Raw genomic sequence first — 72,089 nt, forward strand, 5'->3', positions numbered from 1 at the left:
CCCAAGTGGAAGGTGTGATGCGTACAGCAGTAAGTTTCCCTCAGTTAGAAACCAAGGTTTATCGAACCAGTAGGAGTCAAGAAGCACGTTGAAGGTTGATGGCGGCGAGATGTAGTGTGGCGCAACACCAGGGATTCCGGCGCCAACGTGGCTGCATAGCACAACCAAGATACTTTGCCCCAACGAAATAGTGAGGTTGTCAATCTCACCGGCTTGCTGTAACAAAGGATTAGATGTATAGTGTGGATGATGATTGTTTGCAGAGAACAGTAGAACAAGTATTGCAGTAGATTGTATTTCAGATGTAAAGAATTGGACCGGGGTCCACAGTTCACTAGTGGTGTCTCTCCCATAAGATAATTAGCATGTTGGGTGAACAAATTACAGTTGGGCAATTGACAAATAGAGAGGGCATGACCATGCACATACATATTATGATGAGTATAGTGAGATTTAATTGGGCATAATGACAAATTACATAGACCGCTATCCAGCATGCATCTATGCCTAAAAAGTCCACCTTCAGGTTATCATCCGAACCCCTTCCAGTATTAAGTTGCTAACAACAAACAATTGCATTAAGTATGGTGCGTAATGTAATCAATAACTACATCCTCGGACATAGCATCAATGTTTTATCCCTAGTGGCAACAGTACATCCATAACCTTAGAGGTTTCTGTCACTCCCCCAGATTCACGGAGACATGAACCCACTATCGAGCATAAATACTCCCTCTTGGAGTTAAGAGTAAAAACTTGGCCAGAGCCTCTACTAATAACGGAGAGCATGCAAGATCATAAACAACACATAGATATAAATTGATAATCAACATAACATAGTATTCTCTATTCATCGGATCCCAACAAACACAACATATAGCATTACAGATAGATGATCTTGATCATGTTAGGCAGCTCACAAGATCCGACAATGAAGCACAATGAGGAGAAGACAACCATCTAGCTACTGCTATGGACCCATAGTCCAGGGGTAGACTACTCACTCATCACTCCGGAGGCGACCATGGCGGTGTAGAGTCCTCCGGGAGATGAATCCCCTCTCCGGCAGGGTGCCGGAGGCGATCTCCTGAATCCCCCGAGATGGGATTGGCGGCGGCGGCGTCTCTGGAAGGTTTTCCGTATCGTGGCTCTCGGTACTGGGGGTTTCGCGACGAAGGCTATTTGTAGGCGGAAGGGCAGGTCAAGGGGCGTCACGAGGGGCCCAGGAGACAGGTCGGCGCGGCCAAGACCTGGGCCGCGCCGCCCTACCTCCTGGCCACCTCGTGGCCCCACTTCGTTGACTCTCCGGTCTTCTGGAAGCTTCATGTGAAAATAGGCCCCTGGGCGTTGATTTCGTCCAATTCCGATAATATTTCCTTACTAGGATTTCTGAAACCAAAAACAGCAGAAAACAGCAACTGGCTCTTCGGCATCTCGTCAATAGGTTAGTTCCAGAAAATGTATAAAAATGACATAAAGTATGCATAAAACATGTAGATATCATCAATAATGTGGCATGGAACATAAGAAATTATCGATACGTCGGAGACGTATCAGTTATCCACCACCTCGATGCTTGCGATGGTAGCACGCGGGTATGCACGCGAGTCTTCGTCCACTTCTTCTTCATCTTCTTCCTTGACGCTCTCATCCACCTCTTTCCACTCGGGATCTTGAATATCTTCATCCGAAAGCCCCTTGCCCTTGTTCTTGGAGACCATGGTGCTTCTAGACTGAAAACAGATCCTGACAGAAACAGCTCGAAACAAAACACGTCGAGAAAATGATATACGGACCTCCAGGGGTCCGGGGGGTTATATAGCAGGAATTTTCACGACAAAAGGAAAGTACCAGGTCGAACCAGAGTCAGAAAGAGGCAACGAGGCGGCCAGCTCATAGGGTGGCGCGGGCCAAGGCCTGGCCGCGCCGGCCTATGGGGGCACGCCCTCGTGCGTCTCCTCCACTCCGTTTCGATCTCGTAATTTTTCATATTTTCCAAAAACAGCAAAAACATTGTTCGGAAAGTAAATCGCGAACTTTATATTACCAGTACTGTTACCTATTCAAAGTCGAGTTCTGGCAAACTGTCAATTTGACCTTTGATGAAAGCCTCCGGTGTTTCCACTCGAATAACATCAACATCTACATCATAAGAATCACCTGAGATATAATGCTTGAGTCTTTGTCCATTCACCACTTGTGTGGCATTGCCTTGGAGAGAGCTAATTTTAATTGCTCCTGAACGATACACCTCCTCAACAACATATGGTCCTTTCCATTTCGAGAGTAGTTTCCCTGCAAAGAATCTGAGACGAGACCGATACAATAGGACTTTATCCCCAATATTAAATTCTCTTTTGATAATCCTTCTATCATGCCATTTCTTAACTTTCTCTTTAAAGAGTTTAGCATTTTCATAAGCTTCACTTCTCCATTCATCTAGAGAACTCAATTGCAGCAACCTCTTCTTACCGGCAAGTTTAGGATCTTTATTTAGTTCTCTTACAGCCCAATAAGCTTTGTGCTCTAGTTCTAAAGGTAAATGACAAGCTTTTCCATAAACCATTTTATAAGGTGACATTCCCATGGGAATTTTATAAGCAGTTCTATAAGCCCATAGTGCTTCCTTCAATTTACTAGCCCAATTCTTTCTAGTTTTATTAACAGTCTTTTGCAAGATAGATTTAATTTCTCTATTTGATAGTTCTACTTGCCCACTGGTTTGAGGATGATAAGCGGAAGCAATTCTATGATTAATACCATATTTAGCAAGAGTTTTTCTAAAACCACCATGAATAAAATGAGAACCTCCATCAGTCATAATATATCTAGGAACTCCAAATCTAGGAAAAATAATGTCTAAAAGCATTCTTAAAGAAGTCTCACCATCAGCACTTTTTGTAGGTATGGCTTCCACCCATTTAGTAACATAATCAACATCAACAAGTATATGAGTGTTACCTTCTGAAGAGGGAAAAGGTCCCATGAAGTCAAATCCCCAACAATCAAATGGTTCAATAACGAGAGTATAATTCATAGGCATTTCATTGCGTCTGGAGATATTACCAACCCTTTGGCATTCATCGCAGGATAAGATAAACTTCCTTCCATCTTTGAAGAGAGTTGGCCAATAAAAACCTGATTGTAGAACCTCTTGTGCAGTTCTTTCTCCGGCGTGATGTCCTCCATAAGCACTACCATGACATTTACTCAATATCTCCTGTTGTTCATATTCGGGAACACATCTTCGCAGAATACGATCCACTCCTTCTTTATATAAGTGTGGGTCATCCCAGAAATATGGCCTCAAATCATAAAAGAATTTCCTCCTTTGCTGGGCTGAAAAGGTTGGAGGCAAGTACTTGGAAACAATAAAGTTAGCATAATCAGCATACCAAGGACTGTCTCGCGAGCTCACCTTTATTACAGCCAATTGTTCATTTGGAAAACTATCATTAACAGGAACAGGATCATAAGCAATATTTTCCAATCTAGACAAATTATCAGCAACAGGATTATCAGCACCTTTCCTATCTACAATATGTAAATCAAATTCTTGCAACAGAAGTACCCATCTAATAAGCCTTAGCTTAGCATCTTTCTTTTGCATAAGGTATCTGATTGTAGCATGATTAGTATGAATAGTAACTTTTGAATCAACAATATAAGATCTAAACTTATCACAAGCAAAGACTACAGCTAACAATTCTTTTTCAGTAGTAGCATAATTTCTTTGAGCAGCATCAAGAGTTTTACTAGCATAATGAATAACATTCAATTTTTTATCTACTCGCTGTCCAAGAACAAATACTTCTACAAAGCAAAATCACTAGCATCACACATAATTTCAAATGGTAAGTTCCAATCAGGAGGTTGAACTATAGGAGCAGTTGTTAAGGCTTTCTTTAGAGTTTCAAATGCTTCCTTACAATCATCATCAAAAACAAAATGTACATCTTTTTGAAGAAGATTAGTAAGGGGCTTTGAAATCTTGGAGAAGTCTTTAATAAACCTCCTATAAAACCCAGCATGACCAAGAACACTATGAATACCTTTAACATCCCTAGGATAGGGCATCTTCTCAATTGCTTCAACTTTAGCTCTATCAACTTCAATACCTCTCTCGGAAATTTTATGTCCCAATACAATTCCTTCATTAACCATAAAGTGGCATTTCTCCCAATTAAGAACAAGGTTAGTTTCTTCACATCTCTGCAAAACTTTATCGAGGTTCCGCAAGCAATTATCAAAAGAATTCCCATAAACGGAAAAATCATCCATGAATACCTCTACAATACTCTCGCAAAAGCCATGAAAATAGCAGACATGCATCTTTGAAAAGTAGCAAGAGCATTACATAAACCAAAAGGCATACGTCTATAAGCATAAGTTCCATAGGGACAAGTGAAAGTGGTTTTCTCTTGATCCTTAGTTTTAACAGCAATTTGTGAAAACCCAGAATAACCATCAAGAAAGCAAAAGTGAGTATTTTTAGATAACCTTTCTAACATTTGATCAATAAAAGGCAAAGGGTAATGATCTTTCTTAGTAACTTTATTAACTTTTCGATAATCAATGCACATTCTATACCCTACAACTACTCTTTGAGGTATGAGCTCATCATTATCATTAGGCACAACAGTCATTCCTCCTTTCTTAGGAACACAATGCACAGGACTAACCCATCTACTATCAGCAATAGGATATATAATACCAGCTTCAAGAAGTCTTAATACCTGATACGTCTCCGACGTATCGATAATTTCTTATGTTCCATGCCACATTATTGATGATATCTACATGTTTTATGCACACTTTATGTCATATTTGTGCATTTTCTGGAACTAACCTATTAACAAGATGACGAAGTGCCAGTTGATGTTTTCTGCTGTTTTTGGTTTCAGAAATCCTAGTAAGGAAATATTCTCGGAATTGGACGAAATCAACGCCCAGGGTCCTATTTTGCCACGAAGCTTCCAGAAGACCGAAGAGGAGACGAAGTGGGGCCACGAGGTGGCCACACCCTAGGGCGGCGCGGCCCAAGCCCTGGCCGCGCCGACCTGTAGTGTGGGCCCCTCGTGTGGCCCCCTGACCTGCCCTTCCGCCTACAAATAGCCTTCGTCACGAAACCCCGATCACGAGAGAGCCACGATACGGAAAACCTTCCGAGACGCCACCGCCGCCAATCCCATCTCGGGGGATTCGGAGATCGCCTCGGCACCTGCCGGAGAGGGGAATCATCTCCCGGAGGACTCTACGCCGCCATGGTCGCCTCCAGAGTGATGTGTGAGTAGTCTACCCCTGGACTATGGGTCCATAGCAGTAGCTAGATGGTTGTCTTCTCCCCATTGTGCTTAATTGTCGGGTCTTGTGAGCTGCCGAACATGATCAAGATCATCTATCTGTAATTCTATATGTTGTGTTTGTTGGGATCCGATGAATAGAGAATACTTGTTATGTTGATTATCAATTTATATCTATGTGTTGTTTATGATCTTGCATGCTCTCCGTTACTAGTAGATGCTCTGGCCAAGTAGATGCTTGTAACTCCAAGAGGGAGTATTTATGCTCGATAGTGGGTTCATGTCTCCGTGAATCTGGGAAGTGACAGAAATCTCTAAGATTATGGATGTCTTTGTTGCCACTAGGGATAAAACATTGGTGCTATGTTCGAGGATGTAGTTACTGATTACATTACGCGCAATACTTAATGCAATTGTCTGTTGTTAGCAACTTAATACTGGAAGGGGTTCGGATGATAACCTGAAGGTGGACTTTTTAGGCATAGATGCATGCTGGATAGCGGTCTATGTACTTTGTCGTAATGCCCAATTAAATCTCACTATACTCATCATAATATGTATGTGCATGGTCATGCCCTCTTTATTTGTCAATTGCCCAACTGTAATTTGTTCACCCAACATGCTGTTTATCTTATGGGAGAGACACATCTAGTGAACTGTGGACCCCGGTCCAATTCTCTATACTGAAATACAATCTCTTCGCAATACTTTGTTCTCTTGTTTTCTGCAAACAATCATCATCCACACTATACATCTAATCCTTTGTTACAGCAAGCCGGTGAGATTGACAACCTCGCTGTTTCGTTGGGGCAAAGTACTTGGTTTGTGTTGTGCAGGTTCCACGTTGGCGCCGGAATCCCTGGTGTTGCGCCGCACTACATCTCGCCGCCATCAACCTTCAACGTGCTTCTTGACTCCTACTGGTTCGATAAACCTTGGTTTCTAACTGAGGGAAACTTACTGCTGTACCCATCACACCTTCCACTTGGGGTTCCCAACGGTCGCGTGCTGTATGCGTGTCAATACCTCATTTCTTACCACATCCTTCATCTTAGGAATTAGACGACGCTGAGGTTCAACAACAGGCTTCGCATCATCTTCCATATTAATGGCGTGTTGGCAAATAGAGGGAGAAATCCCCTTCAAGTCATCAAGTGTGTAGCCAATAGCTCCTCGGTGCTTCTTCAGTATTTCCAATAACCTTTCTTCTTCAAACTCTGAAAGCTTAGAACTAATAATAACATGATATATTTTCTTATCATCAATATGAGCATATTTAAGATTATCAGGCAATGGTTTTAAATCAAAGACAGGATCTTCCTTTGGTGGTGGTGTTGTACCCAGATCTTTCACCGGTAAATCATGCTTAAGAATAGGTTGACGAAGGAAAATTTCATCAAGCTCATCTCTTTCTTCCCTAAAAACTTCACTCTCACTATTCTCCAAATGTTGCTGCAAAGGATTATTAGGAGCAAGAGCAATAGATGCACACTGTTCAACTTTAAAATCATTATTAGGCGAATCAATTTTATAAGGAGTTTTGGCAAATTTAGAGAAGTTAAACTCATAAGATTCACCAGCAAATTTAGTCAAAATTTTCTCTTTCTTGCAATCTATAATAGCTCCACAAGTATTTAGAAAAGGTCTACCAAAAATGATAGGACAATATTTACTAGCAGCAGAACCAAGTACCAAAAAGTCAGCAGGATATTTAATCTTACCGCATAGAACTTCCACATCTCGAACAATACCAATTGGAGAGATAGTTTCTCTATTAGCCAGCCGAATAACCACATCAATATCTTCAAGTTCACAAGAACCAATTTCATGCATAATCTCCGTGTAAAGCTCATAAGGAATAGCACTAATACTTGCACCAATATCACATAAACCATAATAACAATGATCACCAATTCTAACAGATAGCATAGGAACACTTGTTTTCTTGGACTTATTAGGATGTGAAACAATATTAGAGGCATCTTCACAGAAAATAATATGACCATCCTCCACATTTTCAGTCACAAGATCTTTAACTATTGCAACAGCAGGTTCAACTTTTATTTGTTCTTCAGGTTCTATAGGTTTCTTTTCACTTTTATGAACCGCACTATTTATAACAGAGTACTCCTTCATTTTAGCAGGGAAAGGAGTTTTTTCAATATAAGCTTCAGGAATAACATGATCAACAGTTTCAACTACAACACATTTATTTATAGATGAATCAATTTTATCTTTATACGGTTCATGATACTTATCAAAATTCTTCTTAGGCAATTCATAATGAGAGGCAAAAGCTTTATAAAGATTTGCAGCAACTTGAGAATCAAGACCATAAGTAGCACTCATATTACGAAATTTATCAGTATCCATAAAATCTTCAATGGATTTATAATCATAATTTATACCTGATTCTCTATCCTTGTCGTTCTCCCATCCTTCAGCATTTTCCTGGATCCGATTAAGAAGGTCCCTTTTAAACTCTTCCTTGTTGCGTGTAAATGATCCAGAACAAGAGGTATCCAGCAAGGTCTTGTCTTGAAAAGAAAGTCTTGCATAGAAATTATCAATAATAATATTACCAGGGTGCTCATGAATGGGGCATTTGAGCATTAAAGACTTCAATCTCCCCCACGCTTGGGCAATACTCTCTCCTTCATGAGGCCAAAAATTATATATGCGATTCCGATCTTTGTGAATCTCACTTGGAGGATAGAACTTAGAATAAAACCGGGGCACAATATCATTCCATTCAAGAGAATCCCCATTATCCAGTAATTTATACCAATGCGCCGCTTTACCAGACAGCGATATAGAGAATAGTTTCTTCCTCACTTCATCCATAGCAATACCTGCACACTTGAATAAACCGCATAATTCATGTAAGAACAGTAAATGATCTCCAGGGTGGACAGTTCCATCCCCTGTATAACGGTTATCCACTACACGTTCAATAATTTTCATAGGTATTTTGTATGGTATTTCTTCCTCACCTGGCGCTTCATCCACTACCTTTGCAGTAGTAGTGGATTTCCCAAATAAAAATTCAAGAGAAGATCTCTCCATAATGAATTATAGCAGCAGGCAGAAATAAAATCAGCACAAACAGTAGAAGTTTCCCTTACCAATTCCACTTACCAATAGCGCTTCACTCCCCGGCAACGGCGCCAGAAAATAGTCTTGATGACCCACAAGTATAGGGGGTGTATCGTAGTATCTTCGATAAGTAAGAATGTCGATCCCAACGAGGAGCAGAAGGTGTTGACAAGCAGTTTCGATGAAGGATTCACTGTAAATGCTCACAGATAAGTATTCAGGGGGTTTTGATGTAGCAGATGAATAAAGTACGAGTAAGTAAAGTGCAAGAGTAACAATTGCAGCGAGTGGCCCAATCCTTTTTAGCACAAAGGACAAGCCGGTTTGTTTACTTATAATGACCAAACGTTCTTGAGGACACACAGGATTTTAGTCTAGTGCTTTCGCTACATACGGCTAATTAATCTTCATTGTTTTGATATGTGTTGTGTGGGTGAACCTATGCTAATGTACCGCCCTTCCTAGGACTAATACATACTTGTGATTATACCCCTTGCAAGCATCCGCAACTACAAGAAAGTAATTAAGATAAATCTAACCACAGCCTTAAACTCTGAGATCCTGCTATCCCTCCTGCATCGATATACCAACGGGGGTTCAGGTTTCTGTCACTCCGGCAACCCCGCAATTGGCAAACGAGTACAAGATGCATTCCCCTAGGCCCATAAAGGTGAAGTGTCGTGTAGTCGACGTTCACACGACACCACTAGAAGAATAACACCACAACTTAAATATCATAACATTGAATATTACTCAAAAATACTTCACTACTAACATTTAGACTTCACCCATGTCCTCAAGAACTAAACGAACTACTCACGAGACATCATATGGAACATGATCAGAGGTGATATGATAATGAATAACAATCTGAACATAAACCTTGGTTCAACGGTTTCACTCAATAGCATCAATAACTAGTAGAAATCAACACCGGGAGAGTTTCCCCTATCAAACAATCAAGATCAAACCCAAATTGTTACAGTGGTGACGGTGTGCAGCGGTGGAGACGGCGGTGATGATGATGAAGATGATGACGATGGCGATGGAGATGATGTCCAGCTTGATGATGGTGACGATGGCGTCGATTTCCCCCTCCGGGAGGGAATTTCCCCGGCGGATCTCAGCCTGCCGGAGAGCTCTTTTCTCTCTGGTGTTCTCCGCCCCGCAGAGGCGGCTGTGACTCTTCGCGACTTATTCCCTGGAGCTTAGGTTTTCGGGACGAAGAAATACGCGAAGGAGAGGAGGCCAGAGGGGGCTGTGGGCCCCCTCCCCACAAGGCGACGCGGCGAGGGCAGGGCCCGCGCCGGCCTGTGAGGGGGTCCCATGGTGGCCCTCCTTGGCTCCTCCTTCTGGCTCTCGTCATCTTCTGGAAAAATATGATTTTTCATATAACTTTCGTCAATTGTTGATCTTCCGAAATATTGCATTCTGACGGCGCTTTTTCCAGCAGAATCCTGACTCTGGTGCGCGATCCTCCAATAATCATGAAACATGCAAAATAGATGAAATAACATAAGTATCATCTCCAAATATGAAATATATCAATGAATAACAGCAAATTATGATATAAAATAGTGATGCAAATTGGACGTATCACCCACTTCTCTCCATCTTAGAAGCAAACACTTGTGTTAACTGTGCATTGATTCTTACATACTTGCATATTTGCATTCATCATATTACTCTGTATTGACAACTATCCATGAGATATACATGTTACAAGTTGAAAGCAACTGCTGAAACTTAATCTTACTTTGTGTTGCTCCAATGCCTTTACTTTGAATTTATTGCTTTATGAGTTAACTCTTATGCAAGACTTATTGATGCTTGTCTTGAAAGTACTATTCATGAAAAGTCTTTGCTATATGATTTAGTTGTTTAATCATTGTCTTTATCATTGCTTTGAATCACTTCATTCATCTCATATGCTTTACAATAGTATGATCAAGATTATGTTGGTAGCATGTCACTTCAGAAATTATCTTTGTTATCGTTTACCTACTCGGGACGAGTAGGAACTAAGCTTGGGGATGCTGATACGTCTCCAACATATCGATAATTTCTTATGTTCCATGCTTGTTTTATGACAATACCTACATGTTTTATACATACTTTATGATGATTTTATACGTTTTCCGGAACTAACCTATTGACGAGATGCCGAAGTGCCAGTTCATGTTTTCTGCTGTTTTTGGTTTCAGAAATCCTAGTAAGGAAATATTCTCGGAATTGGACGAAATCAACGCCCAGCATCTTAAAGTTCCACGAAGCTTCCAGAGAGCCAGAGAGGGATGAGAGGGAAGCCCTGGGGGCCCCACACGCCAGGTCGGCGCGGCCAGAGGGGGGGCCGCGCCACCCTATTATGTGGCCCCACCAGGGACCCTTCGAGGCCGCCCTTCCGCCTACTTAAGGACTCCATCGCGAAAACCCTATACGGAAAAGCCACGGTACGAGAAACCTTCCAGAGCCGGCGCCATCGCGAAGCCAAGATCTGGGGGACAGAAGTCTCTGTTCCGGCACGTCGCCGGGACGGGGAAGTGCCCCCGGAAGGCATCTCCATCGACACCACCGCCATCTTCATCACCGCTGTTGTCTCCCATGAGGAGGGAGTAGTTCTCCATCAAGGCTACGGGCTGTACCGGTAGCTATGTGGTTAATCTCTCTCCTATGTACTTCAATACAATGATCTCATGAGCTGCCTTACATGATTGAGATTCATATGAGTTTTGTATCACTATTCATCTATATGCTACTCTAGTGATGTTATTAAAGTAGTCTATTCCTCCTCCATGATGTAATGTTGACAGTGTGTGCATCATGAAGTACTTGGTATATGCTATGATTGTGATCTCTTGTAGATTATGAAGTTAACTATTACTATGATGGTATTGATGTGATCTATTCCTCCTTTCATAGTGTGATGGTAACAATGTGCATTGTATGTTAGTACTTGGTATAGTTGTGTTGATCTATCATGCACTCTAAGGTTATTTAAACATGAATATCGAATGTTGTGGAGCTTGTTAACTCCGACATTGAGGTGCTCTTGTAGCCCTACACAATTAATGGTGTTCATCATCCAACAAGAGAGTGTAGAGTGTAGCATTTATCTATTTATTCTGTTATGTGATCAATGTTGAGAGTGTCCACTAGTGAAAGTATGATCCCTAGGCCTTGTTCCCAAATACTGCAATCATCGCTTGTTTACTATTCTACTGCATCTGTACTTCCTGCAATATTACCACCATCAACCACACGATAGTTGTAGCAGCAAGCTATTTTCTGGTGCCGTTACTACTGCTCATATACATTCATACCACTTGTATTTCACTATCTCTTCGCCGAACTAGTGCACCTATACATCTGATAAGTGTATCAGGTGTGTTGGGGACACAAGAGACTTCTTGCATTGTGATCGCAGGGTTGCTTGAGAGGGATATCTTTGACCTCTTCCTCCCTGAGTTCGATAAAACCTTGGGTGATCCACTTAAGGGAAAACTTGCTGTTGTTCTACAAACCTCTGCTCTTGGAGGCCCAACACTGTCTACAGGAAAAGAAGTGTGAGTAGACATCAAGCTATTTTCTGGCGCCGTTGCCGGGGAACGAAGGAAAGCTACACCATTTCCTCCCTCGTCAACCACGCGCCAGTCCTGGACAGCATCATCCTGCATAAAAGGTTTGGATGATCATCCAAGTAGTCAGTCCATGGGTAGGGCAATTCTTGACCAAAGATTTCATTCTTTCCCATGCTTGGGCAACATGCTCATTATCCAATTGCTTAAAATTCATTATGCTACTTCTCAAAGATATAATTTTAGCAGGAGGATAATATCTACCAATGAAAGCATCCTTACATTTAGTCCATGAATCAATACTATTTTTAGGCAAAGATAGCAACCAATCTTTAGCTCTTCCTCTTAATGAGAAAGGAAACAATTTTAATTTTATAATATCACCATCTACATCCTTATATTTTTGCATTTCACAAAGTTCAACAAAATTATTAAGATGGGCAGCAGCATCATCAGAACTAACACCAGAAAATTGCTCTCTCATAACAAGATTTAGTAAAGCAGGTTTAATTTCAAAAAATTCTGCTGTAGTAGCACGTGGAGCAATAGGTGTGCATAGGAAATCATTATTATTTGTGCCAGTGAAGTCACACAACTTAGTATTCTCAGGAGTACCCATTTTAGCAGTAGTAAATAAAGCAAACTAAATAAAGTAAATGCAAGTAACTAATTTTTTTTGTGTTTTTAATATAGAGAATGCAAACAAGATAGTAAATAAAGTAATGCAAGTAACTATTTTTTTTGTATTTTTGATATAATGAACAAACAAAGCAGTAAATAAAATAAAGTAAAGCAAGACAAAAACAAAGTAAAGAGATTGGATGTGGGAGACTCCCCTTGCAGCGTGTCTTGATCTCCCCGGCAACGGCGCCAGAAATTTAGCTTGATGACGCGTAAAGCACATGCCCGTTGGGAACCCCAAGTGGAAGGTGTGATGCGTACATCAGCAAGTTTCCCTCAGTAAGAAACCAAGGTTTATCGAACCAGTAGGAGTCAAGGAACAACTGAAGGTCGTTGGTGATGGAGTGTAGTGCGGCGCAACACCAGGGATTCCGGCGCCAACGTGGAACCTGCACAACACAATCAAGATACTTTGCCCCAACGTAACAGTGAGGTTGTCAATCTCACCGGCTTGGTGTAAACAAAGGATTAAATGTATAGTGTGGAAGATGATGTTTGTTTGCGAAGAACAATAAAGAACACGTATTGTAGTAGATTGTATTCAGATGTAAAAGAATGGACTGGGGTCCACAGTTCACTAGTGGTGTCTCTCCAATAAGATAAATAGCATGTTGGGTGAACAAATTACAGTTGGGAAATTGACAAATAGAGAGGGCATAACAATGCACATACATATCATGATGAGTACTATGAGATTTAATCAGGGCATTACGACAAAGTACATAGACCGCTATCCAGCATGCATCTATGCCTAAAAAGTCCACCTTCGGGTTAGCATCCGTACCCCTTCCAGTATTAAGTTACAAACAACAGACAATTGCATTAAGTATGGTGCGTAGTGTAATCAACACAAATATCCTTAGACAAAGCATTGATGTTTTATCCCTAGTGGCAACAGCACATCCACAACCTTAGAACTTTTACATCCTTTGTCCCAGATTCAATGGAGGCATGAACCCACTATCGAGCATAAATACTCCCTCTTGAAGTTAAAAGTATCAACTTGGCCAGAGCCTCTACTAGCAACGGAGAGCATGCAAGAACATAAACAACACATATATGATAGATTGATAATCAACTTGACATAGTATTCCATATTCATCGGATCCCAACAAACACAACATGTAGCATTACAAATAGATGATCTTGATCATGATAGGCAGCTCACAAGATCTAACATGATAGCACAATGAGGAGAAGACAACCATCTAGCTACTGCTATGGACCCATAGTCCAAGGATGAACTACTCACACATCAATCCGAAGGCGATCATGGTGATGAAGAGTCCTCCGGGAGATGATTCCCCTCTCCGGCAGGGTGCCGGAGGCGATCTCCTGAATCCCCCGAGATGGGATTGGCGGCGGCTGCGTCTCTGGAAGTATTTCCGTATCGTGGCTCTCGGTAATAGGGTTTTCGCGACGGAGAGTTTAAGTAGGCGGAAGGGCAGAGTTGGAGGCGGCGCAGGGGCCCCACACCATAGGCCGGCGCGGGCCCCATGCAGGTCGCACCGCCCTATGGGTACGGGCCCTCGTGGCCCCACTTCGTATGCTCTTCGGTCTTCTGGAAGCTCCGTGGAAAAATAAGATCCTGGGCGTTGATTTCGTCCAATTCCGAGAATATTTCCTTTGTAGGATTTCTGAAACCAAAAACAGCAGAAAACAGCAACTGGCTCTTTGGCATCTCGTCAATAGGTTAGTGCTGGAAAATGCATAATAATGACATAAAGTGTGTATAAAACATGTGAGTATCATCATAAAAGTAGCATGGAACATAAGAAATTATAGATACGTTTGAGACGTATCACATATCTACTACTTACTTAGGAAACTCAATTGAAAATCATAGTAAACTCTACAAAACACATAACTCCTATTTGAAATACTTCTTTTTCATTAGTGAACATGTTCTTCAAAAGCTATTCTTTTGAATTAAATACCAAGTAATTATCAACCATGGCCTATCGAACTTAAAGCTAACTAATCTTCATTACATGTCAAGAATATGATAGTTACTATTCATTGTGTGATATCATGATTATTATGCTTTGTGCACAACTACTAAGAGACACCAAGTTAACCAATCCCTAATAAGAATCTTTCTAGTGAAATCACTCTAAAAGGGCAACACAGGATAAAAAAATGATTATAACTCAGTAATCGTAAATCATCAAGGTTCTGTTACGAGCTTAGAGCGATTGCATCTCATACTTATTAATTATAGCATATTTTTCAATCCTTTAAACATTGTGCTTACTAGATGATGATGTAATTTCAGAATTGGAGTTATATCATCTCGTAGCTTTTGACTGCATAATCTTGCAGTCAAGAAAGGGAAGTTCATCACTTGCTCATGGCATTTGGTTATTTTTATCAAATTACTTGCAAAGTAGTATTCATATCACTCCTTCATTACAAAGCGAAGAATTACTTTCTGAATTATGAATATCATTATATGATGGGAAATGGAACCACGTTATGAGTGTAGTGGAGGTTCCATTGAAATTGGGTTACATTCACATATGACTTAACACCAAATGTCGTACAATGATTCTTGCATCGTAATACTCGAACCACAAGATCTGAAGTGGGATTTGTATTTTTCCCTCTCGCACATCAGTGGATGCACTTTATCGTATCAGTTGTGTCCTACTGGGAACAACCGGAGTGGTGGGGAACCCTTAAGTCCCCACGGTACTATGGTTTACGATGGGTTGTAGAAGGTACTGTGGTTTACAATGGGTTGTAGAAGACCGACGAAGGCTACCGTACCAAGGGGTATGGTGGCCTAGCGGGGGTATAATATCAAGGTCGGTGAGGCCAGCGAGGAACCAAGGTCAGAACTACAATACAGGTGGGTGCGTGGGCTGATTCGTGTCAAATGTATCTATAATTTTTGATGATCCATGCTTGTTTTACACCAATTCATATATGATTTGCTTACACTTTGTTGCACTTTTACATGAGTTCCGACACTAACCTATTAACAAGATGCCACAGTGCCAGTTCCCTATTTTCTGTTGTTTTTGTATTTCAGAAAAGTTGCACAGGAAATTCTTGGAATTGGACGAAACAAAAGTCAAAGTTAATATTTTACCGAAACGAAGACGAAGTCCAGAGGGGAGTCGAAGAGGCGCAACAGGGCTCCCAAACCACCCCTAGGCGGGGCCTGGACCTGGCCCGCGCCTAGGGTAGGTGTGGGCCACCAGGCACCCCACCGACCTAAATCCTCCGCCTATTTATACATCTTCTCGGGAAAACCCTGGATACCTGAGCCTCCATCCACGAAAAGTTCCGTCACGGCCGCCATCGCAGAACCCATCTCGAGGGGTTCTGAAGCTCTTCCCCGCACCCTGCCGGAGGGGGAAATCATCGTCGGAGGCATCTACATCGCCATGCCCGCCTCTGAAGTGATGCGTGAGTAGTTCATCCCTGGACTATGGGTCCATAGCAGTAGCTAGATGGCAGTCTTCTCCAGTTTGTGCTTCATGTATAGATCTTGTAAGCTGCCCTACATGATCAAGATAATCTTTATGTAATCCTGCATGTTGTGTTTGCTGGGATCCGATGAATATTGTATACTATGTTGAGGTAAATTATATATTCATGACATATGTTATTTGTGATCTTGCATTCTCTCTGTTGCTAGTGGATACTCTGGCCAAGTAGATGCTTGTGACTCCAAGAGGGGGTATTTATGCTCGATAGTAGGTTCATGACTCTAGTTTTCTGGGAGAGTGACAATAATTTCTAAGATTGTAGATGTGTTGTTGCTACTAGGGAGAAAACAACAATGTTTTATCCAAGGGTAATTCTATTGTTTACTTTACACACATTGCTTAATGCGATAGTTTGTTGCTTGCAACTTAATACTGAAAGGGGTTCGGACGATAACCGGAAGGTGGATTATTAGTCATAGACACAGTTGGATTACGGTCAATGTATTATGTTGTAATGCCCAATCTAATCTCATAGTAATCATCTTGTCACGTATGGTCGATATTCTATCAATTGCCCAGCTGTAATTTGTTCACCCAACATGCTATTTATCTTTATGGAGAGACACCTCTAGTGAACTGCAGACCCCGTTCCCGTTTCCTTTACACTGATAAATTCATCTACTGCAATCATGTTCTGTTTACTTTCCGCAAATATCTCTTTCCACTCTATACGTCTAATCCTTTGTGTTTAGCAAACCAGTGAGATTGACAAACTCACTGCAAATTGGGGCAAAGTACTTTGGTTGTGTTGTGTGTAGGTTCCACGTTGTTGCTGATGCCGGTAGTGCGCACCCTGCCACTAGTCAGCTAGCAACACCTTCAGAAGTCACACCTTTCTCCTACTGGTCGATTAAATCTTGGTTTTCTACTGAGGAAAAACTTGCTACTGTGCTCATCACACCTTCCTCTTGGGGTTTCCCAACCACTTCCACAACAACTGCCAACAAGATTGTCTGGCGCCATCACTAGAGCACCATCAGTGGGCGAAAGAATCAAGCAATTTGGATGATCGACGGTCAAAAGAGAGGGGGTGACGCACCCTACAGGTCTGGGCGTGCCACCTGTGCTCTTTTGGGCATCACCCTCCAGGTGTGCTTCCAAGGTCCAGGGTGCTTCTCGAGATGAAAAAATGACGTTCCAAAAATCCTAGCTCAATTTGACTCCGTATAGGTATCTGAAAGTGAAAAATACACAAAACAGGGAATTCCCGTTCTGCATAGTTATAAACCAAATAAAGGGGATATTGTTAAATCCCCATAAATCAATGTAAAACATGGTATTATCATCATATATATTGTAAAATGTGGGAATTCATACTAATTAAGGTCAAAGTTCATGTATGCATTTTACATGCATCACTGAGTACGCTCGTACTCACCCATCCCCTCTTGAACCCACCGCTTAGATCTGGAGTCATGTAGGGAGAAGCTACCATGAACTTTGAAGATGAAGAAGTCAGCCACTACAAGGTGTAGGAATTAGTCAGAGTAGTCAACGAAGTCAACACCTATATACACCATGGTGAAAACCTAGACTAGGAATAGAAGGGAACCACTCCCTAATCCTAGCATCTAAGTAGCTAGAGCCCAAACATAATTTCTTTCGCAAGTCTAGTACCTATATAGGTAGAGATAGTAATAAGTTCAGTCCGCGAGTTGTTCTTCTTGAATTTATTTCTAGTTTACCTCATTGTAATTAGGAGGCTATGTTGATATTCTATAAATAGTTCGTGTTGTAATTCTATAGACATGTCTTGGACCTACAAATGTTTCCGTTGTACCACTTTGAGAGATATAATACTAGCGGAACGGTGTTTCACTAGTTTTATATTAACGACTTGCATACTACACCATGTAATGGTATGCTGAGTCACCGCAAGCACCCTGAGGAGGAGGAGGACTCGATCCATGTAGTTGTAGATATTTTTCACTTTATGTGGAGGTCCCTCTAGTCTTAGTGTTGTCAGTAGTTGGTTGTCTGCTTTTGATGAGTTCCTGGGACCCGTGTTTATTTCGTGGGGGCAGAGAGATGAGAAGAAAGAAAGGAAGTGGGTGGCGCTGTCAAGTGGGGGGACACCTGTTAGTGGGGAGTTTTAGCAAAAACAACACTGTAGGAAAGTAGGAAACTGCTCAACGTGCCGTTGCATTTTCTTCATCAAGGTGGTTTTGTGCAAAAAATCAAACAATTTGAATTGGTCAACATCTGCCACGTAAGCGAATACAAAGATGTACCGTATCCCGATGACCTAAATGAATACTACGCCACATTTAGGTACCGTATGTTGCATGTTCGGAAGGTCAGTGCCCTTATCGATTTTAGGTGTCAAGTAGTGTGGTTGCATTTTACTCTTTTGCATAACCTCGCTTTCTCCATATTTGTTTGCTTCTTGTAGTGTCTGTATGACTTGTTTTTTTTGTTTTTTCAATAACTACAAATATCAACAACACATTAGTAAATAAGCACAACACACCATTGATCAATGATCACAAATTAAGCCTTAATTATTACTCCATCCACTTCATAGTTCTTATCGTAACTAGAATTATGAAACAGAGGGAGTAATAAAGTGGTGCGCTAACAAGCGATGCAAGCACAAAGGCTCAAACATGAACGGCAAAAATGCATGATCATGCACTTATTATCCGAGAGCATGCAAGATAAGAAGGGACACATAGTCACATAGTAAGCCGTCCCTTTCGTATTTTATCTCCCTCCCCCATCTATAGTATCTCCTCGCGGAGCTTGGAATGGCAAAATTGATACCGATGGGCTCAAAGCTAGGGAAGGGAAGCAATTTGATAGGCGTCATTGGACCGTGTTTAAGTGGTTGGAGATGACCAAGAGGCGAGGTGGGGATTTGATGAAAGATGGGACCTTTTTTTATCCTGTGATGGTTGATTATTATTATTGTTTCTTGAGTTAGTATTTTTTTCTTCATAAGTTCTTTGGGATTTTATTGCAAACATATGTTACATAACAAAACATACTTCTAGTATTGAGTACAAAGAGATTTTGTATAAGTAAAACAAATTGTTGCATACGTCTTCACTTTTGTTGCAAATAACTTGAGTTTTGTTGTGTAGGTTTTGGCTTCATATTTTTGCAGTCCTTACACAATTTTGTGTGTAAGGTTAAAATATCTCTCATAAGTTAATTGTTTTTATCGAATAAGTTAACTTTTCCATTGGCCCATATCTTATTACATGCACATGAAAAGAAACTTGCGGGCAACAATTGTTTTGGAGAACTGTTGCAAGCTACATGGGTGAAAGATCGAGATGTCGCCTCGAGGGGGGGGGGGGTGAATAGGCAATTAAAAACTCTTACGGTTTTGTCTTGTAAGAATGCGGAATTAAACTAACATTTAGTTTACAAGCACAAACCCTAAATATGCTAAGCTCAACTAAGTGTAACAATAGCAACTAAAGCTAAGAAAGATAGGCACAAGATATATGTAGCACAAGTGATAGCAAGATATATGTACTTCAAGCACGATGGCTATCACAAGGAAAGAGAGCTCGGGTATAGAAATAACCGAGATATATGTTCCCTTCCTTTGCAAGAAGGTACGTCACGTTTGGAGGAGTGGAGGTCCTGATACGTCCAATTTGCATCACTATTTTATATCATAATTTGCTATTATTCATTGATATATTTCGTATTTGGACATAATACTTATGTTATTTCATCTATTTTGCATGTTTCATCATTATTGGAGGATCGAGCACCGGAGCCAGGATTCTGCTGGAAAAAGCACCGTCAGAACGCAATATTTCGGAAGATCAACTGTGGAAGGAAATTATACCAAAAATCCTATTTTTCCAGATGACGAAGGAAGCCAGAAGGGGGAGTCGAGGGGACCCAAGGTGGGCCCAGACCACAGGCCGGCACGGCCCATGGCCTGGCCGCGCCACCTGGTGAGGAGGGGGCCCCACAGCCCCTCTCGCCTCCTTTTCTTCGCGAAATCCTTCGTCCCGAAAACCTAAGCCACAGAGGGTACCTCGCGAAGAGTTACAGCCGCCTCTGCGGGGCGGAGAACACCAGAGAGAAAAGAGCTCTCCGGCGGGCTGAGATCCGCCGGGGAAATTCCCTCCCGGAGGGGGAAATCGACGCCATCGTCATCGTCATCGAGCTGGACATCATCTCCATCACCATCATCATCATCTCCACCATCATCACCACCGTCTCCACCGCTGGACATCATCACCGCCGTAGCAATTTGGGTTTGATCTTGATTGTTTGATAGGGGAAACTCTCCCGGTATCGATTTCTACTTGTTGTTGATGCTATTGAGTGAAACCGTTGGACCGAGGTTTATGTTCAGATTGTTATTAATCATCATATCACCTCTGATCATGTTCCATATGATGTCTCGTGAGTAGTTCGTTTAGTTCTTGAGGACATGGGTGAAGTCTAAATGTTAGTAGTGAAGTATGGTTGAGTAATATTCAATGTTATGATATTTAAGTTGTGGTGTTATTCTTCTAGTGGTGTTGTGTGAACGTCGACTACACGACACTTCACCTTTATGGGCCTACGGGAATGCATCTTGTACTCGTTTGCCAATTGCGGGGTTGCCGGAGTGACAGAAACCTAAGCCCCCGTTGGTATATCGATGCAGGAGGGATAGCAGGATCTCAGAGTTTAAGGCTGTGGTTAGATTTATCTTAATTACTTTCTTGTAGTTGCGGATGCTTGCAAGGGGTATAATCACAAGTATGTATTAGTCCTAGGAAGGGCGGTACATTAGCACAGGTTCACCCACACAACACTTATCAAAACAACGAAGATTAATTAGCCGTATGTAGCGAAAGCACTAGACTAAAATCCTGTGTGTCCTCGAGAACGTTTGGTCATTATAAGTAAACAAACCGGCTTGTCCTTTGTGCTAAAAAGGATTGGGCCATTCGCTGCAATTGTTACTCTCGCACTTTATTTACTCGTACTTTATTCATCTGTTATAACAAAACCCCCTGAATACTTGTCTGTGAGCATTTACAGTGAATCCTTCATCGAAACTGCTTGTCAACACCTTCTGCTCCTCGTTGGGATCGACATTCTTACTTATCGAAGATACTACGATACACCCCCTATACTTGTGGGTCATCAAGACTATTTTCTGGCGCCGTTGCCGGGGAGTGAAGCGCTATTGGTAAGTGGAATTGGTAAGGGAAACTTCTACTGTTTGTGCTGATTTTATTTCTGCCTGCTGCCATAATTCATTATGGAGAGTTCTCCTTTCGAATGTTTATTGGGGAAATCTGCTACTACTGCAAAGGTAGTGGATGAGGCGCCAGGTAAGGAAGAGATACCATACAAAATACCTATGAAAATTATTGAACGCGTAGTGAGTAACCGTTATACAGGGGATGGAACTGTCCACCCTGGAGATCATTCTTGTTCTTACATGAATTATGCGGTTTATTCAAGTGTGCAGGTATTGCTATGGATGAAGTGAGGAAGAAACTATTCTCTATATCGCTGTCTGGTAAAGCGGCGCATTGGTATAAATTACTGGATAATGGGGATTCTCTTGAATGGAATGATATTGTGCCCCAGTTTTATTCTAAGTTCTATCCTCCAAGTGAAATTCACAAGGATCAGAACCGCATATATAATTTTTGGCCTCATGATGGAGAGAGTATTGCCCAAGCTTGGGGGAGATTGAAGTCTTTAATGCTCAAATGCCCCATTCATGAGCTTCCTGGTAATGTTATTATTGATAATTTCTATGCAAGACTTTCTTTTGAAGACAAGACCTTGCTGGATACTTCTTGTTCTGGATCATTCACACGCAATAAGGAAGAGTTTAAAAGGGACCTTCTCACTCGGATCCAGGAAAATCTTGAAGGATGGGAGATCGACAAAGATAGAGAATCGGTATAAATTATGATTATAAATGCATTGAAGCTTTTATGGATCTTGATAAATTTCGTAATATGAGTGCTACTTATGGTCTTGATTCTCAAGTTGCTGCAAATCTTTATAAAGCTTTTGCCTCTCATTATGAATTGCCTAAGAAGAATTTTGATAAGTATCATGAACCGTATAAAGATAAAATTGATTCATCTATTAATAAATGCGTTGTAGTTGAAACTGTTGATCATGTTATTCCTGAAGCTTATATTGAAAAAACTCCTTTCCCTGCTAAAATGAAGTACTCTGTTATAAATAGTGCGGTTCATAAAAGTGAAAAGAAACCTATAGAACCTGAAGAACAAATAAAAGTTGAACCTGCTGTTGCAATAGTTAAAGATCTTGTGACTGAAAATTTGGAGGAAGGTCATATTATTTTCTGTGAAGATGCTTCTAATATTGTTTCACATCCTAATAAACCCAAGCAAGCTAGTGTTCCTATGCTATCTGTTAGAATTGGTGATCATTGTTATTATGGTTTATGTGATATTGGTGCAAGTGTTAGTGCTATTCCTTATGAGCTTTACACGGAGATTATGCACGAAATTGGTTCTTGTGAACTTGAAGATATTGATGTGGTTATTCAGCTGGCTAATAGAGAAACTATTTCTCCAATTGGTATTGTTCGAGATGTGGAAGTTCTATGTGGTAAGATTAAATATCCCGCTGACTTTTTGGTACTTGGTTCTGCTGCTAGTGATTATTGTCCTATCATTTTTGGTAGACCTTTTCTAAATACTTGTGGAGCTATTATAGATTGCAAGAAAGAGAAAATTTTGACCAAATTTGCTGGTGAATCTTATGAGTTTAACTTCTCTAAATTTACCAAAACTCCTTATAAAGCTGATTTGCCTAATAATGATTTTAAAATGGAACAGTGTGCATCTATTGTTCTTGTTCCTAATAATCCTTTGCAGCAACATTTGGAGAATAGCGAGAGTGAAGTTTTTAGGAAAGAAAGAGATGAGCTTGAGGAAATTTTTCTTCGTCAACCTATTCTTAAGCATGATTTACCGGTGGAAGATCTGGGTACAACACCGCCACCAAAGGAAGATCCTGTCTTTGATTTAAAACCTTTGCCTGATAATCTTAAATATGCTCATATTGATGATAAGAAAATATATCCTGTTATTATTAGTTCTAAGCTTACAGAGTTTGAAGAAGAAAGGTTATTGGAAATATTGAAGAAACACCGAGGCGCTATTGGCTACACTCTTGATGACTTGAAGGGGATTTCTCCCTCTATTTGCCAACACGCCATTAATATGGAAGATGATGCGAAGCCTGTTGTTGAACCTCAGCATCGTCTAATTCCTAAGATGAAGGATGTGGTAAGAAATGAGGTATTAAGACTTCTTGAAGCTGGTATTATATACCCTATTGCTGATAGAAGATGGGTTAGTCCTGTGCATTGTGTTCCTAAGAAAGGAGGAATGACTGTTGTGCCTAATGATAATGATGAGCTCATACCTCAAAGAGTAGTTGTAGGGTATAGAATGTGCATTGATTATCGAAAAGTTAATAAAGTTACTAAAAAGATCATTACCCTTTGCCTTTTATTGATCAAATGTTAGAAAGGTTATCTGAAAATACTCATTTTTGCTTTCTTGATGGTTATTCTGGGTTTTCGCAAATTGCTGTTAAAACTAAGGATCAAGAGAAAACCACTTTCACTTGTCCCTATGGAACTTACGCTTATAGACGTATGCCTTTTGGTTTATGTAATGCTCCTGCTACTTTTCAAAGATGCATGTCTGCTATTTTTCATGGTTTTTGCGAGAGTATTGTAGAGGTATTCATGGATGATTTTTCTGTCTATGGGAATTCTTTTGATAATTGCTTGCGGAACCTTGATAAAGTTTTGCAGAGATGTGAAGAAACTAACCTTGTTCTTAATTGGGAGAAATGCCACTTTATGGTTAATGAAGGAATTGTATTGGGACATAAAATTTCCGAGAGAGGTATTGAAGTTGATAGAGCTAAAGTTGAAGCAATTGAGAAGATGCCCTATCCTAGGGATGTTAAAGGTATTCGTAGTGTTCTTGGTCATGCTGGGTTTTATAGGAGGTTTATCAAAGATTTCTCCAAAATTTCAAAGCCTCTTACTAATCTTCTTCAAAAAGATGTACCTTTTGTTTTTGATGATGATTGTAAAGAAGCTTTTGAAACTCTAAAGAAAGCCTTAACAACTGCTCCTATAGTTGAACCACCTGATTGGAACTTACCATTTGAAATTATGTGTGATGCTAGTGATTTTGCTGTAGGCGCTGTTCTTGGACAGCGAGTAAACAAAAAATTGAATGTTATTCATTATGCTAGTAAAACTCTTGATGCTGCTCAAAGAAATTATGCTACTACTGAAAAAGAATTGTTAGCTGTAGTCTTTGCTTGTGATAAGTTTAGATCTTATATTGTTGATTCGAAAGTTACTATTCATACTGATCATGCTGCAATCAGATACCTAATGCAAAAGAAAGATGCTAAGCCAAGGCTTATTAGATGGGTACTTCTGTTGCAAGAATTTGATTTACATATTGTAGATAGGAAAGGAGCTGATAATCCTGTTGCTGATAATTTGTCTAGATTGGAAAATATTGCTTATGATCCTGTTCCTGTTAATGATAGTTTTCCAAATGAACAATTGGCTACAATAAAGGTGAGCTCACGAGACAGTCCTTGGTATGATGATTATGCTAACTTTATTGTTTCCAAGTATTTGCCTCCAACCTTTTCAGCTCAGCAAAGGAGGAAATTCTTTTATGACTTGAGGCATTATTTTTGGGATGACCCACACTTATATAAAGAAGGAGTGGATGGTATTCTGTGAAGATGTGTCCCCGAGTATGAACAACAAGAGATATTGAGTAAATGTCATGGTAGTGCTTATGGAGGACATCACGCCGGAGAAAGAACCGCGCAAAAGGTTCTACAATCAGGTTTTTATTGGCCAACTCTCTTTAAAGATGCAAGGAAGTTTATTTTATCTTGTGATGAATGCCAAAGGGTTGGTAATATCTCTAGATGCAATGAAATGCCGATGAATTATACTCTTGTTATTAAACCGTTCGATTGTTGGGGATTTGACTTCATGGGACCTTTTCCCTCTTCAGAAGGTAACACTCATATACTTGTTGCTGTTGATTATGTTACTAAATGGGTGGAAGCCATTCCTACAAAAAGTGCTGATGGTGAGACCTCTTTAAGAATGCTTTTAGATATTATTTTTCCTAGATTTGGAGTTCCTAGATATATTATGACTGATGGAGGTTCTCATTTTATTCATGGTGGTTTTAGAAAAACTCTTGCTAAATATGGTATTAATCATAGAATTGCTTCCGCTTATCATCCTCAAACTAGTGGGCAAGTAGAATTATCAAATAGAGAGATTAAATCTATCTTGCAAAAGACTGTTAATAAAACTAGAAAGAATTGGGCTAGTAAATTGAAGGATGCACTATGGGCTTATAGAACTGCTTATAAAAATCCCATGGGAATGTCACCTTATAAAATGGTTTATGGGAAAGCTTGTCATTTACCTTTAGAACTAGAGCACAAAGCTTATTGGGCTGTTAGAGAATTAAATAAAGATCCTAAACTTGCCGGAAATAAGAGATTGCTGCAATTGAGTTCTTTAGATGAATGGAGAAGTGAAGCTTATGAAAATGCTAAACTCTTTAAAGAGAAAGTTAAAAAATGGCATGATAGAAGGATTATCAAAAGAGAGTTTAATGTTGGAGATAAAGTCCTATTGTATCGGTCTCGTCTCAGATTCTTTGCAGGGAAATTACTCTCGAAATGGGAAGGACCATATGTTGTTGAGGAGGTGTATCGCTCAGGAGCAATTAAAATTAGCTCTCTCCAAGGCAATGCCACACAAGTGGTGAATGGACAAAGACTCAAGCATTATATCTCAGGTGATTCTTATAATGTAGATGTTGATATTATTCGAGTGGAAACACCGGAGGCTTTCATCAAAGGACAAATTGACAGTCCGCCAGAACTCGACTTTGAATAGGTAACAGTACTGGTAATAAAAAGTTCACAATTTACTTTCCGAACAATATTTTTGTTGTTTTTGGAAAATATGAAAAATTACGAGATCGAAACGGAGTGGAGGAGACGCACGAGGGCGTGCCCCCATAGGCCGGCGCGGCCTGGCCTTGGCCCGCGCCGCCCAATGAGCTGGCCGCCTCGTCGCCCCTTTCCGACTCTGGTTCGACCTGGTACTTTCCTTTTGTCGTGAACATATTTGCTATATAATCCCCCGGACCCCTGGAGGTCCGTATATCGTTTTCTCGACGTGTTTTGTTTCGAGCTGTTTCTGCCAGGATTTGCTTCGGATCTAGAGCCATCATGTCTTCGTCGGAAACTCCGAAGGACAGCTCCTGCAAGGATGTTGACAACTTGTACATGGAGGAGCTGAGGATGCACCCCAAGGAGTTGACGCTCGTCGAGGGAGAACTGCAGATCAAGGATGTCCAGGGTCCTAAAGGAGAAGGAAGCTTGGAAGACATGATGGAGAAGCTAGAACAAGAGGTCTTCAAATACAAGAAGATGGCTGAGCGTGAGGTGGATATCTTCCACAAGATTGTGTCTGAACTCATTGCTGAGCACGAGAAGGAAACTGCAAAGCTATGGGGCGACATCCTCTCACTTCACGACACCACCAACAAACTCCAAGCTCAACTCTATGACGTTCAGAATCAGAACTGTGAGTATGAAAACAGGTTTAAATACATAAGCCATGCTGCTAGTTTCAGGATTCCCGAGACCAAGATGTCGTTTCTTGACGGAGAGCCTCTTCCTTGGAAGTCTGATGACGGGAATTCATCACCATCATCGCCGAAGGAGTAATTCATCATCGGTATTGGCATCCCCTTGGTTTGTTCCAAGCTTGGGGGAGTGCCGCGGTATCACATTATCACTACCTTTTACTTTTTACTGTCAAGTAGTGTCATATCATGAGTAGGGAAGTTATCATATAAGATGGTTTGCAGTTTGGAAGTATCTTTCCTTTAGTTGGTTGTCTATGTATCCCTTGGTGTGAGTTATCGTTATGGAATATTAATGAGAAGTCTTATCATTTACATATTGCACATCTTATTTTAGTTTGCAATCTCGATTATATGATTGATCTTGATTTTAGTATTGGTATCACTTTGGGAGCATTGAATAAATCTATTTGGTTTTGGCAAACTTAGCATTGGTCAATAGCAACAACACTTTGAGGTTTAAATAGAAAAGAGAAATACATGTAGTTGATTCATTGTCTTTCTTTATTGTTAGCTCATAGCTTATTATTCTGAAGTTAAAACTGTTGGTGCTTATAAGGAAGATGCATGATTATTTCTATCACATGTATATTTGTTTGTTTCCTTCAACTCTTATGCTTGCTAATTAACCTTGCTAGCCAAAGACCTGTACTGAGAGGGAATACTTCTCGTGCATCCAAACCTTAACCCAAACCTATGCCATTTGTGTCCACCATATCTACCTACTACATGGTATTTTCTGCCATTCCAAGTAAATACTTCGTGTGCTACCTTTAAACAATTCAAAATTTACTATCTCTTATTTGTGTCAATGTTTTATAGCTCATGAGGAAGTATGTGGTGTTTATCTTTCAATCTTGTTGGGCAACTTTCACTAATGGACTAGTGGCTTCATCCGCTTATCCAATAATTTTGCAAAAAGAGCTGGCAATGGGATTCCCAGTCCCAAATTAATTAAACTAAATAGACACTCCTCCATGGTATGTGATTGATGGACGGCACCCGAAGGATTCGGTTAGCCATGGCTTGTGTAAGCAAAGGTTGGGGGGAGTGTCATCATAATAAAACTAAAATAAAAAGGCACTCCTTCATGGTATGAGATTGTTGGCGGGCACCCGAGGATTCGGTTAGCCATGGTTTGTGAAAGAAAGGTTGGAAGGAGTGCCACACAAAATAAAAATAAAATGGGAGCCGCTCTTTGAAGGTTGTCTGGCAAGGGGGTTAGAGTACCCGCTACCAGTCGTTGACAACAACAAACACCTCTCAAAATGTTACTTTTATTCTCTTTATATGATTTCAAAACTGAAAAGCTCTAGCACATGATTTAATCCCTGCTTCCCTCTGCGAAGGGCCTGTCTTTTACTTTATGTTGAGTCAGTAAACCTATTTCCCTCCATCTCAAGCAAGCATTTGAGTAGTTGTGATCAAACCATTATATTGTGATTTGCTTCATCATGTCTTTTATTCTTCCTTGTTTAGTACAAGTTTTATCTGAATGAATATAGCTTTGCAAGTTATCAATGATCATGAGGAGACTATTATGTTTGAGTATGCAAGTTGTGCCATATAAACTTTAACATGAGAGCGCTGCTCAATAGATAAATATAACCTGTTAATTGTTCTCTGACCAAGAATGAAGTTTGCCATAACCAACTATGATCTCTTATGCACCTTTATTTGTGATTACCTTATACTTGTTTCAAGTTGAATTATATGAGGAAGTTGTTTACTAGAATGTCTTGTGTGAATGAATATGATGCTTCTTGTCCGTATTCTATTTATCGACTCTTCACTCCATAAACATGTGGTCTGTTCTTGAGTTCAGTTTCGCTTGGGGACAAGCGAAGTCTAAGCTTGGGGGGAGTTGATACGTCCAATTTGCATCACTATTTTATATCATAATTTGCTGTTATTCATTGATATATTTTGTATTTGGACATAATACTTATGTTATTTCATCTATTTTGCATGTTTCATCATTATTGGAGGATCGAGCACCGGAGCCAGGATTCTGCTGGAAAAAGCACCGTCAGAACGCAATATTTCGGAAGATCAACTGTGGAAGGAAATTATACCAAAAATCCTATTTTTCCAGATTACGAAGGAAGCCAGAAGGGGGAGTCGAGGGGACCCAAGGTGGGCCCAGACCACAGGCCGGCGCGGCCCATGGCCTGGCCGCGCCACCTGGTGAGGAGGGGGCCCCACAGCCCCTCTCGCCTCCTTTTCTTCGCGAAATCCTTCGTCCCGAAAACCTAAGCCACAGAGGGTACCTCGCAAAGAGTTACAGCCGCCTCTGCGGAGCGGAGAACACCAGAGAGAAAAGAGCTCTCCGGCGGGCTGAGATCCGCCGGGGAAATTCCCTCCCGGAGGGGGAAATCGACGCCATCGTCACCGTCATCGAGCTGGACATCATCTCCATCACCATCATCATCATCTCCACCATCATCACCGCCGTCTCCACCGCTGGACATCGTCACCGCCGTAGCAATTTGGGTTTGATCTTGATTGTTTGATAGGGGAAACTCTCCCGGTATCGATTTCTACTTGTTGTTGATGCTATTGAGTGAAACCGTTGGACCGAGGTTTATGTTCAGATTGTTATTCATCATCATATCACCTTTGATCATGTTCCATATGATGTCTCGTGAGTAGTTCGTTTAGTTCTTGAGGACATGGGTGAAGTCTAAATATTAGTAGTGAAGTATGGTTGAGTAATATTCAATGTTATGATATTTAAGTTGTAGTGTTATTCTTCTAGTGGTATCGTGTGAACGTCGACTACACGACACTTCACCTTTATGGGCCTAGGGGAATGCATCTTGTACTCGTTTGCCAATTGCGGGGTTGCCGGAGTGACAGAAACCTAAGCCCCCGTTGGTATATCGATGCAGGAGGGATAGCAGGATCTCAGAGTTTAAGGCTGTGGTTAGATTTATCTTAATTACTTTCTTGTAGTTGCGGATGCTTGCAAGGGGTATAATCACAAGTATGTATTAGTCCTAGGAAGGGCGGTACATTAGCACAGGTTCACCCACACAACACTTATCAAAACAATGAAGATTAATTAGCCGTATGTAGCGAAAGCACTAGACTAAAATCCCGTGTGTCCTCGAGAACGTTTGGTCATTATAAGTAAACAAACCGGCTTGTACTTTGTGCTAAAAAGGATTGGGCCACTCGCTGCAATTGTTACTCTCGCACTTTATTTACTCGTACTTTATTCATCTGTTATATCAAAACCCCCTGAATACTTGTCTGTGAGCATTTACAGTGAATCCTTCATCGAAACTGCTTGTCAACACCTTCTGCTCCTCGCTGGGATCGACATTCTTACTTATCGAAGATACTACGATACACCCCCTATACTTGTGGGTCATCAGTCCCACGAAGGATTCCCTGCGCCACGAAGGCTCACCCTATTCTCCGAACCACACCGACGGAGGATAATAGCCCTTTCCTTATGGTTAGCTCCGCTCCGGAGATGGCAAGCTCCACAACCACTTCACAAGCTCCACGAAGGAGAAGCCCGGGCCCCTTCACAATCTTCCACGAAGAGATCACCGGGGCACCAACCAAGCCAACTAGGAGGTCTCCCTCCAAGAGTAACAAGCTCACGGTCTCTCACTCGAACTAATCGTGGTGGAGAGCTCAACACTATGCAATGATGCAAAGCAAGAACACTATAGGTGTTCAAATCCTTCACACTCAAATCCCACCAAAACAACGAATGCTAGGATGAGATTGGAGAGGAAGAACAATGGGAAAAGTCAACAAAAGACTCCAAGATCTAGATCCAAAGGGTTCCCCTCACTTAGAGGAGAAATGGATTGGTGGGGATTGTAGATCTAGATCTCCTCTCTCAAATCCTCAAGAATGGTCAAGAATCATGGGGGGAATAGAGAGAGAGAGAGCAAGTTCTTCAAAGGCAATAATGGAGGAGAGAGAATGGGAATAACTGACTCAACTCAAGGTGGAAGAAGGCTATTTATAGGTAGGGAGAAGAAATAACCGTTGGGGAAAAAGTCAAGCAAAGATGCGCAGGAAAATCGGCCCAGCCGGTGCACAAGCCGGCCGACCGGGGCAGGAGCCGGACAGGCCGTTCACTAGCCCGATCGGACTGGGGCCACAGACCGGCGGGGCGGGGTAGGACGCGCGGGGCGGAGCAGGCCGCGCCAGGCAGCGGCCGCGCGGGGAGGCGGAGACGGCCCGGCCCGGCGGGGAGGCCGGTCGGCCGGGCGGGCGCGGGTGGGCCTGCGGCTACCGGGCTCGGGGCCGGACCAAACCGGGGCCGCCTCAGTAAGGGGCCCGGTTGGTGTCAGCACCAGGGCCGGCCTAGACCGGGTGGGCCAGCGTGTGGGCCGGTAGGCCGGTCGGCCGACCGGCCGCCCTTTTTCTTTTCTTTTTCTTTTTATTTTGCTTTCTCCTTTTCTTTAATAACTAATGCTCTCGAACTCCGATTCGAATGAAACCAATTTTGTTGGAAAGATAACAACGAATAGCGCCGGACTCCCTGGTCTGTAGGCCGGCTGACCGGTCGGCAACCGGATTCGGCCGGCGCATGGACCGGTCCGACCGGGTGAGCAGGAAAACATGTTTATACAAAAACTGTGATAACTAATGCTCCCGAACTCCGATTGACATGAAACCAATTTTGTTGGAAAGATAACTGGAAATATGGAGACTCCTCACAGAACATTTTAGATGATTTTAGAGAGGGAGTCTCCCACCGTCAAGAAACGATGAAGACGTCCAAAGTCGAAAACGCAATAGAAGATGCATGCAGAATCCATTTTCGATGAACTTAGGCTTGTTGTAAAGCTAGCAACAAGCTCAAGAACCTCTCACAGAGAAATACCAAGAAGCAATAGGGATATGCAAAGTATGCAAATGATTGAGCTCCCTAAGACGATGTGATCAAGTTACTCAACCGAAAGCCCCTCTTAATAGTGCGGCTATCTATCCTATAATCCGATCTCCCATCAACCACCTTGAGACCTGTAAAAGGAAAACCTATCAAGGCCATACCTTTACCTTGCGCATCCCGCTTGATCTTGATGATAACCCTTCAAGCTCTACTCAAGCCGGAATGCCACACTTGATCATCGTTACTTCGTGAAGATTCACAAATGCTTCCCCATACACTATGATGGGAAAGCTTCATTGATGCACATCTTCACATGTCCATTATCACCAATGGACGGCAAGCTTCAAGCATGTTATCCACTTGAGATGCTCATCTTGAACTTGCCCAACTCAACCTTGTATCTTCTCATACTCTCATAAGATAGAGCATGGCTAATATTGAGTTCCACATAAGAACTCCATCTTCATTTCTTCTTCTTGATCATATCACATATATGTCTTCAAATCGATGATCTTGATGCCAACACACAAGATGTATCTTTATTTACATGGCATCCATGCTTGAATCCAACACATGGAATACAAGTAGAACCTATGGAATATTTCTTCATATAAACTCAATGAAAACACCATAGGGGTTGTCATTAATTACCAAAACCACACATAGGGGCAATGTACCCTTACAATGGGGCACAACCTTAATCCTGCTGAACGCCACTACTCCGACCCTCTTCCTATGATTGCCACTGCCATCGACAGTCTTTTCTTGAACGGTGGTGGCGCGGAGGCATCTTTCGGTATGCCCGTTCCGGGCAGCGATCAATCTGTGGCAGGCTATGATGGAGGCAATATCTCTTGAATTTTCCCAGGAAGGCTCAATTCCAAACGAATGTAACAAATCTGGATGCCTTAAAGGCAGCTCGACCAATTCCCTTAGCTGTCTCATTTGATCACATACTACTGCATGGTCCACATGAAGGCACAAGTTTAGTATTCATTCCTCATCACTGGAGTCAAATTTTAAAGATAACAAATGGATCCTAAAATACACCGCTATTGGTAAATGATGTAGCAACAAAAGCAAGGAACAACATGATCAGAAAACTTAGTCATATACCTCCTCTGGCATTGGAGCAGTACACATGATTGTTGAAGTTGCAATGTCCCCAACGACACTTCCACAGGTTATTTTGTCCTTGTCCATGTTACTCCGGCAGTAGTATCTTGACTGGAGCTAGCCTCAACAATAACTTGAGAAATAGGCATTTCAGTTGCCATCAATAGAGAAAAACTACACATGGAAGACTTGCGCGGAAATGCAAAGTACTCTCCGTTTCACCAAAAATATCTAGATACATCTAAATTTTGATAAAGTAGAGACGCTTTTGGTAGTATGAAGGGAGTAAAAATCATTTTGGTTCTTCTACATTGAGGGTATGCACATGGGATTAATATGGAGGCCCTCGTCAGTTTGCACACTTCAAAATATTCAGTACAGATTCATGGTAATGATACTTGTGAATTCATACCAAAATTTAATATCGTGCAAAAAAGTTAATCCAAGGATGCAATTTTTGTTATGTAACTTCTTATATTTATGGACAATATCATAATGCAATTTAACCATGATTTTTGGAGAATTTTGGAGGTGTGCAAATTTACAAACTTTAGAAAGGCCTCGTATGAGAGGCTTTTAACATTTGGGGGGCCCGTGCGTGGTAAAGAATAATTATACAAATATATAGATCAAGACAAAAATAAGATAGGCTTTTTTACTTCAATGTTTTTTTTCTCAAACACATGCCGAAGCATGTGTCTTTGTATATTAGAAGAAAACCGTCGAAAAAATGGGAGCATACAAGAATGTAGCAAGGCTACCAAAAGAAAAGAAGCGAAGATGATACAAAAAAAGGACAAGAAGGGGAGAGAAACTGCTGAATTAAGCTATACAAGACCGACTTTGCCGACCAACTCTCTGTCACTAGGCAGCATTAGGAGGTCTCGAGTGCAAGGGCAACTGACACAACGCCTTTGCACCAGCAAGTAACCAAAGTTTAGCCTCATCAAGGATTGAGAGCACAAGGTCGTGGTGGCTTGGGGTAGCTTCTCTGAAAACCACATCATTGCGAGTTTTTCAAAGTCTCCGTAGAATCAGGATAATAATTGATCTTGCTCCTTTTTGAAATGCAGGTTGAGCATGCCGTAGTTTTAAACCAAGTGGTGAAATTGTCATCAGCCCTTGGCATGTAGCCTTGCAGATTTAGCTGTCGAAGGACGTCGTGCCAAATCTGCTGTGCAAAGGAGCAACACTGCCCATAACAAAGTTGGTAACAAGAGAAAACTACCAATTAAAGCTAGTTGGGTACCGAGACAACCCTCCATATCTAGTAAAATTGGTGTAATCCTGCGTGTCTCTTACATTTGCTTTGATGGTGCCTCATCCCGTCACCATCAGGTAGATACTTTCTCTATTTAGTCATTCTCATAATTGGATGACCTAGGTACTTAGTGAAACCCAAATTTCAAGTTATTGCATCCTCACTTGCATAGCGTAGCCCTCCCACGTAACGAAAGTCATAAACTAAGAAACTTGTCACCATCTTCTACCAATCGTAGAGCGACTTCAACTAGAGAGGTGATGTTAGTCATGTTCATACATTTCCATACACAAATATTAATGAATTTTTGTTTTGTTTTCTGGCACTATCTAGCACCATCACATGGGTATTATAAACGTTGCTTAAAATAATACACGGAGTACTACGTAGATTGGAGTAATGAATATTATGTATATATTACAGAAACGATACATATGTATATATTACGTGAAGTGATATAGAATCAGGTGTTGTTCCTGCGTGCAAGATTTCGTAAAATCCTTGGCCATATGTAATGTCTACCATGCTCATTGCTAGAGGCTTCCAAGCAATGATTCTGTCCCTCTCCATGTGGATGCGCATATGGTCCTTTGTAGAAAGAATAATTCCCGGTATATTCTACTAGTAGGAAAGAAAATGATAAACGTTTATATTAGCGAAATAACAAACATCAAAAGGGACAAAAATGTATACGTCAAGAGCAAGCAAATATTTTCCCTTGGCGTCAGAAAAACACCGAGATAAAAATAAATTAGTAATAAGTAATTAACTTTTTTTATGAAATATATGTGATAGGGAATTTCTTAAATTACGGGTTGAATTGGCATTTCTTTTTGTTCTAGCCCATACCCGCTCTTATATCACAGTCTAATCCGAGAAACACGGTCTAAACACATTTGACTTTTGATTTCCTGCGTCCTCTGATTCTCTCACTCGCTGTCAAAGTGAAAGTTTAACAGTGTGACGTACGCTTCCGAACAAAAAAAGAAGTGTGACGTACGCTTTCCCCTTCTGCGCCGTTCGCATAGAGCAACCAGCAGACCATCACCGAGACAGACGGCTGCCTGCGTGCTGTGACTGACGAGCATATACAAGAGCGGCCGTCGGCGCCCACAGACCACCAGCCACCAAGAACTCCAAGCGGCCTTCCAATTGCGTGGATCCCGCCCTCTCCCGCCGATCCCTCGAGCTCCCCGCTCGCCCATCCCGCGGCGGCGCGCAATGGGGGCCGCCGCCGAGGACGCCGTCCAGCAGCTCGGCCGCCTCATGGATCAAGGTGCCCTGCCCTCTATCCTCCTCCTTTTCAGCTACAGTTCTTCTATTCACCATCGTTGCGGCGCACTGACGTGATCTGTTTGCTTGGTCCGATCCTTTGCTTGCAGTGGAGGCGCCGCTGAGGAGGTCTTTCCAGGTACGGATCTGGGGTGCGTGCCCTGTGGGCAAAGCTTGGATCTTGCTGCCAATTATTTGTTGATTCTGTTAGTTAGCCCGTGCGGTTGGATCATGCCGTTAGATTAGCTATTCTTGGTGGTCGGTGCCCAACAGATTTGATCTGATTCAGTCTGGCCGTGGGGGGACTGAGCTACTCCTACGTCCTCTTATAAGTTATAATGCTTAGAATCTCCTAAATCTTATAGTTCAAAATGGGCTACCTATGTTGATCTCTGAGCTTCTCCCTCTGGGTTAATGGTGCATGCTAGAGCCTGGAGGTATGGTTGTTGTCATAGCTGTTAGGCGGACGGCGTGTTTGGAGAGCGTCGCTTGATCCATGACCGAATAGGCGGCAAGTGAAGTTGGTGCAATTGCGTTTTGTCGACGGGTTGACGCGGCGAGGGTATTGTGTCGCTTTAACTCTCAGTGGCGTGGTGCATAGTATCTCTGCATGTTGCCAAAGTTCGTTTAAAACGGTTGCCTGGGTCGATGTCAGTAGCTGTCCTTGTTGATCATGCTGTTTTTCGCAACCGATGGACCGGTGACATTTTTGCTGTTCTCAAGTCCACTATGTGAGTTTAGTTGATTTGGAGATATTCGCCGGACATCGTTATATTCGCTATCTTATTAGGTCTGTAGCTACCTATTTTTTTATGGCGTTTCGACTGCTGTGGCGTTATTCCCTTTTTTGACCTCCAACATTAACCAGACCTGTATCCTAAATCTGGACACATGTTTGTAAACAGTAAAGGCGGGTCATTCAATTTGACTTTCTGTTACCAGTTTATGAAAATGTTCTCTTAAAGTTACATGTGTGCTATATCTTTCATTAAAGCGATGCTACCTTATTCCGAGGTGGAATCTATTAGTTAGTGGAGTGGGAATTGGGATGGGAACACAGCATCTGAATTCAGAATTCTAACTGGTGCGGAATCAGTTCGGTTTGTTGCGGCTCCCAGAGATGAGGGAACCAACTGGTGCTGCCATCGGGTAAACCGAAGCTGGAATCTCAATGAATTCAACTGAAGAATGTCTGATTCTCACCAATCCTGGCTGGTTTGCTCTTTTCCTTAGAAAAATGACAATGTTATACCATATCAGTAGGAAAGAAGTCATTTTTTAATACCCAAAAGCCAGAAATATTTGTTTTCCAATTGGGGCAAAAATAAGACCAGAGCCACTGGGGTTAATGCTATTATCCATCCATAACCAGCCCTCCAAGAACATGTACAGTTACTTTGGTTGTACTTGTAACTGCTGCACCAGTAATTAGTAATCAGAAAAGTTGATATGGATATTAATACTTGTCTCCTTTCCTTTTCCTCTATTCACTCAAGGCCCATCATCAAATGATAATAAATTCAGGTTGCCCAACCTTGAGTTATATTCTTTTTTTCTCGAGCTTTACCTATCTACTTCCGTAGTAATAGAAAATAACCCCCAGTGAGACAGAAATGACGAGTTATGAAGGTCTCTTTATCATATATGCAACCGTCAGCGAACACTACCGAGATCCCCCCCCCCCCCCCCCCCTGCAGCACAGTATAATCAATACAGTAACAAACAGTTCTCGCAAAATAAACAATACAAAACTTACACAGAGTATTATAACCCAACAGATGCCACTCTCTGTAATCAATCATAACTTACACAGAGTATTATATACTTATATTTATGACTAAGCAAATGCACAAATGAATTTCAACCTTGAAAAAAATGTTTGCTAATCTTGGATTCTCCACTTTGATAGTATTTGATGTAATATAGTTTGTACATTTGTCTTAATCCATGAGTTGAAAAGTGATTGTCGCTCTCGTATCAAAGAAAAAAGTTCTAAACATATTTTGTTTATTTCAGAATGTGCACCAGGGCCATCCTAGAGAAACAATGTTGCGCTTCCTTAAGGCTAGAGAATGGAACGTTTCTAAGGCTCATAAAATGGTAATCTTTCTCATTTTTTTCATCCAGTAAAGAAACGAAGAAATGATATTCTTATTGTTATTGGGTGCCTAATTGGTTACGAATATTGTTTCTGCAGCTTGTAGAATCTTTGAATTGGAGGATTCAAAACGAAATAGATAGTGTATTGGAGGTGAGTAATCCTTCTAGATTATAATAATAATTTGATAATAATAATAATCATGTAAGGTACTCATATCGTACTAAATCTATGCTGACCATACAACAATGGCAAAAATGTCTTTATTCATATATAAATTCCATTTCTTGTTTAATATATCTTAAAGTATTCTGTTAATCACTAATCGCTATCTACATTGGGCATATACAGAGACCAATACTACCAGTAGATTTATACAGATCGATACGTGGTTCACAACTTGTTGGACTCTCAGGATACACCAAGGAGGTATAGCTATCTACTAACACTAGTAATATGCTTCTTTGCTTGAGCAAAGCATATTCCATTGTGATATTCTCTTGCTTGAAGCTGTGATTATTGCAGTTGACTTATTCTAAGTGCTGCATAAATCTCTGCCCCTGAAAAATCATAGGAACGCTGGTAGTTGGGTCATTAATTCAATTTAGGTGAAACCCAGAGAATTAAAGGACTTCTAGTAATTGTTTTTCTCTTGTTGGCAGGGTCTTCCAGTTTTTGGCATTGGTGTCGGTCAGAGCACGTATGACAAAGCTTCGGTACTTTCTTGGATACTTTCTATTTCTTATGTAGGGTACTGCAAAATCCACAAAACTGGATAATTTTTGCCTCCTGTTGATGTCTTTTTTAAAGTTGATATTACTTAAATATATTTGTTTAACATTTAAACTATATGATCATTGATTTAAGTAGTTATCTCATACAGCAATTTTTTTTATCAGCATATGTCCAACTTATTTTATTTGTTTCCCCACTTTGTCAACTATCGTGGTAGTATGTAGCTATTTTATGGTATCAGCTCACACGACCAACTTACATTAGTTCTGGAATATTTGTTTTCCCACTTTGTCAACTAAAGTAGAGCTATTTTCTTTTCAGGTTCACTACTATGTACAATCTCATATTCAGATTAATGAATACCGTGATCGCATAATTTTGGTAAGTATTGAACTAAAATGCTCCAATCTTTTATGTTAACATGTATTCTTCTTATGTTTGTTCACATCACTTCTAGCCTATGTTGACAAAGAAGTTTGGGCGCCCTATCACCACCTGTATTAAAATTCTCGACATGACTGGTTTAAAGTTGTCAGCAATGAGCCAAATGAAGGTACACGTTATATGTTTTTTTGTTATCATTTTTTTCTGGAATAAGCATGTCTATAGTTAGTAAATACTCCCTCCGTGCCAAAATGTAGTGCAGATAAGATGAGGTTTGACCAAGTATGTGCAAAAAGATATCAACATCTAGAATACCAAATCAGTACATAAAGCGATAATTACCACACTACTTGAAAATTGTTTTCAGTATATAGTTTTACCCTAGCCTCGTATTTTTTGTTTGGAGAAAGAACTTAAATCTTGAATGTTGACCTGTCCACCGTGAAGGTCGACACAGTTTTCCATTCAAGAAAACTTACAAAACTGTTAATACTAAAATCAAGGGAATAATTTGTTAGTTTCATTCAGAATCATGTTCGTAAGAAAATTGCAGAGTGCTCATTACCTGTGCTGCTTCTTCATTCTAGGAAGATATCGTGACATGTTTTCCTTGTTATTATGGATTACAGATGCTGAGCTCAATATCAACTGTTGATGACCTGAACTACCCTGAAAAGTCGGAGACATATTACATAGTTAATGTTCCATATATATTCTCTGCATGTTGGAAGGTACAATGATTTTCCCACCAAAAGTCAGTCCTCAGATAATTATACCAGTATATTTTGTAGTGAATGCTGATAGACATTTCCTTTGAGCATTCTGGTAGGTTGTGAAGCCCCTATTGCAGGAGAGGACAAAAAAGAAGGTTAAAGTTTTGAGTGGTTGTGGGAGAGATGAACTTCTGCAGGTATTTTCTTTGTTACTTATTTTCTTTGCGCAGATCCTTGAATCGTCGAATAATGTTGTTACTCTTGCTTACAAATGTAAGTTGCAATAGAGAGTGCTGGAGAACAAAAATGGTGGCTGTCTTCAGCATTTATTTTCCCTGATGTCGAAAGTACAGTGATGTGTTACCTTGCTCAAATTTTGTAGATTATGGACTATTCATCTCTACCCCATTTCTGCCGACGGGAGGGATCTGGATCCTCTAAGCATTTACCCACCGATGTGGATGATTGCTTCTCCCCTGACCATCCTTTCCACAAAGAGCTCTATGGCCACACCACCGAGCAATCTTCACACAAGGAGCTCCTGAAGATGGGATCGTTGCATGTGAGCATCCCCGAGCCCGACCCAGACGACGCGAAGATCGTGGAGGTCATTGAGGCCGAGTTCCACAAGATGGGCGGGCAGAACGGGTCCACCAACGGCCACAAGGTCTAGTGCACGCCGTCGAAGATGAACTTGCGGATTGTGGTTCTCCATGATGGCTGCAATTGGTCGGCCATCCCCCAATTGAATGGGGGAATATACTAGCAAAGCTCCATAATGGAAACAGAGGCAGTGCTGCAAAAAAAGCTTAGCATCATAGTTGGGAGAGATGAACCGGACAGTGTACATTAGCATAGAACCGACATATGTTACAACTAATAAAACCGTGACAACTGAGATCCATGGATGTTATTATGAGATAATACTGTTATATAAGTGCTTCAGCAAAGTTTTGCACCAGGGTACCGTGTTGGGTCAACACCTTATAGTATGGGAGCGACGTACATGTGAACTGTGATCATTCGTCTTGGCGATTGCAACAAGAAATGTCGAATGTGCAGCGAGGAATTGTTTACTGTAGGATTAGGATCGGACCTAGGAAGAGGCAGTGGCGGGCGAAGCTCAGCAAGGAGTGGCGCCCTGGTGAGGTCATGTTCTGTTGCTGAACCCCCTAGCTCTCCATGGTGTCCGCCGGCCAGCATGACGAAGAACAGCCCCGCTCCGGCGCCGTGTACTCCAGCTGGCCGCGTGGAGGCGATCGTCCGCACTCGTACGCCACCGGCGCTAGGTGTGGCCATGCCGGTCATCGATCACCGATCCCCGTGCTCATCCATGGCGGTTGGCGGATGGCGCATCCCTCCTTGGCAATGCCATGGCAGGGTCCGCGTCTCTGAGGAAGCGGAGATCATGTCATGCGTGCGTGGCAGAAGAGGAAACCGGATCCGGCAGCAATAAACGCGTGAGCTCCGAAACGTAACCATCGTAGTAGATCCATGTAACCGATCTGTTGCCAATTTTTGGGGCGCAATACAACCGGCTAGGAGTTACACAAGAGCTATAATACACGCAAGTGCAAACCAAAATACCAACAACAAAAGATAACACAGAGAACGCCACCAAACGCCAGATTGAGGGAGCCTTATTTTCTGTTTGGCTGTGGCACCGGAGCGAGCACGTCCTAGTCCACGTCAACAAACCTCCGGCTCCCACACGCCAAAGTAGCAGCCCAAAGTGGACACGATGACGGGTCAGCAACTGAGCAACATTTGAGGATGGGGATCTTGGAACGACGCCTCCAAGAAGGTGAAGGTGAATTGGTCCATAATCGTCGTCGGCAGAGACCGAGATCCTGCAAAAAAATTTACCCAGACCTCGAACCACCAACCCCGAGCTCAGGCTAGGTTTAGATTAGAACACAACATCTTCCAATAGCATTGGAATAGACAAACCGACCGATCGAAACTAGGACCAAACGCCGACCTAGCCCTCTCCGTATAGCAGGCGTCTCAGATTTTTTTCCCCGGAGACGCATGGGACAACGGTCCCTCATAAATAGGATCTCGCGCATGCACCGCAGCCTCCATCGCGCCCCGCGCGCCCGCGTCGATCGACCTCCGTAGGCTGCATGTTTTTCGGGCGCGCGGGGGGAACGAAGAGCCGAAATGTTATGCGCAAAATAAATCACCCCACAATGGGCGCCCGCGCGGCTGGATGTAAAATTTCGTTTTCCATCTTCCTCCCCATAAATTATACCGGCCACAACCTTCTTGATTCACCCCTCTTTCTTCTCTCAACCCTTGCGTGCTCCTTCTCAAAGTAATGGCTCCGTTCGATTTTGATCTGAATCAACCCATCAACTGGGTGGAGGAGGAGGAGGAGATAGTGGAAGATCAGTATGATGGTACTGTCCAAGACTTCAGCTATGGGCTAGTGCGTGGCGATACCGACCAAGGTGTGAGATAGATGGTGTCCCGTTTACTCTCTTTCCTTGTTGACAGATCGTCGCTGTACATTCTGTCCTTTTGTTGCACCAACAGACAAGCTGGAAGAGCATGTGTATCCGGGGCATGGAGGAGGCGCCGCTGGACAAGCTGATAGCGGCGGCGATGGAGGAGATGTGGCTGACGGACAACAAGGATGTCACCATGGAGACTTTGCCGGCGACGTGGTTGCTGTCTCGCATGCCAACGGATATCGCGGAGGCGCCCACGGCAAAGGCGGAGGCTTGGACTTGAGTAAGTGGCTCATATGTCATTGTAACTGTACTGCATTGTCTACGTTGGCTAAACGAAGAATGATGCACAGTATGCATGCTCAAAAAGTTCTTTCGGTTAGGGCTCGTGTGGTTTGGTTTAGGTTTGCATGCTCATATCATGTTTTTTGTTGGATTAATTCTTTTTGGTTGTACTGCTCGATTAATTGATACAGAGCTGTAAGATTTCCTTATGCTTCAAAATTTATGTTTCTTACTTGAAAATTTGTTACATTTTGGAGTATGAATCATGCGTTAAGTTTATGCATATGTCTCCATGATCTTATCCCATGATCTGAACATCCAGTATATATGCTGATTGCTGAACATTCAGTTTGCTTAAAGATTTTTACTACTCCCTATGATCCATAATAGTAAGATTTTTAGTACTCAGCGACACTTAATATGGATCAAAGGGAGTAAGATTTTTTATGCCCCACGATGTGTTGTTTAATACCCAAATAGTTGTATTTTATTATTTATAAGATTTCTGAATATAATTTGTACTAGGATCAGAATAAATCCATATATATATTGATGCATATTGTCGGACAATGCCAAGTGCATTTGATTTTTTATACCTAGGTATCAGGCGCAATTTTGTAGCTCAAAACATGTCCCAATATGAATCGTACTAGGATTATTTTTGGGACAATCTTTAATCGAGTGTTTCCTTTGTGTTTTATAGATAAGATTGCTAACACAAGACGGAGGACCCAGTACACAGACGACGAACGCCGTGCCATATATAGCATGCTTCTGAAGAGGAGCGGCGGCAGCACTGTCAGACGTGGAGTCAGCAAAGCTGTGGCTGCTGAAATGGAGATGCCTGTGAGGACTGTGCAGCGGATATGGCTGGTTGGCCGCCGTGGTGGTGGAATAGACGCTGTGGTCGGCAAGAGGGCGAAGAACTGCGGCCGCAAGCGGATTGAGCTTGATCCTGACGCCATACTGGAGTTGCCAATGGATAGAGGCATGTCGATTCAAGAGCTAGCCAAGGCTATGCGTATGAAGAAGACGACTGTGTTTCGACGGCTGAAAGAAGGTAGCCTGAGGCGCCCCAGGAAATGACATCAAGCCTGCCTAGCTACTTCGAGAGTAGATGATAGCAAAAGGGCACATGTTTAATCAGGAAGCCGCAAGCATTCCTGAGTAATGATGCATCTCCTGAACATGATTAATGTACGCTTTACTTTGTGATGGATTGCTTGATGGTGCTGCTAAATCAGACTTGGCATTAAGCTTGGCATATTGTTTCAGTGTTTGAGATGTGCAATTGGGTTGGATTGTGCCATCGACACGAAACCCGTGGGTTTTGACGAGTTTTGATGAAATAAAACTGTAGAAAATATGCCGACGAGGCCAAAACCCAAGATATTGGTGAGCCGGTTACTTGGGTCAGTGACTTATTACAGACCAAATGGTGCTACATAAATAAGCTTTCTGGCTTTGGTTCAGTGTCGTTGTAGCAGCCACACCTGTGACTAGGAACGTTAATTTTTGTCGGATTGCAAGAGAATACTCCCGATTTCAGCCTATTTCTTCTGGTCCTTTTCTTCCCCGACGCGGTGGTAGCCAGTGTAGGTATTATGATCCTCGTCCATAGTACATCATGTCTTCATAAAGTACGAATATGTATTAATTTCTGGGAACGTTTGACATGAAGCGCATCTGGTGTAGTGGTATCATAGTACCCTCCCACGGTACTGACCAGGGTTCGATTCCCTGGATGCGCATTTTTCCCTTTTCCTCTCTCCAATTTTGCTGTGCGTATTTTAGTTTTTTTTTTCTCTATCCAATTTAGCTCTACTATAGGTAATGTAAAATCCCTACATGCATTAGTTCTGTTATTCATTTTCTTTTCCAAACTTGTATACCATCATGCCGGAGAAGCGCACCCAAATTTTAAGAATATGTTCAAATCATATTGGCCTGGTGTTTTCTCTATCCAATTTAGCTCTACTATAGGTAATGTAAAATCCATACATGCATTAGTTCTGTTATTCATTTTCTTTTCCCAACTTGTATACCATCACGCCGGAGAAGCGCACCCAAATTTTAAGAATATGTTCAAATCATATTGGCCTGGTGTATGTGTTTAAATTAATTATGTTATCTGTTTTCTTTACCCAACTCGAACAGTTTGATGCTCTTCATTACTTGATAATAATATTTGACGGTATACACAAACTGCCTGGAGGGTTTAGAAACCACAATCGGTGTCCGATTTCTCGGTTAACACTAATGTGAGTGAGTCGGTGAGCCTCTCCATGGGAGCTTCTGTTCTCGCGCTTGATTGTGGACATCGCGAAGAGGGGTGTAGTCTCATTTATCTTTGAGGTGATCGTTATTGTATTACATGGAGTATGGCGCTGCAAGTTATTTATGGCATCCAGATAATATGAGGCCACATAGACATGAGTGACGATTGAATCCAAAGCCAGTGCAAGTACATCATGGCGTGCAAAAGATTCGACTCCGGTCGGGATGCATCCTCGAATCAAAGTGAGGGTCGGGCCCAATGAAGGCTCATGTCTTGCTTTGGCACAGATCTACTATAGCTCCTCCCGCTCTTTGACATCGCGACGTCAACATTTATCTTGGCGTGCCCTGGAAGCGGTCCTAGCCACCTCGGCTCCGCCCTCCCAACCGGTTGCATGCTTTCACCACTTGGTGGTTTTGGAGCCAAGCTAGCTCATTGACGTGGATCCTCAAAAACAAAAAGGTATCCAGGGGGCTTTGGCGATCGCCATCGTGGATGAGCCGGTCGACCATCTGAATAAAGTCTTCATGGTATGTCCGGTCTCACTTTATCGTTGATTAAAGATTACAGTGAGATTACTTTATCGCAATCTCTTTATGTTCAAGATCTTAAGTTGGTTAAGCTTTATAGACAACAAGAATTCTCCAACACCTTATGATCCCGGTGTGACACTTCAAAAGAACAAGATGGACGCGACATGTCAATTAAGATACTCCTAACATCCCACGTTTAGAGGCCACAAATAGATGAAACACAAGAGTGCGCATTGCATCCATGCATGTAAAATACGAGGAAATTTTGAACTTTTTTTATAGAACTTGTCAAAGTGATTGAAGTTCGACTAAGACGATGATTTAGGACTAGTTCATCATGTTGAGTGTTATAATATTGATATGAACTTTGATAAGCTTCTATTATTAGTAAGTTAGAAGTAAGATTCGCAAATAAAAGTGAACAATTCATCGCACAAGAAAATAAATAAAATTTAATGCTTAATTTATGTTCTCTGGCCATCATTCAACACGTATGCTGAAAAATTCTTCTACACATGATCAACCAACTAAAGACCCAACGAATTATATTCTTACCTAGCTTATTCTATCCCACCAGATCCCATCTTAGCTTATTCTCTCTCTTTAAGGCACCAATTATAATCTTCGGAGAGAACATGTTTAGAGATCCTAGATAATCCCTAAACCCTAGGATAAGAACATATCTAGAAATTTGAAAAGTAGAACCTATCCCAAGTTAAATAACGGTGTAATCTTGAAGAATAATATTATACTAAAGCCATGGATAGCCAAGATTATCTTGGCAAGTTGAGTAGAGTGGCTTAACTAATAGTTCTCTTGGTCAAATGGACACAGTAAGAGGATAGAGTTAGAACCCAAGTTTTAACCACTTGTGATACCAAGTACCTTTATTATTCAAATGGAACCTAAGCCAATATGATCAAAGGATTATAATGATTATTCTTAGTCACTTGTAATTAACATTATTACGAGGGTGACTCTTGGTGGAGCGAATTGATCTAGTAATAAACCGCCTTAGAATAGCTAAGGGTAGATAAGTAAGTGAGAGACCAAGTGTGCATGTGAACCATTTGTAAGAGACACACCATTTAGTTGTTCAATACAACTTAACCTTGGAGTTAGAGTCATGATCTTGTGACTGAGTAGTAGACTAGAGCCACATAGGATTACAAGTTTGGTAGCTAGGGCTATAGGTTAAAAGACTAAAAGAGAAATAATCATGCGAGTGAATACTCACTATTTGGTTTATACAACCAATCTTAGATTGGTGATTAAGTAAGTTGTCAATAGTTTACTCTATGAGAGATTTTCCAACCTTCAAGTCGAAAGGTGGAATACTTGGATTGTTAGAATTAACAAAGAGAGAATAATAGTAGGTCACATCTCAAAGTGATCATTGAGACCATTGAGAAATATTGGAGAGAGTGTTAGGACCTTGAATAAGTTTATCTAGTAATTTAGAACCACTACTCCTATGAGTAGGAGTGATCTTAGAGAATCAATTGAATGAATCTTGATATGAAAGCAAGAGAAAAATACAAGTCTTAGTGACAAGCCTATTGGATTGACAAGTGAAATATTAGGAGTTGATACAACTCTTGTGAGTGAGGGTATATTATCCAAGTGTATCACATAAGAGTGAGAGAAAGTAAAGTGAGCCTTAGTACATCTAGGAAAGGAATTCCTTCACAAGAATTCCTAGTCTTGAGTATAGGTAAACCCTAGGAAAGTCTCTTCATAAATCTCAACTCCGGTGAATATGAATCCATCCAAATCATTTGAAACCCATATTCATTCTAATATTTTCATCCATTCATTGTGTCTTCTTATAGCAAAACAACTATAGTAGATACTCTCAATTCTTTAGAAGTAACCTAAACTAAAATTGAGAGTGGCACAAGGTCTTATAAAGTATTTCCCATCAAAAGGATATGTATTTGAGATTTCTATCAAATTGGAAACCCTTAGTTGATGTTTTATATTACATATGAGAAGTAAAATATAGAAATCCTTCAGAAACTTTCCCAAAATCTAAGAAATCAAATATAGAGAACCTACGGAAATTCTATAAGGTTCAAAACATCCAATTTTAACTAGGATTTCATTTTTGAGGATTGCCAAAAATATTTCATTCTATACAAATTCTTTCCCATTTGGAAAGTACTTATTAACACCTTATTCCAATAACTGGAATAAGTCCTTGGAAAATATTAGAGCTAGATATTCAAGTCCATTGAATTTTTGAGATTCAAAATAATCATTTTGAATCAAAATACACAAAGAGGAATTTGAATATTATTTGAATACCCCATATTGTTATGTGGGAAATAAATAGCTTTAGAAGTTTTTTCCAAATAATTCCAAGGGAAGCCAAATACCTCTTAGTTACTTCCAAAATAATTCAAGGTACTAAATTATTAAAACTCCCAAACTTGAAATCATTCCCTTTATGACTCCAAAATTCATTTGGATGTCACATATAAATATGTGAGGGAATTAAAACTAAAAGGATAAAAACTAACATTATTTGAGATATACAAATACCTCTCAAACATCTTTTCAATCACTTCAAATAATTAAGTTATTAAATTCACCCCAAAATTGCATTTCCTTAAGTGCATCAAAAGTCATTTGATAGCCACATAGAAACATGTGAGGAAATTAATAAATAAAAAGTGAGACGAAGAACTATTTGAGGGAAGTAAATGCCTCTTAAATACTCATTGAAATACGAAACATTTTAAATGGGTATTTGGTATCTAGCAGGGGGTATAAGAATCATTTGGGCTTGGCCCATGTGTTCGCAGTAAATTCATAATAGATCTCTTTCTCTTGTGATCCTACACTATTAGAGAACAAATTAGGTTTTTGAGGAGTGCTTCACACGACTTCTCATTTCCGTCACCGTGGGTCGTCTATCATCCAAGTCAGTCGGTCAGTGTATTGCCGTCTTCGTCATTGTCTTATTGGACCTGTCTTTGCCGATGTTATCGTCAACAATGTTACCACTACATCATGTACGGTGAGTTGGTGACTTCATGCGACGCTCTAGTCATTAAATATGCTTGCTGTTACTTATGCCCCACTAGTGTTTATGTTGTTTAATACATAATGTATGTTTGAGATCTACACGATAGTAGCTGCTTTAGTCATGATTTTTTAAAGTTAATCATGAAATTTGCTAATTTTCCAACAAATTCTGGTATGGGGTAGCTCTCTAAACTTAAAAGAACCAAGTGGTTGCTCCGCAAATAATGAGAATTAAGCTCTGCGAAAACGGGAAAAAGATGTCTAATAATCACTTATTGGAAAAATCTCTGATTGTTTGAACTGTTGTTCCTACGATCGTTTTCCACCCAAGTGGTTGCTCGCGTGATCGAATGCTCGATGATTAAACACGTGCCAGACCGGAAAAATGCACGGAAGTTCATAGAAAGTGAGAGGATCGACAAAGGCATGATGATACTTTTCGGCGTCTTCCATGGTGTTCGCGAGTGCTGAGAGTTTTCTTTTCGCAGATGCCAAACTTTGCAAGGATCAGAAAGCGAGAGACGAAGACCCCAAAACCGAATTCCCTCACATGCACGGCAGATTCAACATATCTATCTAGAGCGCTCATCTGTGTACTACCCCTGTTTGGATTATTAGCTTTCTTGTTTCGTTGCAGTCTTGTCACGCGAAAAAGAACGGCGGTGGGCGAGTCACTCACTCACCCACAGACATGAATTGGACTGTGATAAGAAAAGGCATCATCAGAGAGTTAACCATCAGTCTGGACGTCTCCTGCTGGAAACTGAAGGTGATGACAAATCGAGATTCTATGCCTGTGCAAGTTATTCTTAACTTGGCGCACATCAACATCAGGTTGATGCTTGTTATTCAGAGCTTGCAGTTGTGGTAAGCGGTTGCAACGACCAGAGATGCCTTGACTGGTAGAGTATCATAGGCAGGGAGGTTGTTTTCTTAGGGCATGTACAATGATATACAGTCAGCCGTCTGTAGCAATTGCCACATAGGAAATTATATGACATGGATGAAAGAGAACAGGCAAAACGGGTGAGTCCGTCTGCAATAATACCGACGATCTATTACCATCAAAATCGCTGCTTACAGACAGCTGTTTTCCCGTTGTATGGCATCCGTCGACTGTCATGGGATCGTGCACCCTGCTGCATCCAACCACGCGTTCCTAATTCAGAGGCAGTTAGACTCTTACAGATAGCCGAAAAAGGCAGTCCGCTGCGAAAGATGTAAATAAGGCTGTCTATAGATGATGTAGGTGGATACTACAGACAGTACACGTCTAAACTGTTGTACATGCCCTTACATTACTTACTGTGAAAGGGGCGGTGGTGAGATTGAAGATGGTGCGTCGTGGTTTCTATCGTCCTGTAATTGTCATATCACCTTTTTTTCAAGAAAAAGTTGCGGTTGTAGATTAGAGAGAATCATGCTCTGATTTGCGAAGACAAGTTAAAAAGTGCGTTCTTAAAATTTGTGCAGTAAAAGGAGCTCATGCTGAAAAGTGGCATCTGAACTCTAAAGCACGAGCTACCCATCATTCAGAAATGATTCGAATATTTATATACGGTATAAAACGAACAGGAGACTGATGTATATGAGAGATTGAGATTTGAGAGGATCGGTGTATCGAACTGTGGAATTTACAGAAATCATGGCCGTTTGCTTCCTAAGTAAACACAGGCTTGCTAATCTGCCCCCGGTCAATGTTAATCATGCTGCCAAAGCTAAGAAAACGAATGTGCATGGCAGAAGCGCCGCCGAGTAACGCAGGATCCACCCCCTGGCTCGATGCTCGGTAAGCAAGGACGACGAGGACGACCTGAGGCCCTTGAATCCGATGTCGAGGGAGACGCTGCCGTCGGGCTTGAAGAGGCCGAAGTGGCGCTCGCTGCTGGGGCCGGTCTTGAGGTCCTCGTTGAAGAGCGCGAAGATGAAGGCCTTGACCACCCGCTTGGGCCTGTATGGCGTCCCCTTCCTCAGGAAGAGCCGCTTCCTGAGGTTGAAGTTGTATGTCCGCGCGTTCTCCAGCGTCGCCGCCGTCTCCGAGGCGTCCCCCTCGGACGCCCAGCCGGTCTCCGACACGCGCACCTCCATGTCCGGGTAACCGGCGACCTCGAGCGCGGAGTAGGTGGCGTCGAGCTGCGCCTCGAACATGTTGTCGTAGTGGAGGTTGGTCTTGGGGTCGAGGATGCCGGCGTTGGGCTCCATGAGCGCGTACTTGACGTCGATGTGCGCCGGGTCGCTCATGTAGGCCAGGAACGGGTAGGCGTTCACGTAGAAGGGCGCGCCGGTCTGGGAGAAGAAGTCCAGCAGCGGCTTGAGGTACACCATGAGGTCGGGGCGGAAGGTGCCGTTGGAGGGCGGGTAGGAGCTGCCGAACACGGCCTCCGAGTGCGGCGTGTTCACCTCGATCGTCCGGGACAGGCGGAGGGCGCGGAGCGCGTCGTGCACGTTGACGACGGCGCCGATGAGCGCCTCGGCGAGGCCCGAGTCGGCGCCGCCCAGGATCTCGTTGCCCACGATGATGGCCACGATGCGGGTGGACGGGTAGTAGGGCTGCACGTTCTCGTTCACCCAGTCCATGGCCTTGGCCGGGTTCGCCGAGATGTCCTTCACCAGGCCGTTGGGGATGGCGATGGCCAGGTTCAGGCCGGAGTTGCGGAACGCGTCCAGGATTTCGTGGTTGGAGTCGAAGATCCGGACGTTCTTGATCTTGGCCATCTGGAGTAGCCTCACCACCTCCGGCGGCTTCGGCAGGTTGTCGGCGATCTGCCCGTAGTTCACCCCGTACGTCCCCACGAACGAGTGGAACGCCGACGCTGAAAGAAAATCAAGAATCAGCCATGTCTACCCTGCTCTGCTTCTGCTTGGAAGTAAACTAAGAAGAAATGATGATTTGATTGATTGGGCAGGTATGCATACCGCGGCAGGGGAAGAAGGCGAGGAGGCAACAGAACAGGAGGAGCAGGAGCATCGGCCGGCGGTGGCCGAGGCTGGTACCGGGCCGGCCCCGGGGAGTCACCACCATGATCTTCTTCCGGCGCACCGAGGAGGAGGAGGAGGAGGAGGTGGAGGCGAGATGCGCACGCAACGGCCGGAGGAATAGGAGGAGGAGGCTGTGGCGGTGAAGGGGGCGGGCATTAGAGGAGGTCCGCGGCGCCACTTTGCTTGAGGTGCAGGGCATGGCGGCACGGCGGCAAGTGCCATGGGAGGAAGCAAGAAGCAGGGAGGCGGCAAGTATCCGCGGTTACTTACTCCATCGGGCCCGATTTGCTCGCTTGCTTCCTCGGCCGGAGCAAGCCAAGGATCTAAGTTGCCCAGAGTGGTAAGGAGGCGAGGTTAATCGGCGGATCGAAGGATGGAATCCGGTCTCTTGCGTTGCTCCCGCGCGCGACGTACAATGCTCTGCTACCTCTGTGTTTGTCAGTGAACCTTCAGGCTTGAGCTGCAACAAGATTGTTTCCTTCCTCTACCTCCCGCTCTATCCAGCCACTTCGATTCGAGTACGAATACTTCCAAACAGCACTTCCAATTTTGTTCTGCCGATAAAAGTCATTGAGATTTTCTTATGTCCATGACAACGATGTCAGCCGTCAGATCCTGCACGGTTGGATCAAAGTGTCGATTTAGACGTAAGGAAAATATCAGGCTGGGTTGGATGAAGGTTCCTCTCAGTCTCATCTCACTAAAATTAAAGCACGCATCAATGATTAGCATAATAATTTTGCACCATTCAAGACCATGCAATTTCAAAACGTAATGTAACTTCTAGCTCGGAGAATATATTCCAATATGAAGGCATAGGAAGTAGTTGGTTGATGTTGATCTACAGCCTATAGGATTATGAAAGTGACTGCCATTTGAGAAAAACCCAAGCAGCTTATAAATAGCTTGTTTACATTTTAGTACTTAGTGAAATAAGGAAAACATCATTGCCAAGTTTAATTGTTATCATTGTTGGGTCCGCTACACAAACGTCTCGCCTACCAACCAGCTCAACGGGACAGCAACATGGACTTAGGGCATCTCCAACACGGTGATCCAAATTGGACGTGTTGGCCAGTCCGAATGGGGCCATTTGGTGGCCGCACGGACACGCGGACCTGATCGTCGGTCTGTTTGGGTCGCACACTACGTCCAAGGCGCGGACGCCATCCCAAAAGTCAAATATAACAAAAAGATCAGAAAAAAGGAAAACAAAAACAAATTAAATTTAAACTAGAGTTCATTTAAACTTAGCCCTATTTTGGGCAATTTTTACACAAAAGCAAGCCCTGTATGGGCTTTAAACTAAAAACAAAAAGGAGAAAACCCTAGTCCAGGGTTTGGGACGCGGTGGCCGGTGGTGCGCCACCCTACTCCCAGTAGTACTCGTCATCGTCGCCGTCGATGAGGACGACGCCCCCCGGCGGCGACGCGCTGTTCCGGCTGGACACGCCGGAGGGCGCCGGGGACTCTGGCCACGGCGACCACTGCGCCCTTTCCCAGGCGGAGTGCGGGTTCGGAGGGCTCGCCGGCCTGCGGAGGCGTGCCAGCCGTGCCGCCTCCTTCTGCCGCTACTCCGCCGCAGTAGCCTGCAGCTCCGCCTCGTGCTGGAGCACGGCTAGGCGCTCCTCCTCCTCCCGGAGCGCGGCCAGGCGCGTGGCCTCCTCCTGCCGGCGCGCCATGGCGAGGAACTCCCACGCCTCGGCGTCTTCCTTGGCCTTCCTGGCCTTCTCCTAAAGCGTGGAGGCGAGGTGCAGCCATTAGGCTAGCTCCTCGAGGTCATTGACCTCGTGGGACGCCGCTAGAGCGGCCTACAGCTCGGGGTCATCGTCCTCCTCGGGTTGGGCCTGTGGCGCTTGCGCTGGCGCCGCCGCGGGCTCATCGATGTAGAGGCCGTCGGGGCGGCGGCTAGCCCTCCTAGCAGGCATGCGCGGCTGCACGCGAGGCGGCTGCGCGCGAGGCCTCGCCGTCACCGAGGTGAAGCATGTGCGCTGGCGCGCTTCGAGTTGGACTTGTGTCGCTGTAGGCGGGGTCCTCCCGGAGGTCCACCGGCAGCTGCGTGCGCCGCCGCCGGATCTTCTCGACGCGGGCGCGGCCGGAGCCCGGGATCAGCTGCACCGGAACCCGATCTGGGCTCAGGTGCCTGTCGTGGGGGAGGTGCACGTCACACCACGGCATTGGGACGCCGGCCTCCCAGAACATCTGCGCCGTCGCCACAGTGACGTAGATCCGGTCGCGGATGGGAGCCGGCGGCCCCATGTCGAAAGCCGCCGGCGCGGCTCGTCGGCTGCTGCCGGCCTCGCGGTGGTTGGCGGGCGGCTCGAACTCTCGCTTCGGGGCCATGGCGGCGCGGAAGGTTGAGCTCGTGCGGCCGGAGTGGAGTGGTGGAGTGGGGACTGGATAGGGACGGTCTCCCTCCCGAGTCCACATTTAATAGAACTGGGACACCGACAGGTGGGCCAGACACGCGGCCTAGGAGGACACACGAGGACGCCGCGTGCCATCCGCGGCCACACAAACCTGGCCCAGATTTGGATCGGATTTCGGTCGTCCCGGACACCGTGGTCATCCGTATTTACGATGCGTGGCCTTGTTGGGCAGCGGTTTTGTCCGTTTTAACTCATCCGGATGCGCGGGCGCGAGATGGGTCACCGCGTTGGAGATGCCCTTACATCAGTCTTTGGGTCATGTCCCTCTAAATAGCCTATTAGGTGAGGCGAATTTTTTTTAAATAATACGAATTTTTTATTTAATTCCAGGACTATCACGCGTTTTCAAAATTTTCCAAAAGTGTGACTCGGTCGGACTACAGCAGGCCGATCGGCCGGCAGCAGGCCGATCGGCCGGCAGCAGGCCGATTGCAGGCCCTGCGGTGGCCGACCAGGGGGACAGCATCCCGTCGGACAGCTGCAGTCCGATCGGACGGGAGCAGCCAGACTGTGGCATGCAGCATGCACGCGTCGCGTCGGTCAACCCGGCCGGCCACGCGCAGACGCCCTCGCCCGGCCACGCGCAGACGCTCCCCCGGCCAGCCTTTTCTTCTTTCTTCTTTCTTCTGTCTTCTTCCTCCTCTCTCCTCTCTTCTTCCCTTCTCTCTTTCCTGCATGCTTTCTTCCCTGGCTGCACAAGAACAGCTCGAAAACTTCAGCATATTTCGCAGATCCCTAGTGATTTAGCCAATAAAACTTCAACATTTTGCTGCTATTAGTTGAGGGAAGCTAGCCACTCCTCGACATGGTGGCTTCAGCGCGTTGGCTCGTATGTTGCTGAGTGGGCTGGCGCGACAACACACGTCTGGCCGAACGATGAGCAGTTTGACCCACAGGAGTTTGACGCATATCTGCAGAGGTACACTGCAGCCACGCGAGTGCGCCTCATCCAGCCGACTAATCCAGCTGAGGCGCCACCTGCGTCTATGCACGATATGTACCCGATTCAGTCCACAGCCGGTAGTCGACAGCATGCGGTACGTATAACTTTCTATTCCACCATCATACTTGTCTTTTATCTATAGGGTTCTACGATTTATATGCTACCATCATTTTTCAGGGTCAGCTGACTGCAGACTTACAGGATGAAGTCGCTCGGTACACACGTCAAGTGTCCAGTGCACCTCTTCTGCAGCGTGACCAACATGTGTCATGGTTGAGACGACTCGAGGACAAGCTACGCGGGATCTACTCGGCTATCACGTGCAGCCGTAGTTCCGACGTCGTTCAGCACCACCTCCTTCCACCGCGACCCTCCACACAGCAGCAACGACGGCCACATCTCACACCGACCGTGACACCCAGACCACCGCCTCCTGGCCGGGCAGGAGGTTCGTCGTGGCAGCAGCACACTCCTTCCGTCGACGACTATCAGGACCAGCACCACCGATCCCGGCCTCGTATCACGCCGACGGCCACACCCAGACCACCACCACCTGCCCAGGCAGGAGGTTCGTCGTGGCAGCAGCATCACACTCCGTCCTTCGACGACTTGCAGTACCATCAGCAGCAAGCTGCTTTCGACCAGTGGCAGCAGCAGCAAGCCCCTTTCATGGGAGGAGCAGGATACACACAGGGTATGTAGTATTCTATATATTGTGTTCCATATAAACTATACTCCACTTAGTTTGACATCACTTATGTTTCGTGGCACAGGATACACGCAGCACACTGCGTCCAATCCTTCATGGGGAGCTAGTGATCAGGATCCTGAGCACATGGAGTATTACAGCACGCAGCAGAACTATGTCGGTATGCAGACTCCTCCACTGTGAGCCCACACGGGGAGACACGATCGACCCCGAGTCCGGTTCCTGGATCCCTGCTCGCATAACCAGGGCTCCGGACAGGTTCGGTTGGACACCCCGTGCTACGCCGCCCCCACGAAACCCCAGACGCCGTCCATAATCTCAGATATTTATGTATGCATTATGTATCAGACTTTTATGTATGAACTATGTATCAGTACTCTCCTAACCCTAAGCGTGTCGTGCGAAGGAAGAAAATAAATCCATACAAGTAATCGGGTATTAGTAAGCCAATTGGTTTGTAGCAGTCCAGTTGGGCACTAGCAGTCCAGTTGGTCAGCTATCGACCAACGAGTCAGCCACTCTGCTCCACCACAGCAGCCGACACCCAGTCGGTTTACTGCAGTCCGATCGGCCTGCTACAGGCCGACCGAGTCACACTTTTGGAAATTTTTGAAAACGCGCGCTATTCCTGCACTTAAATAATTAATTCGTATTATTTAAAAAAAATTCGCATTAGGTGAGAACCCCTCCGCCTTGTAAATCATTTTCGATCTCCTTTCACAACTAGTGTGGGACTAAACCCAACGTATGAATTTGAGAAACGTTCCTACTAGTTATTGATGAATTACACTTGAACTGAACCACATAGAGATGGAAATTCTCAAATCAACCAACACGTTCTAGCTTGTTCATGATGTTCTGGCTTTTTTTCTTATAGTCATTTTTAGGTGGCTGATTCATGTTGAGACTCTTTGCGATCCATGAGTTGTAATAATTTGTAATACTTTCTAAATAAGTTTTTAATAAATGTTGTATGCATCGATTGATGCAGAGGCCGAGAAAGCCTATTTCGAAAGAAAAAAAATGTTGTTGATGTTTACCTTGTTTTTCCGGTAAATGCTAATAATACATTAATATCTAGAAGATATCAAATACATCAGGTCTATGTAACAACTTATCATGAGCAATTCAAGACATCTAGGATTCATATAGCCAAATTATTAAAATAATAAAAGACCCGAGGCAACATTTACTAAGTTGATTATGAATATTTCAACTGATTTTAGTGTGACCTTGCTTAAATTTGTATCCGAGTTATTAAATTTTACTTTTGTGAAGCCAACACAACGTCAAAGGTACCTTTAGTGACGAAGGTGAGGAGGAAAACGAAGAGGTGTTGGAGGAGGACGGAAGTTAGATGGAATGCTGAGGAGGCAGAAATCTGAGATGAGCACGAAGCTGCCTGTGCTTTTTTAGTTACTCATCGTGCAACGTGCACCCAAACATGATAATCTTTTGAATAGTCAAATGCCACATGCATGTTTTTCTCTCTCTGCTTTCGAGTTCTTTCCATTCTAGGCGATTGGAGCTTTCGTTTTTTATGAGGAGTATGAACTACCAGAATTAAGGCCCAAAGGCTATACTTTGTGTAGTGCTTACATAGCTTTAGCCTTTTAGAATTCAAACGTTCATCTAAGGACTTGAGAGTGGTCCTACACGCGTGTCCTAAGAATTGCCTTTCCTTTGTTCCCCTTTTGGACACAATTAACACTAACACGGTGGTCTCCATTGATTTGGCATGCATGTAGGATGCCAAGCCGACATGTAACTAATTTTAAATAATCTAGCTCAATTTTTTTTTGTTTTAAAACATCAAGCTCAACTTTGTATTGTTTTTATGTGGTTCTTCCACCACAAGGTAATTTTACCAGAGGATAACTTAGCAAAACATAATTGGCAAGGAAGTAAAAGTATATAGTATTGTTTATGTGATGGAGATGAAACAATACAATTTTTTTTCATCAATTGTCCCTTTGTAAAAGTTGTACAGAGGATTGTTGATATGACTTTTACTACCTCACCACCGTCCAATGTTACAAATTTATTCAGGAATGGTTGATTGGTTTGGCTAAGAATGATAAAACCCACATAAGAGTGGGTTTGTGCACTTTATTATAGGCTATTTGGTATGTGTAGAACGATTTGATCTCTTTTTTGCGAAACGCAGTAGACGTAGACATTCACACACACACACACACACACACACACACACACACACACATGCATACACTCATCGCTATGAACGCGTGTACATATCCCTATAAGCATCTTCGAGAGCTGAGTTCAAGAAACTGATCCGACTGACTTTGAGATTGACAAAGTCATCACTGGCACCTCGCTATCGACGTGAATAATTTGCTCTTTAACAAAACACACTCTCCTTTATTTTTGCATGTTATATCTTTGGCTACTAACAGATGGATCAATGCCATACTATAGATATTGGGTTCAGCGGGATTTATATAGCTAGTGCAGCTGACGGCTTGATAGAAGAATGAAATACCAAAACAAAGAAGGTTCTATGGCGCTTTGCATGTTTAGATATTTGATACATGTATCAACACTGAGTGATCCGTTAGCTGCAATATCTGAACACCTCTTTTATAAGAAAAATTAGATAAGAAAGATCGTATACACCGATTGATGAAGAGCCCAGGGCTCCCCCTAGAAAGAATGTATTACTCCCTCCATCTCATGAAACATATCGAAGGCTTGAATTTGAATGTATCTACGCACTAAATAGTATCTAGATACGTTTAAATTGAAATAAACATCCAACATATTTCATGAAACGGAGAGGAAGTATTTCATTCCGAGGAAACGACATCAGACCTTCCTATCAGAAACAAAGAAGAACACCAGTCTGCCAAAATTGCTAATGAGAATGGAGAGGCTTCGATAGTGAGTTCTTTCTACGCTATCTCCATACTTCACTATTTCAAAAGCCACGAGCATTCACACGATGTGTACTTGAAAATTGAAATGCTAAAGAAGTTCTGATCAGAATTTCATCGACACTTCAGGAGGAAATCCAGAAAAGAAAAAAGTCGATTGCGAACAATGCTAAATGGCACGAGCGTTGTGGATACCGTTCACAACCACGAACAGCGGGTTGCCATCGAAAGCGAGAGGACAATACATCGGATTGATTGGCCAGATGCTGCAGCTATGTGGATAAGCACGCATAACACCACCAGTGGTGTGCCTAGATACTGTTTGTTCATGAAAAAGTGATACGACAGACCAAAGCCATATTTATAGTGGGACACGCACAAACAGTTTTTTCGCCAGTCATTTGCTGACACGTGTGTCTGTCCTCAGATGAAACTGGCGCTAACTCAGAAGCTCCAGCTTGCGCGATCAACCTGCAGGGTCCGTAAAAAAAAAATTGAGGATTGATGGGTCCGTAATTTTAACGAGCAGTTGTACTGACCCCCGCAAAACCCAAAACCCACCAATTTGAGTTGTCCTGTGTTATTTTAAAAAAGATTTGTTGTGTGCTGTTTTTTTTTTTGACAATTAATACCACATATATTTATAGTAATAAATAAACATTCTAGAGATATATGAAGTGACTCCAACGATTACAAAATAAATTTTAAAAGATAGTAACAAATCTTCAAGGTCTTTAAATTCATTCTTCTTCCAAGATTGTACTCTTCTGAAGGCAGCCAAAGATAGAAAACGAATCATAGACATGTAAATACCGATGAAAGTGTTAGAGTATATATCTGTATATTGTAGTTTCCCCATATGTTAGGGGGCTTCCTGCATATTTGCACCTGTACATGTACTATATATTGTGGCATTTGGCCCCCTGGTAATACAACACGCATATTCCTCTAACATGGTATCAGAGCAAAATAATTGATCCTCTAGTCTAGTACGTGTTCTGGCCGCGCTGCCCGATCTTCTCCGTGCGTGGCCGCCGGCCGCCCGCCTCCCCCGCCGGCCGTCGCCCCTCCTCCGGCCACCTGCATCGATCGCTGCTGCAATCTCCCTGGCCGCGTGTGGCCCTCCTTCTAGTCCCGCCCCGCGCGTGGAGATCCCGGCTGCCGTCCGCCCGTCCCGTGCCCGTCGCCTGCTGCCTGCTCTCCGGCCGCACGTCCCGTGCGTGGCCGCGTGTGGTCAATCTCATCTCCCTGCTGCAATCTCCCTGGCCGTGTGTGCGTCAACTAGATCGATCTGACTTCTGCCTCCTGAGATCGATCTGACTTCCGTCTGAAGCAAAAAAAAGCAAAAAAAAAGAGAAAAAAAAGAACTATGTCTTCCGCTGATCCCGCCCCTTCTTTGGGCCCACCTTCGGTACTTGGTATTTGTCCGCTGCCTCCGTGCATGACTGCTAGCTATTCTTCGTCGCCGTTTGCGGCCTCTTCACGCGGCTCTGCCCGCGCTTCACCGACTTTCGCGGCCTCTTCCCGCGGCTCTGGCCGTGCTTCGCCGATTTTGTCTCCCTCGGCCTGCCGCTCTACATCGACTTTTGCGGCCTCTTCACATGGCTCTGCCCACGCTTCGCCGACTTCCTCTATATCGGCCTGCCGCTCTACATCGACTTTCGCGGTCTCTTCCCGCGGTTATGGCCACGCTTCGTCGACTCCGTCTGCGTCGGCCTGCCGCTCTACATCGACTTTTGCGGCCTCTTCATGCGGCTCTTCTCGCGCTTCGCCGACTTCGTCTACGTCGGCCCGCCGCTCTACATCGACTTTTGCGGCCTCTTCCCGCGGTTATGGTCGCGCTTCGTCGACTCCGTCTGCGTCGGACTGCCGCTCTACATCGACTTTCGTGGCCTCTTCACGTGGTTATGACCGCGCGTTGCCGACACTGTCTTCATCGGCGTGTTGCTCTCTGTCGCCCCCTTTGGTGGCCTCTGTGTGTGTGGATGATAGCTCCTCGTCGGCACCTGGTTGTACGTCGACCTCTCCAGTCGCGCCCCTCTCTGCGCATGAGATAGCGCATCTTCACTGCCTGCTGGATGCTTGGGATTCCAGTTTACGTCAGCAGCCTCGCGGTCCGAGTCTCCGCCCTCGTCCTCATTGCACCTACTGTGGCAAGGTTGGCCACACTTCCTCCACCTGGTGGACGCGGGATCCCAGTTTATGTCAGCAGTTCCAAGATCGTCAACAGGCTGGCTCTTCAGGATCTTCTGCAGTTGCACTCTCTGATCAGGACATTCTCAGGGGTCTTCGTGGTCTGCTCGCTACTCCAGACTCTTCCTCGCCGGGCGCTGCTGGTTCTGTGACTGGCTCTTCTGGCACTGCGCGACCACCACTTTCTACACAGTCAGGTACGTCCCCGTGGTATCTGGATTCTGGAGCTTCCTTTCATATGACCTCTGAGTCTTCTATCCTGTCTGCTCTTCGGTCTCTTATTTCTCCTGTCCGTGTTGTCACGGCTGATGGTACCTCTATTCCCGTTTCTAGTACAGGCACCCTTTCTACTCCCTCTTTCTCGGTCCCTGATGTTTCTCATGTTCCTCGCCTTCAGATGAACATTTTCCCTGCTAGCCAGCTCACCGATTCTGGTTGTCGCGTCATTCTTGACGTTGAGTCTTGTGCGGTTCAGGATTGTCGCACACAGGCCCTGGTTGGAGCTGGCCCTCGTAGCCGTCAGTCTCCGGGGCTTTGGGAGTTAGACTGGCTTCGTGTTCCTTCCGTTGCCACTTCATCTGCCAGTTCTCCTCCGGTTGTTGCCTCTGTCACCGGCACTTTTCAGCAGTGGCATCATCGTCTTGGTCACCTTTGTGACTCTCGCCTGTCGTCTTTGGTTCATCGTGGCCTTCTAGGGTCTGTCTCTGGAGATGGGTCGTTACACTGTCAGGGTTGTAGGTTAGGCAAACAGATTCAGCTTCCCTATCCTACTAGTGTGTCTGTCTCTCAACGACCGTTCGATTTAGTCCATTCAGATGTTTGGGGTCCGGCTCCCTTCGCTTCGAAAGGGGGCCATCGATACTATATCTTATTCATTGATGATTTTTCACGGTATACCTGGGTTTTTTTCATGCACTCTCGCGGTGAGGTGCTCTCTATTTATCAGCGTTTTGCGGCCATGGTCTGCACTCAGTATTCCTCACCCATTCGCGTGTTCCGTGCTGATTCTGCTGGTGAGTATATCTCTCAGCACCTTCGTGGTGTCCTTGCTGAGGAGGGCACCCTCGCTCAGTTTTCTTGTTGTCGAGGGTACTCCTCGCCAATGCCCTCCGATAGGGGCTTAGGGTTGATGGAATCCTATAGGCTGACACGAGACATCGGTTCACAGACAAGCGGGGAGAGCGATTTACCCAGGTTCGGGGCCCTCGATGAGGTAAAACCCTTACGTCCTGCCTGTCTGTTCTTTGATTATGAAAACAATGGGTTACAATGGGGTGCCGAATAGTTCGGCTGAGATCTAGGCGAGATTGCTGTCGCTAGGGTTACCTAGCTCTAAGCTTTTCCTGGCTAAGATTGCTAAGATTGCTAAGATTGTTCGTGTTCTTCGGCAGCCCCTCTCCTGGCCTTTATATAGGAGGCCAGGTCTCAAGAGGTCTAACCGAATACGACTAGATTTACAGTAGTTTAGATCCAATCTTTCCTTGTTTGTTTGCTTCCTTGTCTTGCCCGTCAAGGAATCTTCTGGCGCGCCGACCTAGTGGCCCATCTAGCCTTCGGGCGTCTTCATGGGCCTCCAGTTTGTCAATACCGGATAGGGCAATACTGGTTACCCGAAGGGTAATGCCCACGTCAGTAGCCCCCGAGTGTCTAGCCGAAGATAATTCGGGTAGAGACTAATGCATATCTTCTCATGATATTCTTCTCCTTCATTGTTCTTGTTCATCTTGATTCTGCTTCATCTTCTTTTTATCGGGTGCGCGTCAGCGCTCCCGATGGGAGTAGCCCCCGAGTCTAGGTACGGATGCTTGCAATCCGTGCGTAGACTCAAGTTGAACTACTCGAATACTTTCCTCTGCCGAGTTTTCTCGCAAGTCTTCATAGGTCACCTGATACATTTCCTTCATGCAAAGGATAATGAGCAACGTGCCCAACTTTTGTTGGTTAACTGCCGATGGCAAAACAACGTTACCCTACACAGAATCAAGTCTCCGGGCATGATCCTGGAGTGCAAAAAACTTTCAACGGGTGTGCACCACGTCCTCCCGATGGGAGTAAATGTCGATTCTGGATAGAGACTCAAACCTTATTCCTTCGACTGCTTATTCTGTCGGGTCCTCTTTTTATCGGATGCGCGTCAGCGCTCCCGATGGGAGTAGCCCCCGAGTCCAGGTTCGGATGCTTGCAATCCGTGCGTGGACTCATCAACTTTTCATATTTCCTTCGAGTGCTTCTAGTTTTTTTTATGACGTCATGGTTGTGGGCCGATTGACGGGATTTGACTTGACGTGTAACTGCCGTGGGCCAATTGATAGGACTTGACCTGACGGGCCCACCCTAGCTCTGCGCAGGCAGTTTTTAGGTCTTGATTAGTGCACGCGCGGCGATCGAGGCGTCTCCTCATTTTTCGCGCGACGTGGGAATAATGGGCCGCCGGTTCCACTCCTTCTTCTAGCGCCACATGTACAGTCAGATCTGCTCCTCTCCCCACGATGCTTTGTGGAGTTATGGCCACGTCTGTGCTCAAATTCTTTCGGGATAAATAGGGAGCCTCCTTTCTTTTTTACCTTTTACCCCGTTCACTGCTCATCTTCTCCTTCAAGCCTCCTGTTCCTCTGCCTCTTCATTAGAAGCTTCGTTCGCCATGGGCAAAAGGAAGAGTGGCAACACATCGGAGGCGGCCAAAGTTAGCCGCGACTGGAGCGCCTCTGCCATCACCAACCGCGACATCAACAAACTTCGCGCCCTCGGCTTCATCTCCGCATCTGAGGATGACATTCGTCTCCCAGGTCAGGTTTCTCGCCCAAGCCCCCCAAAGGGCTTCACCGTCATGTTTGTCGCTTTTCTGTTTCGTGGCCTCTCTCTTCCGGCGCACGAGTTCCTTCGCTCCCTCCTTTTCTTCTACGGGATTCAGCTCTGGCAGCTGACCCCAAATTCCGTCCTCCACCTTTCCATTTTTATCACTGTCTGCGAAGCCTTCCTTCCTCGGCATTGAGCCTCACTGGGGCCTTTGGAGGAAGATCTTCTATGTGAAGCGTCATAACGATAGCAACGGCCCCCCCCGTTGTCGGCGGCGTTGGCTTCGTTGTCAGGAAGGAGGTCGACTACTTCGACTATCCGATGAAGGAGTCCGTCCAGGGCTGGCGCAACAAGTGGTTCTATCTTCGGGACCCTGTTGTTCCTGGGCGGCGTTCAAATCTCCCTCTTTTTGACGATGTCTTGGTGGCTCACAAGAAGAAGTCTTGGAACAACGCCCTTTCTCCCGAAGAAAAGGCGACAGCCGATGAGCTATTCAAGCAAATTGTCACTTTGAAGAATTCAGGAGGCATGACGATGCGCGGTACTGAAGTAGTTTCAGTGTTCCTGCAACGTCGAGTACAGCCGCTAATGTCTCGCCCTCACCAGCTGTGGCTTTTCACTGGCAAGAACGACAAGTCGAGGATCAATTCTGCCGACCTATCGGTAGATGAGCTCCAGAACGAAGTTCGTTGCCTAACATGCCTCAGTACCAAGGACACCATTGTCTTGACATCAGCGCGCCCTCCTTATGATTCCAAGCATCCTCCGTCCGAGGTAACCTTATCGTTCTTCGTTTACTGTCATTACTTCTTGTTTCTGTTTGTGCCTTACACGTTTTCTATCCTTCTGCAGGTTCCTGCTGTCGCCCAATGTTATCCTCCCTCACCCGAGAGCGGAGTGGTACTAGAGGATGACGATGACGATTCTGAGGGAACCGAGGATGCTCAGCACGCCCTTGAGGACAGCGATGTCCAAGAGGAGGAAACTGCTGAAGATGACGCCTTTCTCACGAGCAGACGTCGCAAGCAGGTACATGATGATCTTATCACTTCGGCTGAATCAAGTCCTAAAGGAGGAGATAATGATGCCGACGAAGCTGCTTCGCCTCCTCCTGCTAAGAAGGGTTCAACGAGTTTCTTTGTGGACGAAGATGATCTGGACCTGTGAGCATTTATACTCTTGTTACTTTTATTTCTTGTCACCTTGTATGCTAACTGCACGCTGTACTTAAACAGCTCTGCCGATGACGATGACGATGTTCCTCTCGCAAAGAGGGCTAAACTAGCTTCTGAGAGAGCGGCATCGGCTAAGGAATCGAACCCTTATCCTGCCAAGTCGACACCTCCATCCCGAACGGGTGTAGAGAAGGTCCCATTATCAAGAGTTATTCCTCCTGATGATGCTCCCACCCCGCCGGCTGGCCGTGATCACGTAAGTACTTAATCTGTCTGGCTTTGCTGAATTTCCATCACCTGACTCCTCTTGATTTTCCCTGGCTGCAGCCAATTTACGCTACAGTCGATGCTGTGGCGGATTTTGCTGAACAATTTACTCGCCTAGAGGCCGAAAACGCCCAACTTCGGAAGGCCGTCAAGTCTTCGGCTGATCAAGCAGTCGAAGCTAACAGGATCGCTGCCGATGCCAAGAGTGAAAACGCCTTGTTGAAGGAGGAGGTAAAGAGGCTGAAGCGTCAGATGAAGGATGATCAGGATGCCAGGCGTGCAGCAGCGGCTGCAATTGACGAGAAGGAAGGTGTCCTCCGCGAATCCATCAAGGATTTACTGGGTAAAAATTCTTATGGTGTTCCGCTCCTTTCTTGATGCTTTCTCCATTGATTACTGATACATCTCTTTTCCAGAGGCCGCCAATTTAACCGTCAGCCGACGCCATCAACTTCGGGAGGATTCCACAGCCGACGCTTTGTCACTTGCTGCTGAGTCGAACGTCCAGATTCTCAGGTTACTGCAGAAGTCCAAGGGAGCTCTGTCAAAGTTATACTCGATGATCTTCCCAAAGGCGAAGCTGGACAAGACTCTCGACGAAATGGCGGAAGCTTTCCTTGTTGACCCTTCCGAGCCTGTAGAGGTACTGAAACGTCGCAGCCGCTTGATGGGTGCAGTTCTTACTTTCCAGTTGCTTATGGGCCACGGGATGGGGTCGGAATTGGAAGAGTTCTCTAAGGCGCTGCCTACTGATGATGAAAATCATCTAGTCAACCTTGAGTCTTACAAGAGATCAGCAATAACTTGCGCCAACCGGCTTCTGAAGTTGGTGGATGAAGCACAAGCCGAGCCTATCCCTGAGTCAGCCCCTGGTTCAACGTCGGCGAATCCTTGAACCATTATTTGCATTGTTGTACATAAGATTACCGCAACTCTTTTTAAACTCGGCTCTGTTGCCAAACATCCTTTTGCCTGTATGATGTGCACTCAATACTCCCGATGGGAGTTTTTATATTAATGCTTGGTCTGAACTGAGGACGCATCTGATTCCTTCGTCTTCTTCCCGTGCCGAGCTTTTTTCAAATTCTTCGGGAAATGACGAGTCAGGCCTTGTTCGTCAGTTACGTGACCAGGTGTCTAGTCTGAATAAAGACATTACTTCCCTTCGTGCAATGGCTGCCTTGGTGAAGAAGAAGGGAGAAATAGCGACTGTTGTCGAACAGTACGCTCTTGATGGTCTTCGTGTTGCTTCCGAAAGCCTAGGCTATGAGTGTTTAGTCTATCTTCTAATTCCGGGTATAGCTTGAATGTTCTAACATTCGTTCCTTTTCCAGTCGTAGCTTCGGATGCAGCTGAAGAGGACAGGAAGATTCATGAAGAGGTTGAGGCGATGACCGACGTTGCGCACCCAACGCATGGCTTATGGCTGCATCGTCCGAAGGCCGTCATCATGGCGAAGTTTAAGTACCGGGTGATGAAGGCACATTACTATTTTGACAAATACTATGCCCTTCTCACGATGGTTTGGCACACCTTGTTTCCTCTGGATCAGGCACCCGAAACTTTGTCTGGCTTGTTCACCCGATTCAAGTCTCCAGAAAGGATTCGACTGCTAGTGCGGAAAGAGCTTCTAGCTGGTGCTGAGCTTGCTTTTGCTTCCATATTGGCATGCCATCCATCTTTAGATTTAAGAGCCGTGGCTAACACTGAAAAGGATTTAGGCCAGTACTATGATGTTGCTAGAGGTCCTGCTCACACCATTGTTTCTCGGATGGAATCATGTCTCGAAAAGGAACTGAAGGCCCACTGGGACTGGGGATCCCGATTATGAATGTAATAGCCTTGTATTTCGCATAAGACTGTTTGCTGCGTACGCTGCACGCTTTGATTTGATTGATATTTTATTGTCGAGTGCGGCTGAGTGATCAGTTCAACCTGCTTACTCGACGACTTCGTTGTATTTTATGCAATGTGATTGCGAAGTCGATATGTAATTTATGTGAAAGTTCGGCTTCGTCACACGGTGCACCTGTTTGAGCCTTATCTTAATGTAACCATCATCGCAAAGACTCGCGTATTTTTCGAGGCTTGGATTGGTTGTTTTTGTGTGTCATTAATCTTAGCTCTCGTTGAGAGTATTTAATTAATGTTATCGTGTAAACACGTTTTTCCTGGGCCAATGCTCCCGATGGGAGTTAGAGCCGATGGAGACGGTTCCGAACGTTTACGTTCGGGTGTCAAAGCCTGAAGCAAAAAAGGGTAACAGAAATCTGATTAGATCTTTATTCATAATGCAAAGTAACCTTGTAGGCCGTTGAAAAACAATCGTATCCTATGTATAAAACCGTCGCAAGTGCGCGATGTTCCACGAATTCTCGACATCTTTTCCTGAGGCTGGATTTTTGAGCCGATAGGCTCCTCCTGGTATCACTTTAGTGATGATGTATCGTCCTTCCCATGGGGATTCCAGCTTCAAGGGTCTTTTTTGCTTCAGCCGAAGTACCATATCTCCAACACTGAAATTTCGACTGCGTATTCATTGACTGTGATAATTTCTCAGTGCATGTTGGTAGACCGTTGTTCTTGCCAAGGCAATATCTCGTGCTTCATCAAGGAGGTCGACAGCATCTTGTAGCGCGATATTGGAGGAGGACTCTGTGTACGCTGTTACTCGAGGCGCTTCAAATCGGACGTCGGCTGGCAGGACTGCTTCGGCTCCATACACCAAGAAGAATGGAGTGTACTGAGTCGACCTGTTGGGGGTGGTACGCAAACTCCATAGCACAGATGGTAATTCTTCAACCCAGGCTCCGGCTGCGCCTTTAAGGCGTTTCTTTAAACCATCCCCTATTAAACCATTGATCCTTTCCACCTGGCCGTTGGTCTGGGGGTGAGAGACTGATGCGAATTTCAATTTGATTCCTCCATCATCGCAAAATTTCCTGAACTCCTCAGAATCAAAGTTGGAGCCATTGTCTGTGACGATCTTTGTAAGGCATACCGAATCGACAGGGTTATTCCTTTAAAGAATTGGACCGCCGTTTCAGCCTTTTGGTTTCGCCAATCTGTATCGCCTCGATCCACTTAGTGAATTTGTCGATTGCAACCTTGATGAAGTACGTGTGTCCTCCGGGTGACGATCTTGGCAACGGTCCAACTTGATCGAGTCCCCATTGAGCGAACGGCCATGCCAAGGGTATTGTCATTAAATCCGTTGCAGGAGCGTGTGGTTTCGACGAGAAACGTTGGCACGCATCGCACTTCATGACTAGATCCCTAGCATCCGAAGCTGCCGTTGGCCAATAAAATCCTGCCCTAAAGGCTTTTGCCACAAGGGCTCTGCTCCCTGCATGATGCCCACAGGTTCCTTCATGTATCTCACGTAACAGTGCTTTTCCATCGTCAATGGCGATGCACCTTTGGAAGATCCCTGAGATGCTGCGCTTGTAAAGCTCACCATTTATCACTGTGAAGGCCTTTGATCGTCTGATGATTCGCTTAGCTTCCACAGAGTCTTCTGGCAGCTCTTGTTTTGACAGGTACGCTAGGAATGGTTCGGTCCATAAAGGCTCGAGGAGGAGAACTTGTTCGGAAGAAAGGACTGGAGATTCTTCAGCCGAAGGTTTTTGCAGTGAGCTTTTTTCCAATTCTTCACCCGATGATTTTGCAGACGTCTTTCTTTAATTGATCTTTGAGCGATCACTTCGTAAAAAACTCCGTCTGGGATGGGGGAGCATGTGGACCCGATGTTTGCCAAAGTGTCGGCTTCCTCGTTACTGGCTCTGCCGATGTGCTTAAGCTCGGATCCTTCGAATTTAGCCTCCATGTTCTGATACAACTGCCGATAAGCAACCATGTTATCACTGACTGCATCGCACAGGTTCATTGACTGCTGGACCACCAAGTTCGAATCTCCGTAGATCTCTAGGCGCGTAGCGCCACACGCCTTCGCCATTTTCATTCCGTGCAGCAGTGCTTCGTATTCTGCTTCGTTGTTTGTCGGCAGGGAGAAATTCATACGTAGTATATACTTCATTTTATCTCCCTGTGGTGATATCAGCACTACTCCTGCCCCTGCTCCTGTACTCCGTTTTGACCCATCAAAGTACATCACCCATGACCCTGACATGTCGGGTGTCGCTGGTGTCTGTGATTGGATCAAATCTACCACAAAATCTGGGAGGATTTGGGATTTTACCGCCGTTCGGTTGACGTAAGTTATGTCGTGTGGCGCTAACTCGATGGCCCATTGAGACACTCGACCTGTGGCTTCTGGATTGATCATTATGCTCTTCAGGGGTGCTTCGCTCACAACTTTGATCGGGTGCTCCTTGAAGTAGTGCCTCAGCTTGCGAGCCGACCTCCATACTGCATATGCCAACTTCTGGTGATGAGGATACCTCTGTCTTGCGGGGGTAAGTACTTCACTGAGGTAGTAAACAGGCCTCTGCACACCATGAACTCTTCCTGCTTCTTCTCGTTCGACAACCAAAACGCTACTGAAGACTTGAGCTGTAGCGGCTATGTACATCAGCAGTGTCTCCTTTTCGCGCGGAGTCACGAGCACCGGGGAGGTCGATAGGATTTTCTTCAAGTTGTCGAAGGAGTCTTGTGCTTCCTTTGTCCACTCGAACTTTTCTGACTTTTTCATCAAGTTGTAGAAGGGCAAAGCTTTCTCCCCTAGCTTCGCGATGAACCTGCTAAGCGCTGCTAATCGGCCTGCCAACTGCTGCACTTGGTGCAGATTCTTTGGCGGCTCCATGTCGAGAATAGCTTTGATCTTCAAGGGATTAGCCTCGATTCCTCTGGCTGATATGAAGTACCCGAGTACTTGTCCTCCGGGCACCCCGAAGAAACATTTCTTCGGATTCAACTTAATTCTGTATCTGTCCAGATTGTCAAAGGTCTCCCGCAAGTCATCGATGAGCGTGGCTGCGTGCTTTGTTTTCACCACGATATCGTCGATGTAGACTTCAATGTTCCTTCCAATCTGCTCCGCGAGGCAGGCTTGCATGCAGCGTTGGTAGGTAGCTCCTGCATTTTTTAACCCGAAGGTCATGACGTTGTAACAGAAAACGCCGTGTGGAGTGATGAATGCGGTTAGCTCCTGGTCCTCCTTCTTCAGTTTGATCTGGTTGTACCCGGAGTACGCATCGAGGAAAGAGAGACGATCGCACCCGGCTGTAGAGTCGACTATCTGATCTATTCGAGGCAGTGGAAAATGATCTTTCGGGCAATGTTTGTTGAGGCTAGTGTAATCGATGCACATGCGGAGGGCGGTTGTGTCCTTCTTTGGCACCATGACTGGATTAGCCACCCATTCGGATTCCTTAAGCTCTCGGATAAATCCCGCCTTGCGGAGTCGATTAACTTCTTCGCCGATTGCTCTTCTTTTAGGTTCGGAGAATTGCCGCATCGACTGCTGTACTGGCTTGGCCGTCGGGTCAACATTTAGGGCGTGCTCAGCGAGTTCCCTAGGGATACCTGGCATGTCGGATGGCTCCCATGCAAATATCTCCCAGCGCTCATGGAGGAACTCGATGAGCGCGCTTTCCTACGCGACATCTAGGTCAGCCGAGGTGTTGACCGTTTTCTTCGGATCAGTAGGGTGCACCTGTAGTTTCTTGGTTTCCTTCGCAGTATCGAACTCATCGGATCTTGCGTTTCGATTGTCGGCTGGTGGCTGTGTGTGATCTGTAATGGCGTCGATCGCGTTGAGTTCTTCCTTGGCTCCAAACTTCGAGGCGATCTTCTGAAATTCCCTGTCGCAGTTGTCTGACCGAGCGAAGCTGCCGTGAACGGTTATTGGGGTCCCGTTGTTGCCTGGCATCTTTAGTTTCAGGTATGCATAATGAGGCACGGCCATGAATTTGGCAAACGCAGGTCTGCCGAGGATGGCGTAATCTTGGGATTCCCAGTCGACTACCTCGAACTCAATCCTTTCTTTCCTGAAATTACTGGGCGTGCCGAAGACTACGTCCAATGATGTTTTACCCAGCGAGTAGGCGGGTCGAGTCGGTATAATGCCGTGGAACCCTGTGTCGGATTCTTTTAGCATGTCGACTGTTAAACCCATTGCCCTCATTGTGCTGGCGAATAACAGGTTTAAGCCGCTTCCACCATCCATAAATACTTTGCCCATATTGTATCCTCCAATATGTGCTTCCAGAACAAGGGCCGCGTGACCGGGCCTTGGGACGGCCTTCGGGTGGTCCGCCCTACTGAAGGTGATGCTCTGATCTGACCAATCGATAAAATCTGGCGTATCAACCATGGCAACTTCCGCGTATTTTACTTCTCGGGAGAACTTTTTGATTTGTCTTTTCGAAAAGCTGGTTTTGTGGATCATGTTGATCTGTCCACGCAGTGCTGGGAATGCCTCGACTGGTTCATATTCGTATTTTTCCATTGGCTCGTATGGTTCTGGTACATATGGCTCTGGCTGATGACCATAGGACCTTGCTTTCTCTTCCATTATGCGAACTCTTGATGTGGCTTCAGCTCTAAGATCGTCGCAGAACTGCCGAATCTCTAAGAAGTGTCGGCAGTTCCTTAACAGATGGCTGGACTTCTCCTGACCATCCTTAGGATCGAAATAAGAGTGGAGATAACACGGCGCTTAAAGTTGCTCTGTAGCGGAGAGGTGTGGAGAACGGGTGCGTCCTCTGATTGATGACATGTCATAGCATCGAGAGTGGACTACTGTTCTGCCTTCCTCTTCATGGTGCGAACTCCTTTGTCTCTTTCTTTGTCCAGCCGCGGTGTCGAGATTTTCCCGGTTGCTCTCTCGTATGCTCCTGGACGAAGCCTTTAGGGTTGCTGCTGAAGGGACACCCTCCTGAGGCTCAGCCTTTGAGTGGGACGCGCCATCCCCGGGGAGGCGGAGAAAACCTCCGGAGTCGACGACGAAGTGGACGCCACCGAAAACAGCTTCCGTGTTGCGAGATGATGCCATAAAGTTCGGGTGAAGCTCTTCGCGGTGCGGCACAAATTCGAAGGATCCGCAGCGGATCGGGTCTCTTGACTTTGCTGGCGTCGGTGACTCGAGTAAGAACGCCGCGGACGTAACTGGTGCTGCCGATGACCTGCCTTGTGCCGACAGATTCCCCACAGACGGCGCCAATTGTCGAGGGTACTCCTCGCCAATGCCCTCCGATAGGGGCTTAGGGTTGATGGAATCCTGTAGGCTGACACGAGACATCGGTTCACAGACAAGCGGGGAGAGCGATTTACCCAGGTTCGGGGCCCTCGATGAGGTAAAACCCTTACGTCCTGCCTGTCTGTTCTTTGATTATGAGAACAATGGGTTACAATGGGGTGCCGAATAGTTCGGCTGAGATCTAGGCGAGATTGCTGTCGCTAGGGTTACCTAGCTCTAAGCTTTTCCTGGCTAAGATTCCTAAGATTGCTAAGATTGTTCGTGTTCTTCGGCAGCCCCTCTCCTGGCCTTTATATAGGAGGCCAGGTCTCAAGAGGTCTAACCGAATACGACTAGATTTACAGTAGTTTAGATCCAATCTTTCCTTGTTTGTTTGCTTCCTTGTCTTGCCCGTCAAGGAATCTTCTGGCGCGCCGACCTAGTGGCCCATCTAGCCTTCGGGTGTCTTCATGGGCCTCCAGTTTGTCAATACCGGATAGGGCAATACTGGTTACCCGAAGGGTAATGCCCACGTCACTTGTCCCGACGCGCATGCTCAAAATGGCGTCGCTGAGCGTAAGCATCGTCATCTTCTTGAGACCACCCGTGCTATGATGATTGCCTCTTCTCTTCCGCCACATTTCTGGGCTGAGGCTGTCGCTACGTCGGCCCAACTCATTAACATTCAGCCTTCCGTTGCTCTA

The 72,089-nt window shown here is 44.4% G+C and overlaps 3 protein-coding genes and 1 non-coding gene across 4 annotated transcripts; 3 read left to right on the forward strand and 1 right to left on the reverse strand.

Annotated features, from left to right (window-relative positions):
* Positions 1–35,086: 35,086 nt before the first annotated feature.
* On the forward strand, positions 35,087–40,249 carry LOC127307632 (phosphatidylinositol/phosphatidylcholine transfer protein SFH2). Its single transcript, XM_051338373.1, has 11 exons — positions 35,087–35,357; positions 35,464–35,492; positions 37,370–37,453; positions 37,551–37,604; positions 37,803–37,880; positions 38,114–38,167; positions 38,508–38,567; positions 38,644–38,739; positions 39,200–39,301; positions 39,400–39,480; positions 39,666–40,249. Exons 1-11 carry the CDS (start codon positions 35,303–35,305, stop codon positions 39,954–39,956), a joined length of 984 nt encoding a protein of 327 aa, XP_051194333.1. The 5' UTR covers positions 35,087–35,302; the 3' UTR covers positions 39,957–40,249.
* A 1,354-nt stretch (positions 40,250–41,603) lies between these two features.
* LOC127310397 (uncharacterized) lies at positions 41,604–43,285 on the forward strand. Its single transcript, XM_071822181.1, has 3 exons — positions 41,604–41,685; positions 41,783–42,019; positions 42,725–43,285. The coding sequence occupies exons 1-3, from the start codon at positions 41,604–41,606 to the stop codon at positions 43,105–43,107; spliced, it is 702 nt and encodes a 233-aa protein (XP_071678282.1). The 3' UTR covers positions 43,108–43,285.
* Positions 43,286–43,701: 416 nt separating this feature from the next.
* Positions 43,702–43,772, forward strand: TRNAG-CCC (transfer RNA glycine (anticodon CCC)). The gene has a single exon. It is a non-coding gene; the product is annotated as a tRNA-Gly (tRNA).
* A 5,621-nt stretch (positions 43,773–49,393) lies between these two features.
* Positions 49,394–51,390, reverse strand: LOC127307633 (glucan endo-1,3-beta-glucosidase 14). Its single transcript, XM_051338374.2, has 2 exons — positions 50,779–51,390; positions 49,394–50,675 (listed from the first exon to the last, which is right to left on the reverse strand). The coding sequence occupies exons 1-2, from the start codon at positions 51,038–51,040 to the stop codon at positions 49,567–49,569; spliced, it is 1,371 nt and encodes a 456-aa protein (XP_051194334.1). The 5' UTR covers positions 51,041–51,390; the 3' UTR covers positions 49,394–49,566.
* Positions 51,391–72,089: the final 20,699 nt, after the last annotated feature.

This window comes from Lolium perenne, chromosome 6, assembly GCF_019359855.2.
Source record: "Lolium perenne isolate Kyuss_39 chromosome 6, Kyuss_2.0, whole genome shotgun sequence".
NCBI classification, from domain to species: domain Eukaryota; kingdom Viridiplantae; phylum Streptophyta; class Magnoliopsida; order Poales; family Poaceae; genus Lolium; species Lolium perenne.

Bases quoted from the DNA above. Each gene is read 5' to 3' on its own strand.
- LOC127307632 (XM_051338373.1), top strand. From the start codon at position 35,303: ATGGGGGCCGCCGCCGAGGACGCCGTCCAGCAGCTCGGCCGCCTCATG. The intron at 35,493-37,369 runs GTACGGATCTGG...TGTTTATTTCAG, and splicing joins CGCTGAGGAGGTCTTTCCAG to AATGTGCACCAGGGCCATCC. The intron at 39,302-39,399 runs GTACAATGATTT...GCATTCTGGTAG, and splicing joins TATTCTCTGCATGTTGGAAG to GTTGTGAAGCCCCTATTGCA.
- LOC127310397 (XM_071822181.1), top strand. From the start codon at position 41,604: ATGGCTCCGTTCGATTTTGATCTGAATCAACCCATCAACTGGGTGGAG. The intron at 41,686-41,782 runs GTACTGTCCAAG...CCTTGTTGACAG, and splicing joins AGTGGAAGATCAGTATGATG to ATCGTCGCTGTACATTCTGT. The intron at 42,020-42,724 runs GTAAGTGGCTCA...TGTGTTTTATAG, and splicing joins AGGCGGAGGCTTGGACTTGA to ATAAGATTGCTAACACAAGA.
- LOC127307633 (XM_051338374.2), bottom strand. From the start codon at position 51,040: ATGCCCTGCACCTCAAGCAAAGTGGCGCCGCGGACCTCCTCTAATGCC. The intron at 50,676-50,778 runs GTATGCATACCT...ATTTTCTTTCAG, and splicing joins CGCCTTCTTCCCCTGCCGCG to CGTCGGCGTTCCACTCGTTC.